The following is a 66,550-nucleotide window of genomic DNA, read 5'->3' as shown; positions in this document are numbered from 1 at the left end:
ACATTCCGGCATAAGTAAATGGAAATCTTGACAAAACAACACTTTGTTAAAATACACCCACCATCCACAAAACCGTTAAGGCCCACCATCTCAGCATCTAACCACACATCAAATATTTTAAATCAACGGTTAAGGATTATTCTCATGTACGAATTTCCTAATCTACCCTTAGCATCATAAAAAGTTTGTGAAGAAACCTTGCGTTTCATTTCTCCCCTGTTTCTCTTCCCTTTTCTCTGGTTCTCTCGAAATCCACCACCGTCAACGACCACGGGGACAAGGATAACTGCATCATCGTGAAGATCGACGACATAAGTTTGTTTGATCTACTCTATTTACTGTTTTGGGATTGGAGGATTCGTATTTCATCCTCTCTATGGTTATTTTGAATTAAATGATTTTGATTCTGTGAATATGATTGTAATCATATTATTTTGATCAAACTAAAAAGAAGCCCTGTATTTTAAAACTTGGGTTGCTGTTATTTTTGTGAATCTGGGGGTTTTCTTAACGGTGGGGGAGTTTTATGTGGTGTTATTTTTGGGAATTTGGGATTGGGTGTTAGTTGAAGATATCTAAGAACACAAATGAGAGTAGGAAAAAAAGAAGTTCTTATTTGGAAGCTACTGTGATAGGTGGTAGTTCAATTTCCACGGAAGTATTGATGTTGGAATTTTGGTTTTTGTATGAGCTTTCTTAATTGCAGGCTTATAGTTGGCTACTGGACAGTTGGTGTAATTAGGTAGCTATCAGAGTGGATTATTGGTCAGAGAGCTGTTGTCAGGAGCCTATAACTGCAGTTATGGTGTGCTATACTAAGTGATGATTGATTAGCTGTTAGCAAATTTGTTTTGCACTTTCTTTTATTTAAACTTTAAGTATGCTTTACTTAAACATGGTGTTTGTTATGTTAATTTTGGTCCCTAATTTTCTTTGTGTAACTTCCAATTTTTATTTGGAATGCATGTTTAAAGTTTTCTGTTCTATGGGTGATCAATATTTTACCAGGTGCAGAGCAGTAGGTGACAAAAAATAAGCTTGTAAAGGAGGTGCAGTTGGGACTTGGGAGAGATTTCAACACGACCCGAAACAGTTAAGGGTATTGCGGACCTTTTTGTAGCTTAGTCAACTCAGCTCAGCTCAGCTAGACCGATTTGAAGATACCTTAACATTTAACGGCAGTTAACTGTTTTTTCAATAAAACGGAATGGAAAACTGAAAATGGGTGTATTTTAGCAATTTAGAAAAAAACCGGTATATTTTAGGAAATACTAATCTTCTAGGATGTATTTTATCAAAATCTCCTAAGTAAATCCGGTGAGATATTTGACGAAACTTTCTTATTTGTTTGCATAAAAGTATATTACACTGCTTTTACTCCCATTACTTAAGGAGCCTAACTGCGTACTCTTTTAAAGAGTATTACGAGGGAATGATCCGTGCCAAAACGGGACGGGCTATTTCATAGTTTAATTAGCCGAGGTTTGCATGATAAATGATATCCAAGGATTGTGCTTTGAGCACTCGATCTGCACATGGAATGCGACTTTGTGCACCCCTGGTTAAACGGAGTGCACGTTCCTCCCCTTTTAATTCGTCTAAAATTTTAACAGTATTTATTTTCTTATTAATCAATGCCTATACAATAGTAGTGTCGGATGTGTCTCCCAATGGCCATGAAACATCCTTTGCTGTCAGCTGTGATCTCACCCCTCTCCCAGTTCCATCCAGGTTGATTTGATCTGGTGGCTACCATTGTTGGCTATTGTTAGTAAAGGCCACCTAGCCATTATTAGCGTGGCCCAATAACTCTCGAAAAGATTTGAGGTCCCGTTCACTCTCTTTGGTAACGCCTCAATAAAACCCCTCTTTACTGTAATAAATAAGGATTACATCTAATACTCAATTCAATCCTTACATCTTCTAGAAAAGAAATTCCCCTACAACCAATTTCACAGTTTCTGAAATCAGTAACGGTTCTAGGTTTACCCTAATAATTAGATTTCCACTCTGAATTGAATTATTATTGAAATTACACCAACAAAAAAAACACGCACGCATTTAAGTTTTGCCTACTCTCTCCCTCCCCTTTACAGTTTCTATCAAAGTTGATTAAATTATTTTCTTTTCTCATTAGAGTTTCCACTTATCTTTCCAAGCTTAGTGTTGGCAAGAATATTGTAATTTCTTACGATATCTTGATTAGTATTGTAATTCTCTCCAAACTTGGTGATGGGTGTGATTAACGATGCCATGGAGTCGGTAAAAATCTCACTTGCTTCTTCTTTTTATTTGAAAATTCACAAAAAAAAAAAAAGGGATTCGATTTGTCGGTCTCACTAAGTTATGGTTCCCAGGTTCACAGTCATAGTGTTAATTCTGAATTTATAGTATTTGGTGTTTTCATGTTCATGGGAATTTGTTCTCAATCGATACAGCAGCTCAATTAAAATATATTATCGTCCCATTGTATTTGCATGCAGTAGGTGCCAATGTACAGTGAAACTGTTTTCGTCAATCATAATATTTGAACTGTAGCCTGATTTTTGGTTTAAATGCCCGTAGCTTCCCAGAGAAAGAGAGCAATGGCTGTTAGAATACGGGCATCCAACGTATCCAACTCAAAACCAATTGGCAATGAGTGGAGAGGCCCATAGAACCATAAACCGCAGGATCTTAGATTGCCCATGCTATGTGAGACTAATAATCTCAACAATGGCATCACATATTACCTGCAATAATGGACCCTCAGCCACACAGGACACACTCAAGAGCTTACGATCGCTTGACGAAGGAAAAACAAGCATCGTTACCGTCCGTGTTACTCGAAAATGGAAAGAGTTGGACTTCATGGCAACCAACGACGTTACCAGCATTGATATGGTAATTGTTGACGAGCAGGTAACAATCCAGACTAAATAGACAACCAAATTTAAATACATCAATTAAGTTCGGATTTCTAATCACGGCGAAGAGTTACACGCCGTCATACCCAAAAATCTTATTTCGAAGTTTGATAAGCTGATTCGGGAGAGGGGTCTGTACTCTATGCAGAAACTACACTTGACCACTGCTAAACCCAAGTTCCGTCCTGCGCACAATGAGAAGCGGGCATTCTTCCGGAGCACCATCTCCATCACTGCTTTCGAAGCCCTATTCCGTGTCCATTATTCCCCAGAAATTCAGTTTCACTGAGTTTGAGGACATAAAATCGAACCTCCAAAACATACATCTTACAGGTAAATCGAAACTCAATACTACATGTGTGTTGTTTCTCATTTTAATGCCCATATTAGAACCTAATCACCGTATCATAAGTTCCACACAGCATTAGGAAAGTACCAAAGCCAAAAGACTAACTTACATTGTCATTTTGCATTGTTGGAAACCCGCACCTGCATTATTTCTGTAGTGCAAAAAGTACAATGAAAGTTAGTCACTATAATGGGTAACAACACTGTACACATGTCCTAACAGCAGCTACGAGCTAAACATGTTCCGTACGGGGTTTTGCTCTGTAAATAGGTTCTCAGTTTCACGGCACCTCTACTGATTAAATATTATCAACACATAACTCAATTGTCAGCCAATATACAAAAAAATAAATACAGATATCTAGCCACAAAGTAGGCTCAGATATATTGCACGGATCTGTGCATCGAAGTTCCCCTCCTCTTCTTCTTCGCGCTCTCTTTGATTTCGCAGCATTTCTACCATGTAGCATCATCCTTCCTTGCTTCTTGTATGTTTCATCATCCTGATCATGGCGCGTGCGATGACGTTCGCCTTGTTGTTCATGTTGATTGCCTCTGCGATCTTCTTGCATGCGATAGTTTTCGCCTTGCAGTACTTATCGATCAGTTGGTTGTTGTTCAATACGATTACCACCGCGCTACTCCTATATATTATCGCCTACCTAAAAATTTTCAACCATGTTGTCATCTAAGAGTTGCTCTTGTCTAGCATCTCTGCGGCTAGATCGACTACGCCTTAACGTGCTCCTGTTTGTTCTTGACCTTGAGCTTGCACGTGTTGTACTTCGTGATCTCTGCTATTATAATATGATATTCTCTTCTCTCATGTCATCATTCTGACGCGTCAAATTCGCAAGCGCTTCTTCTTCTCTTCTTCTTTATGCGATTAGTCTTTGTCGGGGCTCCTCTATGGTCATATTTTCTTAATTTTCCAGTATTGGTCCTCCATCCCCAGTTCTTTGCTCATTTTCTTCCGTTGAATCTGTGTTTGCAGTATGAACACTTACCGCATCATAGTTAAAAGTGACTCAAAGATCAAACTTAGCTTGTATAAAGACTACTCTCTTTATTGATGTTTAGAAAATCACTCAAAACTAAACACAAAGCTCTAAATCTTTCTTATGATCATCCACAACTTTGGTGATTCATATATAGGACTTTAGGATTTCCTTTTCCTAACCACATTCCTTTACTACATGTACTTCCTTTTCTTAGAACTATTAGGTACCTAGTTCCCTTTAGGAATACATATTAGGCTTTCCTAATTCTAGTCAAGTTGTAGAAGCTATCTTAAGTTCAATGTTGAAGTTAATCCAACATTCTCCCCCTTAAGCTTCAACTGTGCTTGTGACATGTCTTGTACTCCTATCAACTTCCTCATCTCTTCAAACTTGATCTGAGCTAGTGCCTTTGTCAATATATCTGCCTTCTGCTCAGTTCCAGGTATATGTTCTACGTTAATGACCTCCTTCTCAATGCATTCTTGTATGAAATGATACCTCTTGTGAATGTGTTTAGTCTTCCCATGAAAAACTGGATTCTTAGTGAGTGCAATTGCAGACTTATTATCAATCTTGATGAGAACTTGTTCTGGTTCTCTTCCTTTGATTTCACCCAAAAGTTCTTGAAGCCATATTGATTGTTTAGCTGCTTCTGTTGCAGCCATGAACTCAGCTTCACAGGATGAGAGGGCTACTGTGTCTTGCTTCTGAGAGCACCATGTGATAGGTGCCTCTCCTAGATAAAATATATGACCAGTTGTACCTTTTCCATCATCTTGGTCAATATTATGGCTGCTATCACTGTACCCAACAATTCTTTTTAATCCACCTCGACCATACTTTAGACCATATGAAATGGTTCCTATTAAGTATCTTAATATTTGCTTCATTATGTCACCACGAGACTTACGTGGACTTTGCATATAATGACTAGCTACTCCCACAAAGAAATCCAAGTCTGGTCTCGTGGGTAACAAGTATCTAAGGCACCCAACATTTCTTCTATAACTAGTTAAATCAATCTCAGCCTCCTCTAGTGCTTTTGAAACTTTAAGTCCAAACTCCATTGGAATTTTTGTTGGATTACAAGTTTCAAGTCTTGCTTCCTGCAGAACTTTTCTTGCATAAGCTTCTTGTTTAATCTGAATTTCATCTATTCCTTGATGGACTTCAATGCCTAGGTAATATGTGAGTTTTCCAAGATCTGACATCTCAAACTTTGATTACATGTTTATCTTGAACTCATTGATCACCTTGAGAGAATTTCCAATCACAAATAGATCATCTACATAGACTGCACTCACAAGAAACATTCCCTTTTCTTCTCTTCTGTATACAGAAGTTTCCTTAGAATACTTGATGAATCTCATCCCTTTTAAGATGAAATCTAACTTTGTATTCTAGGCTCTAGAGGCTTGTCTCAGACCATAGAGAGCTTTTCATAATTTGTAAACCTTATGTTCTTGTCCTTGTTCTTCAAAACCTTCTGGTTGTTCAACATATACATCCTCACTTAATTCTCCATGCAAAAATGCCGTCTTTACGTCTAAGTGGTGTATTTCCTATGAGTTTGATGCAGCTTCTGCAATCAAAAGACGTATTGTCTCAAGTCTATCCACTGGTGCGAAGACTTCATCAAAGTCTATGCCTGATTCTTGTACATACCCTTTGGCTACAAGTCTTGCTTTGTATTTGTTAATTGTACCATCAGCATTTCGTTTTATCTTAAAGACCCACTTGAGACCAATTACTTTTACTCCTGCAGGTTTGTCAACTAAAATCCAAGTCTTGTTTCTGTTGATTGAAACAATTTCTTCTCTACAGGCTTGTGTCCATTTAGGTGAGACAATTTCCTCTGTTGATTGAAACAATTTCCTCTTTAAAGTTTCTTGGGTCATCATTGACAGACATCAATAATGTCTCACATTCCTCTGCTGCTTGAAGAACATAATCCTCTAGATACTGTGGTTTTTGAGTCTGTCTTGTTGATTTTCGCAGCAGGATAGGTTGAGTATCTTCGTTTTCTTCTTCTTCTTCGTTATTCTCAGTGTTTTCTATATTATCTTCTTCTTTTTAATTATCATTGTTGTTTTCTTCAGTGTTGATGATTATGGGCTCCTTCATCAATTACTTGACCCCATTTCATGTGAAACATACCTGGATCCCTTATTGATTCATCGTTTGTTTCTCTCCAGTTCCAATGTGCTGCCTCATCAAACACCACATCACGACTCACTACCACTCTCCTTGTTGTTGGATTGTATAACCTGTAAGCCTTAGATCCAGGCTCAATTCCAAGATGTACAAGAGACTGAGATCGATCATCCAACTTCTTAAGAGTCGCAGATTGAAGTTTCACGTATGCTTTGCATCCAAACACTCTTAGACGGTCTAGGTTTGGCTTTTTATTATGCAAGCTTTCGTATGGAGTCATTTTGTTAAGGGCTTTCATAGGTATCCTGTTTATTAGATATGTGGAATGTCGTACAGCTTCCTCCCATAGATAATTAGGTACCTGCATGGCCTTTAATGTGCTTCTTGTCATCTCCATTAGAGTTCGATTTAGATTTCTCCTCTCTACCACTCCGTTTTGCTGTGGTGTATATAGTGCTGTGAGTTTCCTTCTGATTCCATTTAACTCACAAAACTTGTTGAGTTCTACTGACGTGAATTCTCCTCCTCTATCTATTCTAAGCATTTTGATCTCTTCATTGAACTCCTTTTCTAACAAATTCTTTAGTGCTTTGAATCTGTCAAATGCTTCACTTTTTTCTTTCATCAAGATAGTCCACATATATCTTGAAAAATCATCAATGATAACAAATATGTATTTGTTATTTGCCAGTGTGTCTGGAGTAATAGGACCACATAAGTCAGCGTGAAGAAGTTCCAATGGCTTTGAAGCTCTGAATACTTGTGCTTTTGGAAAACTTTGGCGAGTTTGTTTCCCAATTAGAAAAGATTTACATATTCTTGATTCATAGTCTATCTGTGGCAGTCCACGAACCATCTTGTTCTAAGACATTGCTACTATAGTTCTGAAGCTTATGTGCCCAAGTCTAGCATGCCACTTCCATGTTTGATCCTCAAGACTTACGTTAAGACACATTGGTTTTCCAATCATAAAAAACTTATCTTGTAGAGTATATTCTGTGATCGTATAACTAGAAGTTTTCCACTGGGATCATGAACTGTAAGATAATCTCGCTGCATTCTAACAACACATCCAACTTCAGTAGCTTATCCAAGACTTAGGATGTTGCTTTGTAAGTTTGGGATATAATAGATATTTGTGACGAGTTTCTGTTCACCAGTTTTGCTTTGAAATAGGATTGATCCTTTCCCTTTGATTTCTATATAAGAACCATCTCCAAATTTCACCTTTCCTTTTATTTTCTCGTTAAGCTAAGAAAAATAATGTCTCTTACCAGTCATGTGATTGCTGGCTCCATTATACAAGTACCAGACACCTTCTTCGCTCTCTTGTGTTTCATAGTTCTTTGGAATTAACTTTTCTTCGCTTAAGAATACTTCCTCGTGCATGAATAAGGCAGGGCCTGCTTCTTCTGTTTCATTCTTGTTTGCCTCTTGCTTCTTTTAAATTCTTTCTGGACATACTGATGAGAAGTGACCTGGTTTATCACATCTAAAACAGATAATATTTGATATATCCTTCCTTTCTTTCCCTTGGATATGATCAGTATGATTTGTTGTTCTCTCTTGTGAGTTAAACCTTCCCCCTCTTCCTCGTCCTTTGTATCCTTTACCACCTTTTCCACGACCTCTGCCTCTTGTAGTTGAAGCACTTTGTTGAAAAGAATTTGTATACAGAAGCTTTCCTTGAGTTTCTGTATTGCTATCTTCGTCTAGCATTCTTTCTTCATATGCTTTTAGTCTTCCAATTATGTCTTCGTAGCTTGTCTGCTTTAAATCCAAAACTTGTTCCAGAGAAGCTATGATCTGGATGTATTTGGATCTTGGAAAACTATTGAGAAACTTCTTGACAAGTTTGTTTTCTTCAATAGATTGTCCCAAAGACGCAGCTTTTGAGGCTATCTCTGATAGTTTTCCAGCAAAGCTATCAATAGTATCTGTGTCTTTCATCTTCGTTCTTTCGAAATCAGACATTAAGGTTTGCAGGCGGGCTTCTTTAACTCAATCAGCTCCGAGATTACGTGCCTTTATTGCATCCCAAATTTTCTTTGAGGTTTTCTGTTCACCGACTTGTAGAGCAAGACACTCTGGTATTGCTTGAAAGAGTAATCCAATGGCAACATTGTTTTTGTCTGTGTCCAACGTACCAGGTTCGATTGTCTCCCAAACTTTGTAGATTTTCATCAACACCTTCATCCTCATGGCCCATACTGTATAATTTGTGGCGTTGAGAATTGGAACTTGGATTGGTGGTGCTGAGAAGTTTTTTGCACGCACAATAGTGTTTTTATCTCCCATGGCTTGGTGTAACCAAGCTCTGATACCAATTAAAAGTGACTCAAAGATCAAACTTAGCTTGTATAAAGACTACTCTCTTTATTGATGTTTAGAAAATCACTCAAAACTAGACATAAAGCTCTAAATCTTTCTTATGATCATCCACAACTTTGGTGATTCATATATAGGACTTTAGGATTTCCTTTTCCTAACCACATTCCTTTACTACATGTACTTCCTTTTCTTAGAACTATTAGGTACCTAGTTCCTTTTAGGAATACATATTAGGCTTTCCTAATTCTAGTCAAGTTGTAGAAGCTATCTTAAGTTCAATGTTGAAGTTAATCCAACATTGTTCTCCACCTATTCTCGTTGGATATGAGTTTGGACTTGCTTTCCTCTATTGTTCCTTTCTCGCATCCTTTATGATTCAACGACTTTGTTTCTTTTTTTTCCTGCGATTCTTCTGCTCATCCTAGTTGTTATCACTTGCTCTGCTATAGATGCTTGTCTTACCATCTGTTTTTCCTGGAATAATGTTTTCTCTTGATGAAGGAAAAAGTACTCTTTAAAGAAATGAATACTTTACTAACGAAAATTGTTTTTCTGAGGTGAAAACTTTGGATTGAAGTTTGTAGATCTAAATTTCCAAAACTCTCAAAGATTATTATTGCGGCGATGAAAAACTATGAAGAATTTTAGATTTATTTTGAAAGAAATTCACCAACAGGGTACATCATTTTGAACTGTTTTCTAGCGCCAAAATGTAGTTACAAGAAATCTCACAACTATACCCTTAATAGAATCTATGAAACAATCTAAGACACCGTATTGAAATACTCAAGAACTCTTATTAAAATCTTAAAACAAGTACAATGATATGAAGAAACCCTAACTTGGTGAACAAATAACTTTCTCTCTCCTAAAATTCTTCCCCTAAGCTCACCCAAAAAGATCTCTCTTTACAAAGACGCTCGTCCCTTATATAGGAGTTTACATAGTGGAAGACAACAACTAAAACCCCTAATTTCGGATCTGACGTGCGTCAATGTCACGTAGACTTTATTATTGATGCACGGTTTTTTCATTGCCGCATGGTTCTTCACACTTCACTCGTGATTTGGGTGATGTCATCCGGTTCGTCATCCTGTTTGACCGACTCCTAGTAGCTACAAGCTACGCTATTTCTTCTGTGGCAATCTAATGAAAACTAACTACAAATTAACCATTTTTGTGTACGTTATTTTCCTATTGTGCATTACTTTGATCGCAAATTAACATATGCAGTATGTAAAACATGCTGAATAATCAAAATGCTGAACTAAAAATGCACCTATATTGAACTTAAAATCAACATCTGGGAAGTGGCTTTCATTACCATTAATTAGCTAGCTCAACTGCCTCCACTATTTAATTTTCGGACAGTCGTTAAGATCTAGATTCCAAATTGTATGCCATCAGTGTCTATGGAGTAAAACTGGTTTACTATAGTATTTTTTTTTCTACTTGTTGATTTCTCTTTCTAGAAACATTGTAGAGAGTAGGAAAAGACAGAGAAACTCTAAGTTAAGTGCATGATAATAACACTTATCTACCAACATAAATTTCTGGATCTGCAGCCACATTTGATGTGGAAAAATATTTTATACTTGTGCTGAGAGAGAGCATGAGATTGAATTACATGTTAGGGTTTTTCTTTAGCAAGTGATGAAATTTTGGGTGGCCTGATTTGGATGGAGATTTGCTTTTAACTAAAAATATGAAGTGGTAACATAGCATAGAGTGTGCAGTGGCAATTTTCCAAATCAAAAGTGGTTTTATGGTCTAGCGGTTAGGACATCAGACTCTGAATCTGGTAACCGAGTTGAATTCTCGGTAGAACCTTTTTTTCCTTTTTCTGCTTTTACATTCCTTTTCCATAAAACCATCAGTGGTAATGGTATGGAGGATCCCAAATATGGGAAGGTGAAGCATTTACTAATACGGAACCTGTTTTTGCACTTGGGAAGCTCAGAATATAAGACGACCTACCCTAAACAAAATGGCAAAGCAAAGAGAAAATTGAGTGGTTAGAATAGAATAAGACAATGCAAGACATAATACTGTTGTTCCCTTAGCTGAGGTACGTAACCAATGTTTTTGCTTGACGTATATGTAATCAGTTCCAAGTTCTGATAAGAAAAAATTGCTTTTGCTTTTGCTTTCGTTTGGCGGCTTGTATCGATAGCCCTTTAACCTTTTTCGTGAGTTGCTTTGTTTATCACGAAGTCCAGATAAAATTGGGACCTTGTTGACATTTTTCATTCAATACCTTTAAAATCCTAACTCATATAAGTCTTCACGTTGCGCGTTGAGAATACCCACCATCGATGAGAATAAATAAAATCCTAATTTATTAATGAACAATAGTTTAATTTATAAAAATTATTAAATACAAAATTGCAAGTATTACATTAAACCAGAACACAATAGAGATGATAATAAAGTTATTAATTTGAATATGAAAATCGTTTGGTTACAACACATTCAAACATTTCATTAATTCAAGCAATAATTAAATTAATTTAGACAGCACTTTCAAAATTAAGTTAACAACAATGCTAACTAGAAATTTAGGACAACACTTTTAATTAAACCTAGACTAGAAATTAAAAAACTAAAATCAATAAAAGATAAAACAATTAGAGATGGATTACATCATCATCTTCTGAATCTTCAACGCTGATTATATTCATACTCTTCAAAATCTCCTTTTGCTTGCGTTGATAATATTTTTTTTCGTTAGGAGCTAACCGACTAAGGTCCATAGACATTATTGCATTGTCTTGATCTAAATGCATTTTTTGGAGATGTATTTGATTAGTCTGTTGTTGCAACTTTGCAAATTGAGTTGTTCTTCCATTTTATAACTCGGTTGTTGAGTACATTCCCAAATTGTTTGGTATTGGGATTCTTGTTGCACTCTCATTTCTTCCTTCCTTGATCGTGTTTACTTAAAATACTCCAAAATACTAGCACTTTTTTGATAGATCCTATATTCTACCATCTTAAACGAAGATGTTCCCTTATTACCTTCTCTAAATATACCTTGCTCGCGATCCTTCTTCTGTCTAGTTTGCATTTTGGCTTTTTTTTGTTCCTATAGGAAGAACTTAACAAATTTACGAGTCTCTTATTATTACCAAGTATATAAACGCATTATACTTGTAATTCCAACGAGTCTCTCTATTAGGAAGAACTTCCCTACCATCTTCGACTGATACAAAGTTACGATTATTATTAAACAACTCACTGTTTTGTCCCACAGTAAGTTCATAATTAAATCCAGCGACCTTTTCTCTAAACATTTCAAAAACATAAATCATACTTGAATGGTTGTCCTGTTTGTTCCTGAAATTGCTCCCGACCTTCTTTTGTCTGAAAAATTATGTAACCAAAATTTAGTGAATTACTATTATTACCAACTTTATGGAAAAACTTAACAAATTAATAGTACTTACCAAATCTTCATGGCTCACACTGCTTTTGGTTTGCCGATATATAGAGTTAAGAATGGACACGAATTCTCCGACATCTTTTTTTATTGCTTTCATCTTGGTTTTTAAGGATGCCCAATCTCTTCCATTAGGATTGCCGTTGCATTTGACAAAAATTTGGTGAATACGTATCCAAAACATAGCGGTTTTTTGTCCCGAACCCACAATTTCATCCATACTCACATAAATAAACACAACATTAAAGATCAATCTCTTCCCGTTGAAAAAAATTATTAACCATTTTAAGTCAAACTAAAATATAAAAACTTGAGTAGTAGAAGATAAATATAAAAATCAAAGAAGTAAAGTAAGAAGAAGAGAAATAAGAAATCAATTGATGTAAAGAAGAAGAAAAATAAGAAATCAATTGATTTGGTGTGATTTGAGTAGAGAATTGGAGTGGAATTTATAGAGAATTTTGAAAAAATGACCTTTGGGGTCCGACGGTGGAGAATATAGAACCGTTATTCTAGGATCAGGTGTGAGAGAGGTGTAAACGAAAAAAGGTCAAACAAATATATTTACGGAAACGGCTACTCAGTAGCCGTGTAAAATGTTAAGGCAACTGAGAATCCGTATCAACTTCCATATGGTTACTCAACAACCAGCGTAAATTTATACGACAACTGAGTAGCCGTGTGATTTCCCTTCCCTCCAAATAGGGAAAGGAAGGGACATTTCTACACATGTAGGAATGTGGAAGACCATAATGAATATTTTTTTGGTTTTTTTCCTATATTGAGGGATAGGGAAGGGAAAAGAGGCACCATATTGCTTGGCCTTACATATAAGCGTATTGAAATAAAATTGAAAGGATGCAACTAATGAACTGCACATACCTAAGTTCATTTCTAGGCTGTAATCTGAATTGCCTCTATATTTAATGCAATTCACTTTGTGATTTCGCACCAAAACAACTGTTGTTTCTCTATTTATGAAATCAGACAATATCATAAAAAAAACTGTACCTAACAAAAGCTACCCTTGAATTTGCAGCACTAAGAGCATTTGGAACTCATAGACCAAAAGACCAGGTCCTAACTGGATAAATGTACAAACAAGTGACTCGACATATTTATGGAACCGGAACAATCCTTGACTTGGTATACCCTCCTCGGTATAATGTTGTGGTGCTACAAAACAGAGTTCTTCAAGGTTCGTATTTTAAGCTACTATCATATATCAACTTGGGTTAATCTTCTGCGTCTTCATCAAAAGATATATAACTTGTGACCACAAAGATAACTCAAACTTGGATAAGAAACTAACCATTCCAGATCCACTTTGCAATGCACACTCCAACCCTTGTAAAGTGTCCGTTTATGCACACATCTTAACAGAACAAACGGCCGCCATACTCGTCGAAAATACTATACCTAAACTAAGCTAAACGCTACCGGGATAAGTATACCCACGTCTTATTAATATCGATTTCAGCAAAATACTGTATAGCGGATTGCAAAACGAATACATCACATTGGCAACCACTACAAAGGATCCATTAAAAGATTGCAAAAATTATGGCCCAGCTGTATTAACCAAAAATTATGGCCACTACAATGGCCCAGCTGTATTAACCAAAATTTTCCCCAGTTCTGGTGTGGTTGCTTGTTTAAAACCCCTTGAGAGCTCCTTGATAATAGAACCAACAAAACCAACCAATTCTTGACTGAAGTACCTAGCTTGCCTGTGCCCCTTTAATTGGCATCTCGGCCGGAATTCCGGGTTTCAGGAATGGTGATAGTGAAACCAGAGTTAGAAACTCCAACTGGGATGTGAACTGCAAAGGATATCAGAGGTTTGAAAGTCTGAGACAGTTGATGACTACATCATTTCCAAGTGTATGAATACTGCGTCATCACAGCAATAACTGCACACATTATGTTGCAAAGCCTACTGCAATAAGTGCACCTCTCTCATACCTGTATAGAGCACAAAGCAGAATATGGGAGACAGCACCTTCTCGTTTAAAGTTTCAGTAAATTTGATCAAGCAGAGAAGGAGAAACCAGCAGCAGTATTGACATAATCACTATTCAAATAGTACAGGTGCCTAGTATGAAATGCTTAGAGCAACACACAGTTTCGTTCTTCTCCGAGAAAAACAGACTTGCGGGGTACCACAGACTAGAAGGTTAGCTCAGCTAGAAGAGGCCAGACCTCTTAGCATCTATCTGGATATTGAAATAAGCATCTTCACTGCTAGTTAAAGTACTGCCCATAGTTTAAAAGTTTTCCTCGTGCCCAGAAATAAATTGCAACACCAGCTAGCAGCAACTGCTGCTCTTCCCACACGTTGAAATAGAAATATTGCAGTGTTTTCCCATTTCTACCAGATACTGGTGTAAATAGTGCATGTGCAATGCATTGGGCACTAGACAGGATAGCAGAGTTTACTATTTGGAAAGTCCTACATATGGTACACAATGCATGCTGAATGTCATCTGGGAACACGCAACATTTCTTGTTAACATACTTGCTTCACTATGCCCTATATACATAAAAGAACTACAGAATTTCTAATCACAACATTGCTTGATTTGGTTATCTATGTGTTCTCAAATCAGTGTTCAAACAGACAACAGACAAACATGGGGTTGAGACTAAAAGGCTAGAACGCATACAGAGTTGGCTAATGTTATGTCTGACATACTGCAAACAGTGATGCATAGCCTATACTGATTCCTTGGCTCTCTTAAAAGTTTAAGAACATTGGGTAAGTTTTTCACCAAAAATCATAAAATCTTTTACAGGTAAGTATATTGAAAATAAAACTGAAATGATGCAACTAATGAACCTGCACAAACCTTAGTTCATTTCTAGCCAGAAATCTGAATTGCCTCCATATTCAATGCAACAATTTGCAATTTCGCCACCGAAACAACTGTTGACACTCTATTTATGAAAGAAGTCGTTATCTAACGAAAGCTATACCCAACAAAAGCTACCCTAGGTTTCGCAGGACAAAGAGCATTTGGAATTCAAAAACCAAACGACCAGGTTCTATTCAGATAAATAAACAAATACAACGAAGTGACTCGGCATATTTATTGAACCTGAAGAATCCTTGACTTGGTATACATCCTCTTTATAATGTTGAGGTGCTACATTACAGAGTTCTTCGAGGCTCGTATTTTAAGATAAGATCATGTATCAGTAGTATCAACTTGGGTGAATATTCTACGTCTTCATCAAAAGATATTATTGTGACCACAAAGATAACTCAAACTTAAATAAGAAACTAACCCTTCCAGATCCACTGTGTAATCCACACTCCAGCGTTTAGTCAGTGTACATTTCCAGTAAATTAAAGTGTGTACACATCTTAACAGACACCTCACTACAGAACAAATGGCCCCCATACTCGTCAAAGCTAATATACCTAAAAGTCTAAAACGCTACCAGCATAACTATACCCACTTCTTCTTAATATCGATTTCGGTAAGGGATTGCAAATGTAATAATTAAATTTCTTACCATCACATTGGCAACTACTACAAAGGAAAAGACCATTACAAGATTGCACAATCTTTCTGGAATAATCCGACAAATGCTATGATTTTAAGTGGTACAGAACCACCATTCTCATTTCCATCAAGATAGATGTACATGTATACCAATACCTGCCAACTCCAACCTAAAAAGAGTTTGATACAGAAAATTCCTGGGAGTGAAGCAAGGGGCTTTGAAGAAAATGCTTGTAATTGAAATGAGGCTCTTCTGTGAGAGAATGCGATAGTTATGATACAGATTTGAAAACAAGCAAAGATTTCGCAGCTGAACTTGATAGAATCTGTGACAATACATTGCTAGATACTACTAATGATGATCTCAACTACTATCTGAATTAGAACGGTTTAGGACCATAATCCTAGACAAGTATGCTTGATATTCCAGGTCTGAACATTCGAAGGTTTCATTCCAAAACACGACAAATGTTTAGTTTCATCCCTTTCACTCATGCGAAGTAAAAACTGAATCTATCGGTTCCTTCAAGATACTATAATAACATCGATAAACTAGTGAAATAATCGAATGAAGTTACAATAATTTGAATCATAAGTTACTAAATATCATATAAGACTCAAACATTCTAACCATTAAGAAGAAGAAATCAAATGCATAACTAAGTATTGACTTCATCTTTCACAAAATCTCAGTACTCATATATATTCAAATAACTGAGATAAGACAACCAGTACTATATCTCTTCTGCAGATGCAACTTCAATTTAAAGACTGCGGTACATTGCAGCTCACAGGAGAGAAATATAAAAAGAGTAAGGTGGGAAACTGAAGGCAAAGTGCAAAACCACATGTCTATAACTATAAACTTGATAAAAATCACTAGATTCACAGCTCTAAATCACCAAATTTTACTCACAAATTTAGGTAGTTTAACCAAGAAATGTTCACTAACACACTCTAAAACAACAATAAGTTCAGCTCGTGTCTGTAAGCCCAGTCACATTGGCAACTACTACAAAGGAAAAATCCAATACATAACTGCACAATCTTTATCGAAAAATCGACATTAACCAATACTACAGTTTAAGTGGTACAGAACCACCATTCGCAATGCCCTCAAGATTGAGATACTCTTGTACCATTACCTGCGGACACCGACCTAATAAGATGTTGCTCCAGAACATTCCTATGATTAAAGAGCAAGGGTTATGAAGACAGATTTTTGTGACTGGAATGGGGCTATCCTATTAGAAAATGTCATTGTTTTGATACAAACAAAGATTTCAAAGGTGAAAGCAAAAGAATCTATGATAATAGATCTGCGTTGCTAGATGCTACTAATGATGATGATCTTAATATTCCCTCAACTACTGTCTGAATTAGAACACCAAAGAACCATAATTCTAGGCAGCTATACTTGATATGCCAGGTCTGAGCATTCTAAGGTTTCATTCCCACACACGACAGACATTTTTGTGAGACAAGGGTACACATAATGAACCTCAACAGTTCCAGAACTTAGGATTTTAATCTTCACTCATCCGAAGTAAAATCAGAGTTTATTGGTTACTTCAAGATACTATACTAACATCACTGATAAACTGGTGTAATAATCAAACCAGGTTAAAATTGTTTCAATCATAACTTATACGTTCTGTTTTCTAAAGATCATGTTATATTTGTTCTGTTTTCTAAAGATCATATAAGCCTGAGATATTCCATCCATTAAGAATAAGAAAAAATGAATAGCATTATACTAACAATTGACTGTAACTTTCACAAAACCTCTGTATCTGATAACCAGTACTACTACATTCAGCACAAATCACTATTACAGCAAGAATAGCAAACGAAACAAAAAACTTAACGTAAAGTGCAGAACTTACTACAATTCTAGCTCTACATGGTATAAACCATAAAAAAATTGATCCAGAGAATTCCAGGGATTGAAAAGCAAGGGTTTTGAAGACAATGCTTGTGATTCAAATGGTGATCTTCTATGAGAGAATGACGGGGTCTTGATACAGATTAGAATAGAAACAAAGACTTCAAAAGTAAAGGCAAATTGAATCTGTAATAAAAGATTTACATCGTTAGATACTAGTACAACTACTGATGATGACGATTAGCTTAATATTCCCTCAACTATTGTTAAATTGGAACGGTTGAGTACCACAATCCTAGACACCTATACTTGATATGCCAGGTCTGAACAATCAAAGTTTTTATCCACAAACATGACAAATGTTTCTGCAAGACAACGGTATACATAATGAAGCTCAACAGACAACAGTTCCAAAAGCTTAGGTCTTTCCTTTCCACATCCAAAGTAAAATCTGAATCTATTAGGTACTTCGGGATACTAAAAGAACATCGATAAACTAGTGTGATAATCAAACTAAGACATAATAGATTAAATCATGAGTTACAAATTTTTGAGCATCATATAAGACACAAACATTCCATCCATTAACAACAAGAAATGAAATGCATAACCGAGAATTGACTTTTATCTTTCGCAAAATTTCAGCATATATTCAGATAAGATAATCAGTACTATATTCAGCAATATCAACTATTACAGTACTAATAGCAAACGAAACATAAAACTTAAAGCTGCGGAACTTACTCCAATACTCCAATTCTAGTGCTGCCCCAGATGTATAAACCATATGAAAACCCCATCAATCTCCAAATCCATCAATCAATACATTCCCCTGCTGTTATTAAGAATTGAGCCCAAAACACCCAAAACAGCAAAAGCAAGCAACGGACTGACATCCAATGTATCAAAAATTGGTGGAATAATATTTCGAAACAAATTCAGATAAGGATCACACAAATCCCTAATTGCAGAAAGTGGTTGACGATCCCATGGAACATTAGGAAACCAACTGAGCAACACCCTCACCATCAAAACCCCACTGTAAATATCAAGCCATTTTGACATACCAGAAGCAACCACAGTCAGTGGTGTATTCAAATAACCTTTGGGTCTTTCCCTAATCGCAGCAAAAAACAATGGACCAGCAGTATTCACCAAATTCCCACCCAATTCTGGTGCCTTGTTTAAAACCCCTTGAAAGATTCTCGATAATGATAAACCAATTGCAAAAATTGATGTAATTGAATCGGACAGAAGAGTATTGGGTTTCTCAGGGTTTGATTTTGGGACAATAGGAGGAGAAGCTGTTGATGATGATGATGAAGCAGAAACCCTAAATTTTGGGAATTGGGGTTTTTTGTTGATGCTGAGAGATAGTCTTGGAAAAGTGATTACTTGATTTGAGTAAGAGATTAAAAGATGATTTGAACGAAGGTTTGAAGATTGTGAGTTTGAAACAATTAATGGGGTTTTAGCAGCCGTCATGATACAAGTAGCCATTTCTGCTTCTCGAGTTATGCCTCTGTTAAGCTCTATGGAGAGACTCTTATCCTGTTCTAATGATATGGGGCATCTCATATGGATGACAACAAAGCATTATGGTGCTCTTAATCTAATCTGTATTTCATTTGTAGAATGCCATGTGGTGTCCCGTATCATTCAACCAATTTAAAAAGAATGGGTATTAAACAATAAATTGTTCCATTGTTTTTGGAATCCAATGTACGAAATGAACATAGGCTTTGAAAAGAGGTGGAATACGATGTTCAACATCGAACATCTTCTCATAATCCAAAAAGGACTCGACGAATGTACTTGGATACAATGAAATCAAAAGAGTATATTATGGTTATTGGGTAAAACTTTCTTTCCTAACTTAACCAATAATTCCCACATTGGTTGTCTTGAAGAGTTATAAGCGTATTATAATTGGAGGTCTTTATTTTTTGAACAAATATAGTACGTCCTCGATACAGCATCCATAGGGTCAACAAATTAAGTAAATTTCTAAATTTCCTATACAAAAACATGGTCAGATATTATGTTATGAATTAATTCAAGTATTTGTGGGATACCTACGTACTTCCTTGTTTCTCCTTGTTGGTAAACCATCTCTTAAAAAGAAGTTCCAAAGACTATTTATAACGGATATGTACTACAAGAGGATCATGGATATGAACACCACTAACAATGGAAAGCTTTTCATTTTTGCTCAAAGCCATTCTCACCAATGGAGCATCAGTTTCACGCCTGCATCATAATCGGATGGTTTGCATGGATAAAGTTACAGTCTCATCTACTTCTTTGGTAATTGTCTGAAAATGACATTGTAAACCGCATATAAAACGACTTGAGTTTCTGATGGCCTCCCAGAAATTCGCACTTTGTGTTCCTGCTGTACCAAGCTGAATTTGTAACACATAGTTTCTGCAAATAGTTAATCTTTTTCTTGAGTTTACCGATGACGGCAGATAATTGTGGCCGATACAAAAGAATCTGAGATTATAAGAGACCTATGTGATATTTAAGATTTGAAGGAGGTATAATTTGATATGATGTGAGGAATGTCGCATCTCTTGTTCGGAAAGCGTCGCACAGCTGCAAATAAAACATCAACGACTTAGTTTTGACAGCGTGGCTTAAGCTCAACCGCTTGGGTTTCTTATTCAGGCGCGCGAAGCAAGTAAAAAAGCACAAATCTTGTTAAGACGCAATCGGAAAGCCCTCAGATTTATTAATTAGCCCACCCACTTTTAATTTTGCATATAGTATAATGATATTTGCCAATTGTGGGTGCAATTACCGCACACTCGTTCGGCATGCGAAATGGTCCTTTATATAGCAAGCTAACCTGAACGCATATATATCCAAAATGACGAATCAGATGATGTCATCGTATCACAACATAAGTGTAAAGAATCGTGCAGCAGTGAAGAATCCAGGCGGCTATAATAAAGTCCATGCGACGTTAACGTGCGTCAGATCCTAAATTAGGGGTTTTATTAGTTGTCCTCTGTTATGTAAATTCCTATATAAGGAGCCACATACCTTTGTAGAAGAGAGAGATCTCTTTTAGTAAGCTAGGGATATATATTTAAGAGAGAGAGAGAGAGTTATTTGCTTCCCAAGTTAGGGTTTGCTCTTATCACCTTTATATTTTTTCTAAGCTTTAATAAAATATCTTGAGTATTTCATCATGGTTTCTTAAATTATATCATAGATTATCACTAGGGTGGTGTGGTTGTGAGATTTCCTACGACTACATTTTGGCGCTAGAAACAGGAAGGATGATATATTCTGTTGGTGAAGAAAACTTTTTATTTTTAGATCTTTGAAAAATACTTTTTTCTTTTTCAAGAGAAGATATTATTTCAAGAACTAATGGTGACGCAAGCATCCACAACATAACAAGTGATAGCAACTAGGAGAAATAGAAGAACCACATGAAGAAAAAGAGGTGAAATTGTTGATTCTTCACAGATGGACGAAAGACGACGCAACCAATTTCAGCAAATCCAGGCACAGATCCAATAAGTACAGAAGGAGAATAACTGCAGAAGACGAACATGTCTTAAAGTACAAAACGAACAAACAAGAGCAATAAGGATAATCGGAGCAAAAGAAGAGAGAAGGCGTATACAGTGTAATTCAATAACAAAAACGATTGTGAATGATGCAGATTTACATGCCGGAATCACGGGTAAAATAAATAAGCGCGATTATGAGGGAAGAAAGATCATGATAGTGGAAAAAAATAGTTCCCTTGAAGGAATGGGAAAAATAGAAGATATCATTCGCAGCAGATGATATACCAAAAGAGAATCTGAGGCGAACAGACCCACTAGTGATTACAATGATTGCAAAGCGAAAATAAAAAAATGAAAGCTCGGAAACTTCAGAACGATGAGCGGTGGACAAAACCTTAATAGACACGGGTAGCTCGGTAGACATTCTATTATATCGCGCATTCAGGAGTATGGGATACAAGGATGCAAACTTAACGCGCTCGGCATATAACATACACGGTTTTAATAAGAAGATAGTGAAGTAACCACGCGAATACTTTTAGGAGAAATAGAAACGCATGTAACATTGTGCGTGGTGGATGTGGAATCACCATACAATATGTTATTGGGATGACCATGGGTGCATGCAATAAAAGGTGTGGCCTCAACTCTCCATCAGTGCGTACGTTTTCCAATACCAAGTGGAATAGGCAGAATCAAAGGGGATACTAGGAGCGCGAAAAGTTGTAGTCAAATAGATATGAAGAATTATGAAGGACGCACAAAGAAGCGAAACGATAGATGGAGGAAGGAAAAAGAACTGAAAAAAGAAGAAGAACTAAGAGTATACATGATAAGATCAAAGGGAGGAAAAGGAATACCAAGAGAGATCCCAGAAAAGGAAGGTGAACCAATACATAAAATAAAGGAACCATCACCACTAGGAGAACCAAAAGCAAATTTTACCGCAGCATAGCCAACAAAGGACATAAATATTGGGACGAAAGAGGAACCAAAGATGTTGAAAGTCGGAACTAAGATGGACAAGGAAGAAAAAGAAAAGACAATCAACCTTTTGCGCGAATATAAAGACATTTTCTCATGGAGCATGGACGAAATGCAAGGAATAGAACCTTCTGTTGCATGTCACAGGTTAGATATCAACAAGAATGCACGACCATTCAAACAAAGGATAAGGAAGATAACAACAACGTATCATCCTCAAATAGAAGAAGAGTTACAAAAGATATTAGACGCATGAATAAGGAAGATAACAACAACGTATCATCTCAACGTCCACCTCCACCGACAAACTTCTTTGAGAAATTTTTCAAGAAAAATAATAACCCGAACCCAGAGGCCTCTGCGCCTTCTCCATCGTCAACTTCTACTAGTACAACCCAAAACCCATCGTCTCCACCTCTACCGCAACCGCAACCACAAAATTCCTTTCTTCAATTTTTCAATAGGGGTAGTACTAGTATCACTACGACTGATTTACCACCACCACTTGTATCATTGCCTGAAGATGCGGAACTTCTAGCACCAGAAGCTGCAGAATCATCTCGCTCGAACGAGACGCTTAATAAAGGAAAACCACCATTACCGACAACTTCCAATGGTAAAAGAAAGAAAAAATATTATTTAACCATCGGCAATCAATCTCCAGTAGAAGGGCTGCTACCGCCTCCACCACAACCGGATGATCCAACTCCAGGGATGAGATTTGTTGCTCGTGGGGATCTCGCAAGGATTCAAAGCAGTTCAATGCAAAGTAGTTCATCTGAATTTATGGAAGAACAACCATCAACACCATCTTATTTAAGTTCTGATTTTAATAACATAGCTAATAATTTCATCACTACAACTAGAGATAGATTACAACGGGAGAATAACAATCCGGCTAGCAGTGACGGCGCCTCATTGTCATCAACACCAATCCCAGATTTTCAGCATTTTAAGTGTAACGAATGGAAACCACCTCCTAGAAGTTGACTTTAAGTTCAATATGTGTATCTTTGGTATTGCATTTTGATTATTTGTTAACAGTCATATTTTTTCACCATGTACTCGAAAAAAGAATGTTAAAATAAAAACAATTAAGTTGATTTAGAAGTCAACTCCGAAGAAAAGAAAAAAAACATTGTGCAGTAATATAAAAGACCCCTTATCCAAATAAATTTGGTAATGACTAAATTATTCTTGGGATATCCCAAATACGAAATCAATAGACCAAACAAAGGAATTTTTACTAGATCTGTTTGTTCAAATGGGTGTCTACTGTGGTGGTGGAACTTCACCATTCGCCATTGTTTCTTTATCTTCGAAACCTATACAAGTATATGTAAACCTTGCGAGTGGATTTCTAATAACAGTTGGTAATCATTAACGAGAGTGAAATTTAGATTCTTATTTTTTTATTTAATGTTCACAAAACTGTGGGTGTTGTCATCAAGATGAAGTCGATGCCCACTGTGGTAACTGGGTTCTTACAAAACATCCATGATCTTATATATAGTACGTGATCGTAATGACTAACAATAATTCTATTCAGTCCACTGGAAATCCCACCGGTCAATCCCACTATGATGTGGCTTAACTTTTTCAGTTTTTGGTATTTCTCTTTCTACGGATGTGAATTCTTTTTTTTACAACAAAACAAAAAGGGTTTCTTCGTTCATCTAGTTTCAATCGAGAAAGACTGGCATTTTTTTTCCCGTTTCTTTTCTCTTGCTTGGTTGTCATTCGTCCTCATAATCGGAGGAGAAACAGTAATTCCTGTTGAGATCATAAAGTTCAGGCAAATCGTTTCCATCCCATTATGTTTTTAATAATTTGATTTAAGTTGAGATTTATGTCGTAGGATGGCAACTGAATGGTCCAATTTTAAGAATGGAGAATATATATCGTGAGACATGAATTTTTCTTATGAAGATATGTTTTTGTAAGAGCGAGTCTTACGGTGGAATCCAAACCATTCCAAGTGGGGAAAAAATATGGAATATCAAGTCTAGTGGCTTCCAAATTGGTGTTTTCCATGAAAATCCAAACAGGGTTCCATGGTTTTGTGGGATGGTCCGTGGAATCCATGGTAGCACTTATCAGATTAGCGTAAAACGCCATTCAGAATAGCGCACTAGAAGATGGAAAATGCAAATCAGAATAGTGCTCAACGCTAATCAGAATAGCCTTTTCTTTTATCCGTAGATTAAAACGAGTCATTGAAAATCTAATGGGTGAGAAAAAAGCGCTAATCTTAATAACGTTATGTGCTATTCTTAATAGCGTCATGTGCTATTCTTAATAACCTTTTTTTAGCGCTATTCTGATTAGCGCTCAACGCTGTTAATATTAGCATTTTTGTTGTTCCACCACTATACTTGCGCTTCCATCCACAATGATGAGGTGGCATGGAAGATGGAAGATATAACTCTTCCGCCATAAGACTTTCTCTAAAGAGTTCTAGTTGACTTATTTGATTTACAAGGAACTGATCAATATTACAAGGTAACTAAGACATGATTATTTGATTTAAGGTTTCGTTGTTGTGTAATTTTCTGTAAATAGTTGTTGATGGAGGAGGTTGGAGAAAATTATACTTCCTGATGATTGTGTCTTAGTTACCTTGTAATATTGATCAGTTCCTGAGTATTCAATAGCAACAATAGTGCTGTGTCTTAGTTTCTCTTGAGAAATGGTTTTTTGTTGACCTTAGAAAGTGCCTCAAGATGTGTAGATAGATACAAATTCAATTCAAAAGGATAATGTGTTTCTAGTAGTGGTTATGCTGGGTAACTCTTCCGATTGCATCATTGATATAGTTCAACAATCATATCCATACCTGCCCATTCACAAAATGAACGAGATAGTCTTCTATATACTAGTTTAGACTTTAGCATACCATGCTTAATGCTCTACTTATATGGTTGTTGTTGTCGATTTAAGATTTCTGTACCAGTTTGAAATCATTCATATACTTTCTCTTTATTCGGGTTGTAAGATTCATAGTAAGACAAACAGATAAAACGATGTCTGGCATTAAGAACATTCAAGACAAGTCTTGCCAATTGATTCAATTAGTGATCGGTTTGTTTGCAGCAGAAAGCATTCGATGAATTTGTGATGGCACAAGATTTACCTCCACGCCATATGGTTGAAATGTGAGTGAGTGCTGGACATCCCATTTCACATGTGTATGCTAATTATGTTTACATACCCGATATTTGCTACATATTACCTATTTCGACGACGGTGCACTTGGTAGAAGTATAACTGTGGTGATCTTAACAGCCTACAATAAGAATGGAGAGAAACTAGCCAGGTTCTTCGCTGTCGTACTTCATTTATTTTTTATCTTGCCGTCCTGTAGATCACTTAAGTAGAGTATTCCACATATATGGTGATAATTTTGAAAGTTGAATACTAGTTCTTCATTTATTTGTTTTTCTAGCCGGTTTACACATTAATAGACTAATTTTGAAATCTAAATACTAGTACTAAATTTGTTTATTTTTTTGACGCATAGTACTAGTACTAAATTTTGATAAGTCGTAATTGAGGTTGTTGTTAGAGTTACCAACATGTCCAACCCCGGTTTACACATCAATGGACTGTATTTTTACTACTGTCGACAAGTATCCAGATTTGTCTTATCAAACTGTGTCGCATTAATGTTTCACTCGTAAGAGTTGATAGAAGTTTAGGTGTAATTTTTTTAATTAACAAAGCGTCCTGTTGTTGCCTCGCTGATCCTTAGTTACCAATGCAGTCCTAATACATGAAGTATAAGTTGAATAGAAATTGTTAACTTTTATTTGTTCTTGCAGGTTTTCTATGGTTCGGCAAAGCTAATCTAAAAGTTATCAAAATTCTACAACAGAAACAAGAAAAGCAATTCCATTTTCCTTCTCTTTTTTTGCTTTTTTTTGTTTTTCTTAAGATTTTTCCATCCATGTATTTAGTTTTTCTTGGGGTTAGGCTTTCTAATGTCTCGCGTTTAGGTGTATCTATCCTTTTTGTCATCAATAAAATTTTTGTTCACATAATCCTTTACTGCTATGCTTATAGGATAAAATTGTTTTCACAATTTCTGTTCTGCACGCTACCAAGAAAGATAAAAATCAGAGCAATTTAACACTGTGTTACAGTCTAATTTGCACTACAGTATTCCTGAAATAAAAGTAAAGAAAAGATTTAATACTGATTGCAGTATTCATACATAAATAGTGTTCCCAGTCAAAATGTTGTATGCAAATCCAGAAGTAATCTCAAAATGTGCAACATTATCAGAATGTACATGAGGGACTCTATATGTAATTGTTTTTCATGCAAAGAACTTTGAGGTGCCTGGAATTGCATCATGACAGTTCTTACGTTTCTGAATTTTTTGGCTTTCGGCCAAGTGCTGTACACATGCCCCATGTATGTTAGCTATAGAACAAGAATAAAATAGTAACTCATGTACATCAATATGGTTACTCTTCCTTCCAATAGTTAATTCTGTGTGTAGGATTTGCATCTCTTTTTTTATAATCTACGAAAGCAATTCAAATGAGCTACTGCAGAAAGATTAATGTGGCTCCGGAACATAATAAATCATTTACGCCTAGTGATAGGACTTTCTTCTCGATGGTTTCCGGTCCTTGTTCTTTTATGGTTGGGAGAAAAAAAAAAGTGGTAAAGAAATTAGAGAACTTGTTTCGCCCTAAAACAAGACGACGAAAAACGAAAAACTACAAAACCAGAAAAAAGATGAAGTAAAACCCACGTCAGGGATTGACGGTGGAATTTTTAGTTGGCTGAAAAGAATTATTAAATGATTAAAAAGGTGAAGAGTTCTTAATTTACGTGGTGGAGAAAATAAGGGGAAGTTTGAAGATTTGTTTTTTTCCCTAGTTGTCACAAGGGGTGTGGTCAACTGCAACGTTAATCAACATTGTGAAACTTTGAATCCAGTGAAACGGTGAAACTAAATAATGAAGCATTTCCAGTCGGTATTGGTTTGTGGATTGAATTCAATGCCGATTGAAACAGTCGGTATTGCATTCATCTAGAAATCAATACCGACAGTTACAACCGGTTTTCTATTCAAATTATTACCAATGCCGATGATTAGTACCGGTATTATATTCAAAATAAGAAATGGGGATACCTATTTAAAAGGATTTAAGTTCTTTTAGTTTTATCTTTTTAGATTTTATTATGGTAAAGGGTAGGACTGACATTTTATCTCCAAAAGATACCCCTTAGCAAAAATCTAGCCCCCTATAACCAAGAATATACCCCAATTTGTATGAGTATCCCCAATTGTGGGTTCTTGATTTACTCATAGCTTTAGTAATTTTATTATCCGACTATAAGAATAGTAACATTAACGTTAACCCAAACACGGTTGCAGCATAAATTGAGATCTCTAATGTTTCCAACTGATATTATAACTGCAGTCATTCCTGGAAAGTCTCTCTCGACAAAATTGTTTGATACTTTTGCACAACAATTCTCATGAACCCCGTCATCGTACACCGTTCATATTCCCCATACAACTGTTATAATATAATAAGATTTACGTTGAGTTATGTCACAGTTATCGGTGATACTTTAAATTAAAAGATAGACCTGAAAAAACATTTGTATTTCATGAACACCTTGTTATTTCTGAAATTCAAGGTTCAATACAATGAGAAAACAAAAGACAATATTTTAATATATAATTTATATCGTACTTTTTATTACAATAGAAAACTTCCGTAAACTCCAATGCTTTAAAGTAGTTTCCACTGCTTCATATTTCTTGAACATCATCGCCCTAAAGTAGATTCCACTGCCTCTTTGATCGGAGGTCTTGTTTTCGCCATTATCAGAAGCATTCTGTAGTCGCAGTCATTACTGTAAACTTCTGAAGTAAAGCACTCTTGGTACCTGTAAAGTAGATTACATTTTCAAGTATTAAATGATCGCCAAAAATTGTAGGCACAATCCAAAACATGCAGATAAGCAAAGTAAACCGAACACCCTTCATCCTAGCCCACATCAATTTCATGAACTTTAGTGGCGAAAATAAGAAGAAATCCTTACGATGAATAATGCATCCCATCGAATCAACTATGCAAAATGCAACAGAGAAAAGATGAACTGGATGCCAAGTGAGCAATGACCTGATATTAACTTGTGGTAGAAAATAATTTAGGAGCTCATCATCCATTAGGTTAACTATAATGTAAAACTCCAAGAACTAAAGAAGTTGGTTGGCGTCACACAACTCTAAACAGGTAAGATGACATTCCTACAACTCTCACATGCCGGCTACCATTAAAACTGACACTTGGTGGGAAAAAAATCTAACCTTCTAGCGAACTCCGCCTATGAAGTCTCCTTGATCCACCTGAGAGTCAAACAAAGACCACAGACCTCTACCTGAATTTCATCTATGAATACCAAATTATGGGATCATAATATCAATAAGAGAGATATAATCACCAAGAAAAGAGAGATAATCACAAAACTATTGTTGTGGTTGCCAAAAACTAAGAACATGGAAAATGATTACCGAACAATTCTTTTAGATGCGCATACTATGGGAGTCAAATTATAATCACACTGCTCATCATCTATCACAAAAACCCTAGTCCAGAAACATAATAACAACTAATTTTCTGACCAACACACATTCCAGTACCAATTTCACTGGCCGCTTACCAAATCACACCAGCTTTGTTAAAAATTTGAACCAGCAAACAGAACTTACAGAAACACTTTGAGGCATCAAATTCAGAGGTCTTGCACCCGGTGAATGATAAGCTTGAAATCCTAAAATATCAAACAACAAGACTAAACACGGATCATTGTATTCAACGCGAAGGCTTCAAACAAAAGAGGAACATATCTGGAAAACAAACTAAATTGAAGAAGTAAGATAACCGCAAATCATAAACTAGGGATTCCAAAAAAAAAAAAAAAAAAATATCACACTCATACCTTGTAAATAAATCACATATTTTAGAATCTTTGCGACCGCCATCAAGAACCCAATCAAGTAATTCAGGACCATAATTTTTCCTGGGAGAAGAAATTGACAGTTTGATATGGTTTCCTAGCGGAGATGACGAAGATGGCTTTGAAGATCGATTTCTTACACAATAAGAAATTGAATTCTGAAAGCAAGCAAGATATGTAGTGAATGACCGGAAGATTAAAACTGAAGAAAAAGATGAAACCCTGGATTGAAGTAAAATATTGGATCCGATATTTTTCTAAGAGAAAAAACCTAGGGAAGAGAGAAATGAGATATGCTCGTACAAATATACGAATTATCCAAATGGACAATAGCAGTTTTAAATCAGGGTATATTATTTATATGTCCCTAATTTTGGCTTTTTCTTTTTTTTTTTGGGAATTTTAATAAAATACCACACTTTGGATTTCCGGTTTAATAAAGTGCCACCGTATTTTTCAAAATATATAAAGTTCGACGAATGTAGCTGGTCAATATCCCAGTGGAAGAGATCAAAAAATGGTTGAAATTACTTCTCTATCCTTACAAATATAACTAAAGCTTTGCGCGGCGCCTATTTCTTCTTCTCTGAACTCTTGAAATGAAAAAATCCCTCCCACTGTATTGGTTTCTTAACAATCCCTACAATTCTTAAGATGATTTGAAATTGTTGTTTCATTCTTACATCGGTGTAAGTTCTTATATACAAATCCACAACAACCAAAACCTAATTTTCAAGGTGGGGTTGGGGCTGGGGTGGTGGTGATTATGAAGAGGATGTAGGTGGAGATTGAGACGATGCTCATGGATGGATGATGAGATTCAATTACATCTTCTTCTACAGACGAAGAAATAAACAAATCTTTTTGTAATTGACAGTGAAATTGAGATTTAAATAGTGGAATTGATCGAATTTTTTGTTGCTGGATTTTGTGAATGAATGGCCTTGGATTGAAGTGTATTTAGACTCTTGATACTGGTAGAATAAATGGGTTATCCGTAAATTCGAATTGCAGGTGAAGAAAGTCATGGAACATGTTGATTTTTGAATATAACAACTGAAATGCTCCTCTTGATCATCTCTTAATTTCTTGCACATCAGCTGTTTGTGAAAATTCAATAACTAGTTTATTCTGCAATATCAGGTCTCGAGCTTGCCATTTCGAAACACCATCATAAATGTAAGTTCTCTAATATTGCTAATTTTCTTGTTACATTGTTGCTTGCTATTCTAGCATCTAAGTTTCATTTTATTTTATTGGTGCCTTAATACTTTATAGTGCCATATATACCAACATTTAGCTGCATATAGAAATTCATGCACATGAAGAACCCATTAGGCATTAGCAGTGAGAGATTTGTAAAATGATGAATATCTTAGCTTCAATTTCAGTCCTTTCAATGAATTACTCTTATGTATTGTGCTTTGCAGATATAGAAATCCCTCTAGCATGTTTCATATTGGTCTGTTTGTTTGCTCTTCAACATTATGGAACCCACCGAGTAGGATTTCTTTTTACACCGGTATTCATAACATGGCTTTTATGCATTAGTGGTGTTGGTCTCTGTAATATTGCTGAATCGAAGTACCTCCTTTGTTAGCTGTAAAGTGAAATGTTGCTGAATCGAAGTACCTCCTTTGTTTTCACAGAATAGTGTTGCACCTGGGAGGGAAGCACTTTACCGCGAATATGAAGATTTGGAAAGTGGAAACTAAATACTCTGATACGTATTTCACTACTCGACCAACTTAATATATATACATGCGTGTAGTATATAGTACTCATACTTGAAAATTTCCCACATTTTTCCTAATCTCACAATTTTGGTGACGTACTTTGTGGACGTAGAAAACCATCACTAAAGCCAGAGCTCGTTGAAGAAAGCTCTGACTATTGATTTGTCTCGGTAATGACTCACTACAATGGGTCGATTTAACTCGGTTGCATCAAAACGATTCGAGGGCTTATTTGTCTTTTACAAGGCTGACTAATTGCCACATTTACACTAACGGATGTTAACTATTTAAAGAAAAAAACAGGATGGAAAAGGTCAAATGTGTGGCATTAAATAAATTCTGAAAAAAACAGTGGCACTTTCATAAACATGAAATTGGAAGTGTGACACTTTATTAAAATCCCCTTTTTTCTTTTAACAAGCTGAAAATGTTGGATTGCTTTGTATGATTAGGTTGGAACTTCGACTCCCAATTTATAGGTCGAATGGTAGTTAATACATGGCATATGTTCAAGACATTTAATGTGCCACATAATATGATCATGCTACAAGCAGAATCAAAATTCTGATATCATGATATTTTCCATTCAATGGCATTCATTTTTGTTATTACGGCGATCTGCGAGTATAACGGTAAAGTATGGCATGAACAATCTGTCTATTAGTACAAAAATGGCAAGGTCAAGTAAATCGGGTTGACTTGACTTTATAGACAGCTTTTGAAAATTTAGTGACGTTTAGTAAATGGCGTCACATATCAAGATTTGTCACATCATCATACCTTAATTATTAAGTCAAAACACATACCATGTGGAATCCTGATCTCTCTGACTGTTCCAGATTTTCCAACGTGAAAACAAAAACCAAAAATAATTTCATCTCTGGCCGGAGGCATCTTATCGCAGGCCAAATTCATAGTCCAATCATAATCAAATTGAGGGAAAAATCTGATAGACAAATTTCACTATTCACTATAGATAAGAAAATACTGGGCCTGGTAATTTATGGTACTCAGAGCCTGCACCAGGAAATTTTACAAACAAATTTTCTCAATTTTGCAGGAGTGGCCAGCAACATCTAGGCAGGAGTGATAACTCTTGTACAAGCAAGCTTTATAATTACTAAACAAGGACTTAAATCTTTTGCTTAAAACAAAGAAAACTGTTCCTGATAGGTTTTTGCAAGAAAACGTGTATTTAGGAGCAATAATAATTTCTTCATTTCCTTGCAAAACGTATAACCTTATTTTGAATGTCAATGAAATAATACACAATTACACTTAATCGAAGTTTATTCTTGTTCAAATCGACATGTAATATACGTGGAATAAATAGTAGATTTGATTACGATATATTGTTTATGTTTACAGCTATGACCAAAGCGGAGGAGAATAACGCTTTCTCTGTGGAACTTCAAAGCAACTAATAATCACACATGGAGGGCCAGCAGAAAGCAGTGCCCATACAAAATAATCAAATCATGTTGTCTGAAATTTGCAAATGAGTCCTTACCTCAGTTGTAAAATGCATTCCTCCTGCAAGTTTTTGGGATGTCGGAGTTACCAGGTTCCGGGTCATGAGGAAATCAGGCCCCTAACTCACTATGCCAGTTCGAGTCTCAGCAATTATAAAACTGAAGTATGGATTTGCAAATCTTGTTCCCTGCAATAAAAATATATACTGATATATTAGCATGGTGCATGTGAAACCAAGACCAGTATTAATGAGAACAATGTGCATAATACAAATCAGAACCTGGAGAGAAAGTTAGAAAACAATAAATTATTCATTTCCATCACATTCTGTCTCAATGTCAATAACCTATTACTTCATAATTCAGTTTTCAAAGAAAAAGTATATAATACCAAATATGATACAAATCTGAGCAATTTCAACAACAGAACATATCGAAAGGCGAATTTGTCTAGCAATAGCAATTCATACTAATTCAAGAGCAAAATCCTTGAAAAATGGAAGAAAGCAGTGAAAGGGATCTGCCACAAAATTGGTTCAGAAGCTATTCATCAACCAACTTACGACATCCATCACCATCAGCTTTCTTTTTTATGTTAATCTTCATGTTCATTGCAGTTCCATCTTTTCTTTCTTTCAGCTCTCAATTAATAAAACCCATTTGGTATTAGTCTTCCTTGCTGTTCTTGGTGTACTTCTTTGTAGAACCATGGCAGTTGGCAACAGGGAGGTTGAGAAGGAGCAGCACCATCATTATAATCAACAACGTCGACCCTTGTCGAATTTCTTATTGAACTATGGGTTTTATATCATGATCATACTCATTACAGCACTAGTACTGATATTCATTGTAATTCCATTTCTGTCTTTCTTTTCTCAAAATCTCAAGCCTAGTGTTGTTCAGAAAAATTGGAGTAGTCTTATTCTTGTTCTAGTTTTCTCGGCTATTTTGTGTGGACTTCTTAGTTTAAGTACCACGGAGGCTGATGAGGGGGAGGAGAAGAAGGCCGATGTGAAGGAGGAGGTTGGGGCAGACTCCGCAGAGAAGAAGGAAAACAGTGAGAATCACCGACAGAAGAATAAAAAGGATATCCATCATCATTATCATTTCCATCAACATCAACATCCTCATCATCATCACCATTATCATCATCTTCGACGCCTCCGTCGTCGTCTTCGTAATAGGACTACAGATCAACAACAGTTGGCCACTGATGCGAATCAAAAACAGGTGCCAACTGATACATATCAACAGTTAGATACATATCAACAGTTAGATACAGATACACTACCTATCCAGCAGCAACAGGTGCCTACTGATGAACGATGGTCGCCTACTGATGGAGATCGACAACAGGTGCCAACTGATACATATCAACAGTTAGATACTGATACAGTACCTATCCATCAGAAACAGGTGCCTACTGATCAACGGTGGTTGCCTACTGACATAGATGAACAGGTGCCTACTACTATTGTGCCAGATGGAAATAAAATGATGAGAAGGAATAGTCGTTCATATTCGGATCTAAGCAAACAAGAATCGTATCAGAAACTCGACCATGAATTCCCAAGATACTATGATGATATTAATGTAGGTAGGTATCTGTACAGTTATCAACCCGAAGGTCCTCAACCATCAGCACCGCCGGTATTTAAGAAGGAAGAATTTGAAGATTTCACTAGGGATCAACAACAGGTGCCTCCTCCTAAATTTGTGCCTAATGGAAATAGAATGATGATGAGAAGGAATAGCCGTTCATATTCTGATCTCAATAGACAAGAATCACATCAGAAACTCAACTATGAAAGCACAAGATACTGTGATGATATTAATGTAGGCAGGTATTGGTACGGTGGTTGACCTCAAGGTCCTCCACAATCAGCCCCGCCATTGATCACGAAAGAAGATTTTGAGAATATCTCTAGACAGTGTTCAATTGGTGAACCTCATTCTCGGGTGGATCCACCACCGCCATCACAGCCACCTCCACCACCGCCTGTAACACTTTATGAAAAGTTTAAAATAAGGTGGAAAAAGATGCGTTCTGGGCCAACCCCACCACCACCATACTCTTGGGCATCAACTTCATCAGGTCCTCCTCAATTATCTAGCAAGAGTCCGGAGATCAAGAAAATCTTGGATCACAAAGATTCTGATGCTTGGATCCCTTCTATCTATACTGAGTTAAAAATCAATTTTAGTGCCGCATGGATCACTCCGGAAAAAGTTACTGGAATTGGCTTAATTCTAAGAGACTCTACAGGTTTATGTAGGGGAGCAAGGGGAAGAAAATGCTTTTCAGTGTCGAGTGAAGAAGCCTCGGCAAGAGCAGCTTTGGAGGCTGTCACATGGGCAAAACAATTCCCACTGTATGGAGTTACTTTTGAAGGAGACACAAAGTGTATCATGGACTATCTACAAAATAAGACGACAAATGTTCAAGAAACCACTGCCTCACTACTTAAAGAAGCTCTACAAGTTAGTAATTGTATGTCAGGAACATACAACTGGTTTCAATACGTTTCAAGGAATGCAAACAAAGTAGCAAACGAAACGGCAATACTAGTACGAATATCAGAAACTTCTTTTGATGGAGAGGTGAATCTACCGTCTTATATATCTTCTAAGTTAGCAAATGAACGTGTAATTGAAACTGTGTAATCCTCTTTATACGTAATTCAGTTTGCAAGAAAAAGAAAGATATATATGTTGGATTAATTTACACATAATGTTCAATAATAATGAGTGGAAACAACCTCTTAACTGAATAATGGCTCGCTTTACAATTTTCAGAAAGCACCTAATTTTTTTTTCTCCAAATGTTATGTAAATGCTGAAACTCATTACAGTATTCACACAAATATTTGTCTCAATTCTAATGGAGCAACTAATTCTGTCGGAATAAACATGATTATTGAACATGTTGCTTACATGATCGATGCCATTTTCTGAGGTTGTTAAAGAATGAGAAAAGAAAATGACTACAGTGTACCTGTTTCTATGGATGCTGCCCCCGAAGGTGGAATCAATACGCACATAAGTAGTTTTCAATCTGCATAAACAACACAATTTGACAGTACCACATGGGAAATTTTCATCAAACCAGTCTAAAATTTAGAGAGATTTGATACATATTATAAACGAGCTAGAAGTGCACCTGATATTTCTTTCTTTTTAAGCATCATCTTTTCATCCTTCCCCTCTTGCAAGTGCTTCTTTTCATTTGCCTCCGAATTCAGGTACAGGTTGTGTTGTCTGATATAATCAATCACTTCATCCACAGTCAAATACTTTACTGATAATCCAATTGACATACATTCCCTCATTCTTGAAGAACTAATCTGGTTCGGGATCAGTTCATCCACAACTCTAATGTTGTTCTTATACGCATTCAAAATCTCATCCCCTGAAACAATCTTCTCAATCTTCGTACCTTCTCTTCGAATACAAACAATTCCATAATCTCTACATAAGGCCCTAATCTGCTCAGGGATCCATACTCCCGGCACACAAAACGATTCCACTAAATCAGAACCACATAGAAGCATAACCTTAAGCGACTCTCTCCGTACCAATCCACTGTCACACAAGCAACTCTGCACTCTACCCAAAACAGTCAAAGTCCGCTGATAACTACTTTGTTTCGCCTCCCATGGATCCACCATCACAAACGACGAGCTTCTACAAGCAAGCTCACACAACTGTAAGCGATGTTCAGCAGAGATGAGAGCTTTCTTCTTGTATGCATCATTCACAGGTGACATGTAACCTCCAATAACACAAAATCCATCTGAATTTAATGCATCTCTTGCCAGTTCAAACATTCGCAAATGCATAAAAGTCGGAGGATTGAAACTTCCATTTGCTACTAAAACAACAACAAACTTCCCATCATCAATGGGTTTTAAAGACAGTTTATCCAATGGCAACTCTACATCCATAATTAGCTTACCCTTGGATTTGCTTTCTGTTAGGCATTTTCACAAACACTTAACAGTCAGAAAATAAAATTGACAAACTTAATTTAATCAGGGCATCAAGTACTGAATCAACTATATTTAGCGTGAAATAAAAGTAAAATTCAGTTGATTTCATTACCTTACAGAATGATGTCCAACAAAGATTTGTAAATTTCTGGTTCAAGTAGTCTAAGAGGATCGTGTGGTGGTGGAGAGTGAAGTAGAGAGGGGCAGAATTTCTCTGAATCGGTGGTGGTCTTGGACTCTCGGTGCTTCAATTTTTCTGAGAAAGGATTTATAATTGAATCAGATTTAGGGTACAACAAAGCTGGAATAGCTCAGCTGGTTAGAGCGTGTGGCTGTTAACCACAAGGTCACAGGTTCAATCCCTGTTTCTAGCGTTACTTTTTAGTTTTTTTTGGAAAACTACAATTTTTTAAACACAAATATTCCATAATTTTTTTTGGATAACTCCACAATTATGCTTACATCAAATGGATTACAAAGTGTGACAACACAAAAATTGTACAATTTTGCCCAACCAAACCAAATGGACCACAAAGTGTGACGAAAAATTCAATTTTGTAGACATGACTTTCCCAGATTCCTTGGAATGGTGCAGTGCATATCCAACTGATCTCGCGGACTAAGAAAACAAACCAATTAAACGCTCTATCTGACAAATCTGGTCTCCGTATGAACTCGAAATGGTGGTCCTGCGTGGACTACCGAATTAACAGAAACCTTAATGTCAAGGCTGTAACAGTCATTGATTTTACTCCTGCAAATGAAGTCTTGTTGACTACACCACCAGAATTTCACAGACTAAGCAAGCAAACCAACTATATCTCCTTTACTGCAACAGTATCCAAATTGAACACTCCATCTGACAAATCTTGTTTCTCTGTAAACTGTGGTCCTGCGCACTATCCAGTTAACAGAAACCTTATTGTCAAGGCTGTAACAGTGGCTGATTTTTCCTCACCTACAAATGGAGTCAGCTCAACTGATCTCACGACCACTCCACCAGAATCTCAGACCAACTACACATCTAGCTAGTCTTCTTAGGAACTCCAAATGGTGGTCCTGCGCACTATCCAAATTAACAGAAACCGTAATGTCAAGGATGTCGCATCATTGATTTTTCTAACCTGCAAATGAAGTAAATATGTGACATTTCTAAAAAGAAAAAACTAAATTAATCAACAACAAGACCATTTCTACCACTCTCCTACGTTACCTTAAAGTCAATATTGCTTGCTCTAAATCATACATGCACACAAACATAAAATACGAATATCTCACATTCCATAGAGCTCAAGAAAGCAATAGAACCTTAAAATATTTACCACAGAACAAGAGGGGCATTTTGTGTGCACAGCAGCAGCAGCTCATCCATCAGACATCGATTCTCAATGAAAATCTTTAAGAAGAAATCTTGGGTTTTGATTATAGGTTTGCTAATAACAGCATTAACAGTAGTACTCTTTGTTATATATCCATCTTTTCTTTCTTCCTTGTCCGAATTCTTCATTAATATTTTGGATTCGGATATTCTCAACTTAGTTTTAGTTTCCATCGCGATACTACTTGGAGTACTTCTCAATAGAAACACCACAGTTGAGAGCGGTTCCTGGACTGTTGGTGGTGGGAGGGATCATAGTTTAACAAATTTGCACTCGCAACATCACCACCACCATCATCATTACTATCATCTCGGTCGTCGCCACCATCATCCTCGCCATCGTAGGCCTGTGGATCCAAAACGACCTGGTATGGCCCATAAAAATCAAAATATGGATGAATTGAGTAGTTTATCATCTTCTGCTGCTGATGCTGCTACTAGTACTGCTGCTATGGCTGAGGCAAGTGGAAAGGGATTACTAAGAAGGAATAGTAATTCATTCCCTGATCTGAGACAAGAACCGTTCTGGAAACCCGACCCTGAAAGGAGGCGATACTATGATGATAACGATGTCAATACATATCAATATGGTGAACCAAGTTATCCACATCATCCTCAGCCATCAGCTCCACCAGTACCTGAATCTTACGACACCCAGTATACAAGTAATCCAAAAACCATACCGCCCATAGCACGTCAACAAGAGATTTCATCTTCAGAACCATCACGAGTACCCCAACAACCAACAAAATCCCCAACTCCAAAAACACCATCACCACCACCACCTGCAGCAGAGCGGAGAAGAAAAGAAAGGGAGGAGAAAAGAACAATTAGACTGAGAAAGCGTACAGAGAAGTCAGCTGATGAAGAAACGAATGATTTGAAATTCAAGAAACATCAATTTCAGTCCTTAATACCACCACCCCTACAGCCAACAGAATCAGAGCAACTGTTCCCCAAAACACCGTCAACATCACCACCATCCATACAACCAACTGAATCTCCAGAACTGTTGCCCAAGATACCGCCAATACCCCCACCACTACAACCCACTGAGTTACCACAACCGTTGCCGAAAATACCAGCAATACCACCGCCCACACAACCAACTGAATCACCACAACCGCTGCCCAATATACCACCAACAGCCCCCATGACAGATAGAAGACAAGAGCAGGAAGACAAGCAAGCAATCCAATTGATAGGTAAAGAGCATCCAGATCAAAAGTCAGTTGGTGCAGACAAAGACATGGAACTTGAGAAAGGAAATTTTGGTGATTTCTTGTTTCGTCATTTCTTTGGTGAACCTTTGTCTTCTGTGGGTCAATCACCAACTCCACCTCCGCCTCCAACTTCACCAACATCTCCTTATGAAAACTTCATCAATTTTTTAAACAAATATTAACATTTAACATATGCACCTAGGCCACCATCTCCACCACCATTACCACCAACAACAACTATACCATTGCCTCCATCCTTATGGCACATGCCAGAGCGGGTATACCAATGCCTCCACCTTCACCTCCATCTTTGCAATTGTCTAAATTTGCAACCCATCTCCATCAATGTCTCAGAGAAACAACCTGCGCGCCACTTGGCCTGCAAGGAAACCTGCTGAATTATGTAGCACAAAAAAGTCAGTTTGCTTAGATAGGATGTCACTTCCTTCATCACCACGGGTCCACATCCACAAGTCAATATAGATGCATTTCAATAAGTTCCATAACAAGAATAATTCAAAGAACGGGACATACACAAGGCTGACAAAGGATAATGTACACTTGCGGACCCTGACACATTTATTCTTTGGAGCTATGTTGTAAAAGGCGCCCGGGCGCTCGCATAGGCGTGCGAGGCGCCCAAGGGGAGCCTAAGAAAAAAAGCGCCCAAGGCGCAAAAATAAAGGGTATTTCTGATTTTTCTAAATCTCGGGCGATAGGAGCTGGGCTTGGAGCCTCGCCCAGCGCCTTTTACAACATAGCTTTGGAGTGGTGAAGACTGAGGAGGGCATATTTGAATTCATAACTAAGGGAGAAATTCTTTCAATTGTACATACTGACTAATATGTGAAGTTCTTTTCAATTGTAAATCCGAAAATGTATATATAATATGTAAATACTGACTGATATGTGACTAAAGGCTCAGCTTTCAGTACACACCTTTAATTTTGGTTGCCACAGCTGCAGTCAGCAAATAAAGAATATGTTCCACAATATCCATTCCCTGCAAATCAAACGGAATTTGGCCTTAGTTTTCTCTCAGGCATTTCCCCTTACAAATACAAGGTCAAGAATCTAGAACAATGCGAGAAATGCAGAACCAATAATTACTTACCGGCATATAAGTAATTTCTGTAGTTGACTTTTAAAACCAATGATTGCTGAATATTCATCATCCACCTTCAATATATTCCTTTTATTTTAATTGAATTGACAAAACAAGTTCACTGCTCTAATTGGCAAGAACTGGGAAACAAATATGTATGAGCTAAATCTACATGTCTAGGTTTACAAACTAGTTCCACATAAAAGAGTTGAATGCCATTGATCAAAGAAAAATGTTGGAAACAATTGGCAAGGAAACTGCCATGGATATCAATGTCATGGACATAAGCTTATATGGATTACAAGAAGACACAAAAACTAAAAGTAACTAAGTTCAGGTTTGAACATACTAAATATATGTGAGGTAGATGTGCATGGAATGATAGTTTTGGTGTCCTTTTCGCAATTGAACCACGAAATCTCATCATAACCAACCATAAGAACAGTATCACTCGACCACATTCCCACCGGATGATACATTCTACTTGGACCAGGTTTACTTTTATAGATCCATCTAATATCGTTGCAGAACTTCCTCTTCCAAATCGGATCGGTGGTAGAGTAACTCTCTAAAATCCAAACCTTCATCCACTCTTTATTATAAAAGATTACTCCGAGCTTTCCATCGCATTTGACTACAAAGCTAGCACTTTCTATACCTTCCAAGTCGCATGAAAATTTAAGCTATGTCCACTTCTCTTGATTCACGTAGTCAACAAATATAGAATAGGAGTAGTTTGACCAATGAAATCCTCCATTGAGAAAAATAGCATCTCTTTGTTTAAACGAAATGCTATTAGTAAATTTGATAAATTGCTTCCTCTTCCAAGTCCAGTTGGTGGAGTCAAACACCTCACAGTGATGTCACAATCCCGCCTGAGATCTACATAAACGAAGTACCTTAAATTCCAGCCTCGGGACTGTGCCACTGCTATACCAATACGGACCTTAGGGAAGCTGCCAAGACTGGTGTTCAGGTTCGGTATTTTCCTCCATTCTCTTGTTGCTGTTTTACAGATGTGATAACTTGGAATCGGGGACGACTTTGGTCTAGTGACACAACAAAGTAAAGAACCAAATTGAGATGCACAAGCAATGGTAATATCATTTGCTGATTTTGGTAAGAAATCGAGAAATGGAGATGAAACCATAGGTGACTTGTGCTCCTGGTGACAGTCGACATAGGGGGCAAATTTTATATGTTCCATAACATGATCATAGACCAAGCAGCCTGGTCCCAAACTTGGCGTGTTCTGTAGATTTTTCTTTTGAAACTGTGTATCAAATAGAATGAGTTTCTGCCAGTCTTTACAAACCCATTGACATTGTCGTAACAGATTAACCAAAGTTACTCTACTTAAAACCTCATAGACTGCATCATACAACAAGTCCTGAATCTCTTCCTGTACAGCTACTACTTGACATTCATCTTCTTCTACACCCTTGCATAACTCCATTGTTCTTAATACAATCCAAAGCTAATGTAAGCAGCAACAACAACAACAATGACAGACGTTTTATCAATAAACACAGTAAAATTTGTAATAAATCTTTTAGTACAATTGAACTAAAAGAGATTCCACAGGCTTTAAGGAAACTATACATATTCAATTACAAGTTTAATCAGAATCCCTAGTTTAGTTTCTTACCCTAGAACTAAATCATAAGATCAAATATGGGGTTTAAACAAAAATCAATCATAGAAATCAAAAAATCATATATTTCCTCTATTTCATAAACAATCAATTAATTTGACATGAATGAATGAATGAATGAGGATCGATGATTAACATTTACCTCTTTAGTTTCTTCTATTTCCCTCTTCTAAGAAATATAGCTTTGTATCATCAACATCAAGGAAACAGCTCTATGCCAAAGAAGTTTACTCAAAAATCAATTCGACCAAAATTTCTTAATTTAAAAATCCAAGTAATCGATAGAGAGACAGAGAGCAGTAGTCACTAGTCGGTAGAACTAGAGGCGGAAAGAACAGAGTTTCAAAGAAGAAATCAAGAAGGTGAGGCCGCAGATTTTTCTTTGTGCGGCCCAACTTGGAAAGGCTACTAATGGGTACCATATTTGCTTAGGCCCTGGGGTAATATCAAAAAAGAATGATCAGCCTTCTTTTTTTCGGGACCATTGTTTTATTTTGGGTAGGACATTAGAAGTAAATCTAGGTCATCCCTTGTCTAGATATTTATATGAATACTTAAATTATCTTCATGATTAATTTTGGGTGATGATTAGTTAGTGTTAATAATAGTTGGTGTAATGATTAGTGAAATAATTAAGTTAAAGATAATTAGTTAGATTAAAAAATTAGATGGTTTTTTTAAAAAAGAAGTAGAATTATTGAGAGAATAAAGCTAGAGAAGATGAAGAAGAAAAACATGGAAAATAAAAAAAATATGAGTTCACTAAACTTCAGTATTCAAGTGATGATTCAATTGATGATAGCTCATCTGAATCATGTAACCGAACACATCTGATAATGTTGGTTGAATTGCTCCAAATTTTCCATTAAAATATAAAATTTTGAAGTAAATTTGGCCTTGTTCGGTTATCTTATGTGAAGAACATGTAACCGAACACATCCGAAAGTGTGGTTCGGTTACTTTTTCCAAACACGCAGGTTACCGAACTCGCTCGTTAATGGAGGTTTTTAGTAGTTCGGTTAACAGACGTGTTATCGAACTTTGTTTATAGGATTTACAGAGTAATTTTCGGTTTGCCCGCAATGTTACCGAACTTTAGGGTCTAGAAGTTCGGTTGGTTTGCAAACATTATATAACCGAACTTCACGTGAATTTTACCAAGTGTACATAGTTCGGTTGGTTCGCAAACTTCATACCAACCAACTTTCTAACCGAACTTTACGTAAAAAAAAATTTATACCAAGTGTAAGAAGTTCGGTTGGTTCGCAAACTTTTACCCAACAACATATCTAACTGAACTCAGTATCAGAGTGAAGTTCGGTTAGGTGAAAAAAATCTCAAATAAACCGAATTGATCAACATATGTGTTTGCATTGTAGAGTTCGGTTAGCAATTTTTTTTTGCGAACCAACCGAACTCAACATATTGATTTTCAGAGATGGGTTCGGTTAGAATTTTTATTTTTTTTGCGAACCATCCGAACTCGGAGTTCGGTTGCGAAAAAATAAATGCGTGATAACCGAAGTGTTCTTCGTGTTCTTGGTTTCAGAATGTGGGGTTAGCAAACTAGGTTTTTTATAAATAATTTCTAACCATATTTTGATGATTTCTGATCCATTTTCTCAATCAAAAACGAATGAAACAAAGAACTTCAAGGAAAGAGAGAAGAAGAAGAGAAGAGTTTTTTTTTCAAAAACAAAAGATTTTCGATGTTTTTGCTTTAGATTTTGATTAATGATTCATTTAGATTAGACATATATATATATATGATTAGATTTATATACTTATTAGGTTAGTTTTAATTTAAATTAGAGTAAAGGGTAAATGTGTATTTTTCTATCTTTAGGACACCCCTTATAAATATAGGAAAGGTGGCATAATAAAACAATGTTCCCCTCAAAAAAAGGTTGGTCCCCAAAAAATCGTTCCAAAAAAACGGTTTTTTTGGACATTACCCCATTTTGGTAGGGGTGAGCAAAACAATCATACCCGCGGATTTTATTCGGTCCAATCCGAATTTTGACGAGTTGGTACCCAGCCTGCATGTTGATGGATTAGACGTTGGTGAATTTTTAAAACTGGCCATTTCCATGGGTTAGATACGGGTGATAGATCATTCATCCGCTGGACACCCGCCCCTGAGCATAATTTTGATATTTATATATTGTTTCTTGCAAATTAACACTCAGTGGAGAGAAAGTTGTTCCCACTTCCCCAGCTGCAATTCCCCTTATTTTCTGTCAGGTTTTCTTATTTTTGCTTCATTAAACAAAACAGGCTGGCCATTTTTTGGAGTTTCCAACTCAGTGAAAACTCCACCAAGGCTTTGTGTGTGATTTCACAGAATCATCATATGACTTATAAGTTGTGTTTGAAAGGTGGTTTGAGACGGGCCATCAAGCGTTGGTTTTATCACTCACAAGGTCAATCACACGTTAAGTTTTTGAAAAATGCTTGTTGGACCTAGAGGAGACTAACAAATCCTAATGTAAGATCGTCGTGCAAAGCTTAGGCAATCAGTGGAATGACTTAAAATTGAGATTTAAACATGAGAATTGAACCTACAGAAAAAGTGGTTGCAATAAATACAACATTTTATGTTTCCTCCTTTCTGAGAGTGTTTATGCCTCCGTATATAACTCCAATATTTTCATGTGTGATGGTAATTCCGAATCCGCTAATCCACATGTATCCATCCGGTTCATCGGCCCACCTGCGGGTATCATATCCATTGGGTAATGTACTCGACGCGGGTGCACTTTTAGAAACCGTCATTTTTATGGATTGGGTTTGGGTGGTACCAAATCCGCACCCACCCATCAGTTGCTCACCTCTACCTTTTGGTGGGGATTACTATTTCTTTTTGGGGTGGATATTTGGAAGTAGAGTGAAACACCGCTTATCCAAATATGTATTTCAGTACAAAATTTAACCTTTCTGATTAAGTTAGTGTAATGATTAGTGAGTTAATTAATGATCAGTGAGATTAAATTAATAAGTTCTTTTTTTTTCAAAAGAATAATTATTGAGAGGTAGAAGAAGAAGATGAGGGTTTTGGAAGAAAAAAAGTTAGATCTTTTTCTTTAAGAGCCACAACAAGAATATGATATTTTGGGTATTCACGGATACTCCAAATTTAGTTTATGGTGCTTGAATTGGCCAAAACACTCCTAAAAATGAACAAATTACAAATTGATTTCGGTTTGATTAAAAAAGTTCGGCTATGATATCTGAAGAACAGGTAGCCGAACTGATCTGCAAATGTTGTTCGGCTAATGTTTCTGAGAACACAGGTAGCCGAATTCAGCTTTAATGGAGTTTTTTCTTTCAGAGAAAAGTTCGGTTAAGAGAAAACAATTGCGACGTAACCGAATTCAATATATAGGTTTTTCAGAGAGAAGTTCTGTTAGGAGAAAAGATTACGGCGTAATCGAACTTTTTGCGACGACATCGAACTTTTTTGCGATGTAACCGAACTTTTTGCGACGAAACTGAACTTTTGCGACGTAGACGAATTTTTTTTGCGATGAAACCAAATTTTTTTGTAACGAAACCGAAATTTTGTGACGAAACCGAATTTTTTGCGACGTAACCAAACTAAAAGTTTGGCTAGGACTTCTTTTTGCGACGTAACCGAACTTTTCACTGAAAAAAAGAACCTCCATTAAAGTTGAGTTCAGCTAGTTCGACAAAGTTTGTCACATAATTTCTAGCCGAACTTCTCTCTGCAACTTCCATTTCAACTCATTTTGATGATTACTTCTCATTTTTTCAACCAAAAACGAAGAACAAGTAATGGGTTTGTGAGAATATCTTTGCTAATGATTAAAATTAATCTATATATATAGAAGTGGTCGTTGGTGGTGGTGGTGGTGGGAGGTGGTTGGAGGAGGTGGTGGTTATATATATAGGTGATTACTAGGTTGGTTTTAAATTAAATTAGGTTAAGAATGTGTTAGTCATGTCCACACTTTAGGACACCTCCTATAATTATTGGGTGATATTATTATCACATAGTAGCCCCCACCAAAAAAGGGTAATGCCCAAAAAATGCTTTTACCAAAATAGATATGATACCCATTAGCAATGTTGTAACTCGGCCCAATTTCTTTCTATACCACCTTCTTACACCATCATTTGGGATGTGCAATGTACAGACGGATGCTGATTAGGGTTACCCGTGTCCAATTTGTCAAAACTACGGATTTGAAAAATTCAATAATGTCCAGCCCAATCACCCGCGGATTTAACGTCCGTGGATTAACGGGTGATGCAGACAAGATGCGGATTTAACCGTAGATTTAACCTAAAAAAAATCATGTCTTTAACTATATACTTTTCATGTACTGTTTTTCTGCTTCTTGTTACCAGAGTTCCCTCCTTTTCCTTTGCTATTATGTCCCAGACTCATTGCAAACTGCCGAAACGATACCCCGAAAATACATTGAGTATAACATATGTTGAAGAGGGGTGTAGTTCCAAAGATGTCAGTGAACAGAGAGCTGACTTAAAAGTACCAAAATTTCTAAAGCATACTTTAGAAGCAGAAAAATTCCATATGTTATCATGCAAATATTTTATCTGTCTATATAGTAAGAATTTCAGCCACATATATGCAACTATAGCTGGCAAACGGGCGGGACGGATCTGGCTTGTGACCAACCCGCGGGTTACGGGTTAATACAAGCCTGAGCTCGCGGGTTGAAATTCTTCACGGGTGGTCATTTATCCCACCCGCGCCCATCCCGGGTAAAGCTCACGGGTTCACGGATGCTCACGGGTTAACTAGTTTTTGTTGAGTCAACTCGCCAGAAACCGATTTCTGGGCTATTTCCGGCCACATTCAGGCCATCTAAAGTTCCTTTCCTACAACCTAAGTACCTAACATTCATCCAATTCATTTGGTATATCAATTCAAAAACTCAAAATTGCAAAACAAAACTAATTTTGCATTTAAAGAAACACAAATACTAGTCATTAGTAGTTTAGTACTTAAGTACTTTAGTTACAGACTTACAGTTCATGAATCATGATGATATTTCCAAGTTTCCAACAATGAAAATAAACCTAGTTTCCAACAATGAAAATAAACCTAGTTTCATTGTCCGAGACTGTACCATATTAATAACCATTTCCTGCACATGCATTTTCAAGTCACCCAAAAAATTACAAAGAATCCAAGAGAGCAACAGCAGAGATGATTCAACCCAAATGGCCGCCTGCAACATGCCTATAGTTACGACTCGGAGTATAAATTCCTAATCACGCAGCCGATGTATGAGATACGGGCAAGCGTGGCTAAGGCTAAGCAAGCCTCTTTGGTGCAGCCGAGGTACAAATGGCGCTTCTCCAGGTTAGTTAAACCACTTCCTGCACATGCATGTTATAGTACATGCATTTTCAAGTCACCCAAAAAATTGAAAATCACCAAATACAAATGCTTCTGCACCCTTAATTAGCTAGTATCCAATTCAATATAAGTGCCAGATTCAAAATTTAACAAGTTTAACATTTATTACAAACCGATACAAGTAACATTCTCTTGCAAGTTGCATCTAACAAAACAAACAAATCCCCTAAATCTCCGTAAAGCATACTAATGAGTAATGATACAATCATAAAAATACTTTTCTCATTTTAATCATACAAGTCTAATGTGTAAACACACTCAATGTGATGCAGCTATGAGCTTTACCATCAAAATCCAAACATGATAAAATGTGCCACAGTGATTATAATGCAATTGCAGACGGCTATTGATAGTTCCTTAATTTTGGACCGAGAGGCAAGAAAATACATAAAAAACATATGCAGTTTCACTTACTTAACGGGAAGTTCCACGAGGAGAAATGAGAACAAGGCCAAGGGGTTCAGGTGCTACTTCTCCCGAGGCTGGAAAAAAGAGCAATGGTAATATGGTATTCTTCCCTGCAACCCAAACACACGATCTGATGATGATTGTGTACAGAAAGAATGAAAATTATCATAAAAGATAAAGAAGTCAAATTTTATTTGATTTAAATTTACAAAATGTACTTACAGACTTAGGGGACATCCACTTATCCAAAGATTCCAAAGTCCAAACTGCTTAAAGAAAAATTTAAAGATACTTCATGTTTTGAATGATACTTCGAAAAAGATAAACAAGATAAACAAAGATAAACCTTTTGTATATGATTTCAATCACATCAAGCATGTTAAATCTCAACCAAAATTCAAACTAAACTCATTCAATTTGAAGCTCATACAATTAATATCTCAATTTCACAAGCAAACTCTAAACTGCTCATTCAATTCCAACCCATACCATTACTATTATTTCAATTTCACAAGCAAAACTGTTGAATACGAAGTTTATGTTACAAGACTATTTTCAAGAACAAGACATCGTTCAAGTTCCAAGACTATTTTCAAAAGATTGTTCAAGTTGCACACTTCAAAGATTTTTCGTGTCCAACTTAAAGGGGCGTATTAGAATATTATAGGGCGTACGTACGAGGTAACCGTACACATGAAGAGAAGATAAAGTGAACGTGAGTTTGTTCAGGTGCAATGAAGATAAAGTCAAAGATAATTATGCATTTAGTTTTCACTATATTTATGGAAAACCTAGTCAACCTGAATATGAGGTATTCCATAATCTCCTAGGTTTGTTAACTCTATAAATAATAATTGTATTGCAAGTGTAAAATTCATCTCAGTATGTATTACTGTTGATCAATAAACAATCATCCCTACGGGGTTTGATCAGTGGATGTAGGTCGGTGACCGAACCGCTTTAATCATGTTTTCATATTAATTTTGGTATGTATATTTATTTATTCTGTTTCATTTCTTTATCATTGATTCATCCTAATATTGTTTGTCTTGATCAATGATATTCATCTTAAATTTGATCTAGACATCAAAATTTAAGAATACATAAGTCCATACTGATGCGAGTATCTTCTGATACAGATTATATGCATCTTTTCCTTTGTGATCATTGTGTCTTTTCTTCATAGGACCCCTTTGGTGTCACAAATAATTTTCCTTTAATTTCTATAATGGAAATTATTTTTATACTTCTCGACACAAAATTGATACAAATTACATGTGTCTAAACAAAAGTTATACACCGGTTCTCAACAGATCTATCAGATTGTGAGTTCCACAATGCTAGACAGGTGGGGAAAGAAATTGTTCTTGACGGACCCTTCATTTTAAGGACCTCAAAAATCGCATACATTAAATTTGAGCAAATGAAAAACTTTGCAAAATGGTGTATCACACTTATAGGGTAACTAAGAGAAAACTCTGAGAAATGCCGGACCCCACAAGAATTATTATAGGCGCTGAAAAATTGGTAACTAGAGAAAAAATTAAATCAACACTGTATGTGGAAGCAAACAAGCAGTAAAGAAACAACTTTAAATAGTATTACGAAAATAAAGAATCATGACTGATAAAACTAGACTCCACCAAAACCAATTCTCACAGATTTGATAGTAGTCCCTCCCATCCAACGTTGATTTATTGTGTGTGAGATTTCGCGGAGTTCATATTTTCCAAAATATAAAACAGTAGTGGATGACAGATCATTAAAACTAATTGACAAGTTGAGGTAATTGATTTCTTTTCCTCCTATTTATCTTTGTTCTGTGTTGGAGTAATAAACTGAGATATTAATATGATACATAAACTCATATTGATGTGAGTATTAGCTGATACAGCTTGCCACAAATGGGTCATTATCATTCAGCTGTGGATGGGTCATTTTCACTTAAGGTCGCTTTTGGTTGTAACAAAACACACTTTTTCTCATGTTGATTACTTTCTCTAATGGGTTTTCTCTAGCTGTATTAATCAAGCTGTGTGTATAAAACTTGACACAAATGATATTATGCGTATTGCCAAAGTATTGCACCGTTTTTTTTAAAACATATACGCGCCTTGTTTTAGGTGACTTGTAACCGTAGTTTGCTCCTTGTGTAATGGCTCAAAACAATAGAAAAATGTTCCTGAAATTCAGTGTGCAAAATCATATGTTTCGTGCCTTAAATCTTGTTTTATTTGTTTTCTTGGAAGCAAACAAAATCTTTGGTTGTGTGAGCGGGGGCACAGCTTTTCACCTGTGCAGATTTTGGCAGTAACGGGAAATATCTACGTACCTGAGATATTGTCTGTCAGTGATCACATGAATTGTGACATGCAGCATTTGACATTGCAATAGTAAAACTACTAGATCGACAACATTTCAAGACTTCAAATGATGACAAGCTATTGCACGTTTGTGTATGTTGGTAATGCAAATCGACCTGATTTTTCAGTGCCCACATGAACAATAAAATATCCGTAAATTATTTCTGTTATATCCGAATAGTTTGTTTTATTTTTCTGTTTAAGAGTGATTAACATATTCATAGACATATGTAGTAAAGAAATGAGCACCACCTCTTCTGGCATTTTATACTTCGCGCTCAGGTAGTTCTCGTACGCAATTTTTCCTCCCGGTGCTGAACAGGAGCTACAAAGACGATGGTTTGCACAAATAACGAAACATCGCTAGTGATATTCTGGTTTCTAAATTACAAGAAATGAAATATATATTTGTAAAACTGCACAAAATTTGTGTACGACTTGTTAGAAATACCTTTATATCTTAATTTACAGATAAAAATAAAATAAAAATAATTTTGGTTTTCCAAGTTAATAAGGAAGGTAATTTAAATCAAAATTCTGGTGATCTCTTAGAAACTTTACTTATAACATGTTTGTTTTCTGCTGACTCGGGGTCTGGATCTGACTCGATCCAAGTCAAATGTCAAATCGTTTGTTTTTTTATTCTGAGTCAGATTCGACTCGCGATCTGAATCAGACCTAATTTCTGACTCGGACCCGTTTGAGTCAGGTAATAAAATACCCCTGACTGATGGGACAAACCACTGATTCATATTTTTGAGTCAGATGAGTTAGTTCTGACTCAAAAAACAAACATATTGAATCATATCCAGATGAGTCAGATGATTTCAATCAATTCCGGACGAGGCAGGTAAGCCGGGAGAAAACATATGTTGTTACCCTTGAAATAGAAAAGCACATTGTAATATACTTGTAGCTTGTCATAGTCGACGATCCCATCCATAGCCCGTAGATTTCACCACACAACCTCCTCCTGGCCATAATTAATCCATGGGTTGTAGGACCGGTGACTGTTGTTGCTAGCTAACTTTCACACCTATCACAGTGGATATCAGTGAGACCATAAACCTGTCACTAGCTCATCATTCAATACAACACTTCACTTGCACCACCACTTTAACCAACTTTTTGCAAAAACAACCCACCAATTCACCACTTTTCTTAGATACCTTATTTAGGCTTTTGATCAGGAAAATACCGTACATATCCGTTTTGTCTACACAGTTTTATCCATCCGTATCCGTCTTTTACATTTACATTATAATAGTATCTCGCAATTTCGGTACTAATTTTTGTGTAAAATTATTTAGTTTTATAGTGCAATTTTTTTTAGTATAAACTCTATTCACATTATAAATTTACATTTTTATATTATCATCATTTATTGGTTTGAATTTCAATTTTTAAAATTCAACTTAGTGAAAGAAAAAAACACATATTAAGAAAAATAAGTTCATTTATTGAGAAAAACTAAACTTTATTATTATGAAGAATTACATATCATGTGATTTAATTACAATGGTATATGATTCCTTTATCCGAATAACAAGAATACACACAACGCGCCTATACGAATAATAATACATGATTAGATAAATAATTTATCTTTTCTTTAACACTATTATAATAAATAAAATAATCATTTATGTCAAGCGAGTACTTTATATAAATACTCTCATAACCGGTACAAAATATCACATTTACTCCACCCCATTTTTTCAAATGAACAAAAAACTAGCTGCAAAATTTGTCTCGGAAATAAAGCGAAATTCATCAAAAGCAATAGCTCAACAAAGAAAAAAGACCATGGAAGGAGAAGAAGGTGGAGATATGCCACCATTCTGGCTAAATAACATCTCAACTTCAAATTTCAACAACCGTAACCGGCGGCGATCTTCGTCGGCGTCGAATTTCCTTACGAATTCGGGGTTTTTAATCATAATTTTGACAATTATAGCACTGTTTCTAATCTTCATCGTAGTTCCATCATTTCTTTCATTCACTTCTCAATACGTAAAGCCCCATTTGGTGAAGAAAAATTGGGATAGTCTGAATATTGTTTTGGTGTTCTTTGCTATAATTTGTGGGTTTCTCAGTAGAAGAACTGCCGATGATATCCCGGCATCCGCTTCTGGCAATGGGTTTTCGAGTTTGTCGTCGGAGCGGGTATTGGCGGAGGAGGATGAGCCAATTCAACAACTACACCACCAAAATCATCTCCGGTATCGGCCTATGGAGGCGGATCAACCGTGGATTGGATACTCTAATGTAAATCCGATGATGTACAGTTCAATGGATAATCTGAGTAATTTATCATCTGCTTCTAGTAATGTCACGGGAGGAATGAGGAGGAATAGTAGTTCATATCCTGATCTCCGGCAAGAATCATTGTGGAATCCGGAACCGGAGAGCCGAAGATTTTACGACGATATCAATATAGATGGATATCAGTATGGAGGTGAGCTAAATTATCTTCATCGACGTCACCCATCAGATCCAATTCCCGCTCCGGAGCCAACTGAGTATCGATATGGTGAATCAAATTATCTTCTTCACCACAATTCAGCTTCTGTTCCGGCAAGAGTGCCGGAATCTGACGATACTAAATACTTCAGAGATATAAAAACTATACCTGTGGATACATTTGTGGTTCGTCAACAAGAAGTCTCATTACCGGAACCACCACCAGTAGCAGAACCAACAGAAAAACCACCACCACAACGATCGCCAGAAAAAACACCACTATCGCCTGAGAAACCACCGCAACCGCCACGACCATCCACGGCGGCGGAGACTAGAAGAAAAGAACGAGCAGAGAGACGAGCATTTCGGTCTATCGAACGTAGAGAGAAACCGGTTGAAGAAAAGAAAGATTTGGAAACTGAAAAGGTTCAAACACAACCTTTAATTCCACCACCATCTCCACCTCCACCACCACCACCACAACCAGCGGAACCGTCGAAATCAGAGCAGAAGAGTGCTAAAAGTGAAAGAAAAAGAAGTACTAGTGCAGCAAAAGAGATAAAGAACACTTTTACTTCACTATACAATCAAAGAAAGAACAAGAAAAAGAACAAACAGAAGAGTAAAGAAAGTTTTGACGATATGTTCCATCAAATGTTTGAAGAACCAGCATCTCAATCTTATGTGGGTCCACCACCATCTCCGCCACCTCCGCCACCACCTCCCCCACCTCCTTCATCAGTTTTTCATCAACTATTCAAAAAGAGCAGCAAAACAAAGAAAATCCATTCCGACTCTGTCCCACCACCTGCACCTCCACCACCTCCAGCAAAACCATCTCGTTCCTCCAAAAGAAGAGTTCAAAATCAAGACCCATCTCCACCAACGCCAGAAATCACCCCGCAGCCAGTCCAGTCACCGCCAAAACGAGAATCATCTCGGCGCAAAAAACCCTCCACAGCGGGTAAACCACCGTTGCCAACATCCAGAAGTTCAAATGCTTATTTCCCAAGTGATGAATTATATCCCAACAGTGGCAACCAATCCCCATTAATTCCAATGCCGCCACCTCCACCACCACCGCCATTCAAAATGTCAGCAATGAAGTTCGTTGTTCGCGGCGACTTCGTCAGAATCCGAAGCCGGACTTCTGGTAACGGGTCAACTGAATCGTTAGATGAAGCACCATCAGCTCAAGAATCACCAATGGATACACCGATTAGTACACCAAGGATTATGGATAATGCTACTGACGGAGAATCATCAATTCCTTCATCGCCATTCTGTCCAAGTCCTGATGTTGATTACAAAGCTGACAGTTTCATTGCTAGATTTAGAGCTGGATTGAAAAATGAGATTTAATTGCATACGAAATCGATACATTCACTCAAAAATGATTAGGATATCCAAACAAAAACGGAAATGCAGCGCAATGTCCGAGCACGATGCACCATATCACAAATCATGGCATATGATGAAACTATAATTAAGTTTCAGGTTGATCTAAATCTGGATTGTTATTAAATCATTTCATTTTTGGATTTTTGATTACAGAAATACACATACAGAGGATTATAATAGTATGTTCATTAATTAGGATCTGGTTTATATTGTCAGAATATAGAGATTTCTGTAAAGATTTATATGAGACTAATGAGAGTTTGGATTTGGTACAGAGTTAATCTTGGAGCTGTTAATTACTTTGATTAGTAGAGAATGGGAAAAGTGTTTGTGTGTTGTCTGGCATGATGTTTGGGGTTGGGAGCAGGTTTGAACAGTGAAGAATTAGGTCATGTGAGGTGTAATCAATTCACTTTAGAATTTCTTATTTCACACTAGAATCAAAGTTTATGACATAAGCTAACAAATTAGTATATCATAAGCAAGATTTAATGGGTTATCCACCTGACATCAACAATCTCTAAAGTTAATAGATTTCAGAGTTTAATTAGGATTTAGGACTTGTAATTGGTGGTCATATGAGTGAAATAATGATTTATTTATTTTTTAAAAAGAAAAAAAACAGTTGATGGCTATTTGCGACATGACGTATTCGATCATTTCAAAATAACTGATTTAAAAGTGATTAGAGTATCTACCAAGAAATGCACGTAATTTGGTCAACGATTTGATAAAGAAAAAAGAAACTGGCTCTTTTTTTCTTTGCTGATTAATAAAATACGTTTTGACAAATTTCGAATTCAAATCCTTAATATTTCCACTTAAATGACTGCATACACTTATAAATAGCCATTTATAAGCAAACAAATTCAAAAAATCGATACGTAGTAGCTTCAAAGCTGGGGTAGGAATGGCCCCATGATAATCACATTGCTCTTCCTTTTCTTTTCTTTCTTTCTCTGTGAATAAGAAACTACGTTACATTAAAAAGAAACTAATCATAGATCCGCTTACAGTAGAATATGACATAGTTTTCAAATGGAATCGAAATTACAGCAGTTAGAGTTCTTCCTTTTCAAATCCCAAACAACAAACTTTCTTCAGTTTTAGAGCATTTCAAAGTTTCCCAATTTAGGAGTAGATGTTGAGCTTTGCTTTCCCTACAGTCGTACTCTTTTACATCAACCCTGTTTGGTCATTGCAAATGTTTTGAGTTATCTACACACATACTAGGTTATAAGGGCTGGCCATAATTAGATGGGTTCGGATTACTTTTAGATGATTAGGTAGAATCATTTTATAATTTTTGTTTGATAGAAATGTAGAATCAAATGATATTATCAACAGAAAGTATAAACGGACCGCCAAAAAAAATTAAAAGAAAACCGCCGCTCTTACATTCTCCCAAAGGTGAGGCCTTAAAGTGGCCCCTGCTAATCTCCTGATTCACGGGACCCACCTTTCTATGAGGGACGGTTTTTACATACTCCTTCCGTTCCATTTTAGATGATGTTTTAGGGTTTTTTGTATGTTCCAAAATAGACGAGAGTTTAACTATTTCCTCTAAATTCTCACTGATTTACCCCTGCTTTGGGATCACAACATAACATTCATTGTCCTTGTTATCAGCGAGAGATAATTAATTTAATTTAAGATTTTAAATCTATTCTCTATAATCTTAGGATATTTGGTCATCCCAAGTGAAATTACATGGGGATTCATAATTTATACTAGAATCCAAAAACAAAAAATTAGGAGGTTTAAAATTTTAGGATGATATTAATATGAGCAGATTTGGAAAAACATTACTCTCTTTGATGTTTCTTAATCTGCGTGAAAAACTCTACAGCGTCATCTAAATTGAAACAGAGGGAGTATTTTTTTTTCCGCGTCCGTAAAGAACATCAAATCTTGCACTTACCAAATTGTAATATGAGAGACAGTTTAATTTAATATAAGCTGTTGATATACTCAAACAAAACATATAAAAGTACCATCACCTAAACAAACATGTTATGTTAATTGATAACATAATACAAGTAGCATATCCATTTTGTATATCGGGTCTCAATTGTGACACATATTTGGATCACCGCCTGATCTTTTAACCCAAGTAGGATGATGAATTTTCCGGCACGAAAAAACTCCGACAAGTTTTCAGGCGAGCTTCTAATGTAATGGCCGGAAATAATTCTGATAAACCTTCTTGGAAGGACATGGTCTTCATAAAAAAATTTAATACATGTCCTACGGTTGCAGGTCAAATGTTGCATCTTTTATTTCATGTAACTCCTCTTTGTGTCTGTTTTAATGTTATTTTGAGTCTTTATCTGATTTTAGATTTAGTTTTACTTAGGAATGAATACAATCACCAGCAAGTTCATAAATCACTACAACTGTTACCACATCTCCAATGCCAAGTTAATCGGACAATTTGTTTCGTTACAGAAATCTAAAGACCGATTCATATTCATGTTGCTATTTGAGACACTTTGGTTACCATTTGAGACACTTTGGATATTTCTTGCCTACTGTTATTACTCGTTGGGTAATTGTTACCTTGATGCATTAGGCAATCTAAATTCTAAAAACTTCAATTCATGTTATATGCATGTTCTGAAAAAATATTGGGTTGGATTTGATCCAATCATTGCCTTATGCTTTGACACATTTTGATTTTGTTTTCAAAATCAATTTGGCCTTAGATATTTGGTCATCTCCCTTGTGAGAGAAAAAGTCTTTTTAAGCTATTTTTAGATCTGTGGGGATAAATTTGATGGGCAAGAATTGGTGGAGATACTTTAGCTTGTATAACTATTTTATGATCTTGAAAAATCTCCATAAGATTTCCAATTTCCTAAATCGGCTTTCTCATTAAATGTATTGGGGTTAGCATATTTTTCGGAAAACAAAAAAAATATAAAATTATACAGATTTTAGTTGCATTAGGTACCCCTAAAGAATAAGTAAGTGATACCTCCATCACATAAGTAACAAGTAAGAGCGTGTGTTTGGCTTTATATTCTCTCCGTTCTTTTTTAATAGGCCACTTTTTATAAATAAAATTTTCAAAAAAATAGGCCAGTTTCCTAATTGGGAAACTCAAATGTTATTTTAATTTTTGGGACCACTTTTCTCTTAATTTCTTTGGATGAGAAGTGTCATGTGGACCACTTCATTTTACTTCTTTTGCTAACAAGTGTCATGGGGACTATTTCATTTCACTTCTTTTATTGACAAGTGTCATGAGAACCACTTTCAGTGATTAGTTCTCTTAATTTTCTTAAATTTCGCTGAAAACAAAACTGGCCTATTAAAAAAGAAGGGAAGGAGTATATTCTAACTTTTTTTAGTGGGTCAAATTAAGTCTAGTATATAATCACCAAAAGAATGATTAGTGGAATTGTGCAACTGTGCAACTATTCAAAGGCATAAAACCAGTCATTCTAATCATATATTCAGGTTAAAAAGCGTACATTATATTCCATTTTCTTACTTACTTTTATGACCAAACAACACTGCAGTGTGCTCCACACGTATCATGCACAACAATTCTCTAAAGCTAAGCAATTTCATTGCTTCAAACTTATTTTTTTGATATGAATTGGCCACACAGTGTTTCTTCGTCACCGTACACTTAGTGGGATCGAGCGCAATGTTTGTCATTTCTAGACCCACAACGGGGAAGCAAAATCATCAAAGAAATGTAGTACTAACAATTAATTAATGAAATCTAACATGATTACTTGCTCTCTCTTTGTTGTTTTCATAATAATTTTATTTGTTTTGAAGAAATTAATCAAATTATTCATAACACTGAACACTAGTATATACCTGGGCTTGAACTTGGACTTGAGTTGGGGATAAGAGAAGAACGTAGTCAAGGAGGAGTACTATGGAGATGGTCAGTTTCTTGAAACTGAAAAGGAATGTTAGTTTTGAGGAATTACTTTATCTTCTTCAGAGAGAAAGCACCCATGCATGTTTGGCCATAGATGTCTCTGTATGCATGCTCAAAGCAAATATTGTCAAAAGAAGCACAATTTACTAGCTAGTCGAAAGCAGGGATTATCGGCACATGCATGTTGGTGTATGAGGTTTGAATTATAGGTTAGACCTGTAACCTACTCACAAGGAAGGTCTAGCGCGAAGGGTCTGTTCATGGAGGTAAACCAAAATCTTAAAAGAAAAAAGAAAAAAGGTGACCTCCCTCTCATTGGTATGTACTGGGGAGAATCGTAGGTTAGACCTACAATTAAGTATATTTTGGTCCCTGTTTCTTTTTTCTTTTTCTTTCTTTGGTGGTTTGATTTTCTTGTACCTCACTACCTCTTCGTCGATGAATATGTTTCTTGTACTTTACTGATAAAAAATGAAAAATAAGCAAGAATAGAACAGTTGCTCTGGACACCATTTTGAGTTTTTAACTTTTGGCCTTGTATCATGAAAAAGAAAGAAAGAAGAGTTACGTCATGCGAGGAGTAATCAAATCACCTTTTGACATAAACTAACAAATTAGTAAATCATAAGCAAGATTTATTTATTTATTTGTTGAATCGCTCCAAATGAGACTAGGAGGAACAAATTTAACAGAATTGTTCTCACAGGACCGTAAAACAATAAATTGCTTAATAAGATCAATATTCTTCGTAATACTTTTCTGACTACCACCAAATATTCTCCCGTTCCGCTTCTTCCATAAGATCCAACAAATAGCGTAATTAATAATCTTTCGTACCTCCTTTCCCCTTTCTTGTAGCAATTTGTAGACTAAACTTCGAACAATTGTATCAAAGTTCTTGGCATCCGCCATGATAAGCAAGATTTGTATTTTGTTTTGATGGTTTATCCACCTGACATCAACTATTTTTGAAGTTAAATAGATTTGAGGCTCAGTCTGTGGAGATTGTCTGGACTTGTAATGAATAGTAATACGAGTGCAAAAATGTATGAAAAAAAAACAATTGATAGTCACCGGCGACATGTTGTTTTTCGAAAGTTCAATCTTCGATTTAGTCTGCAATCAAAGTTGATTAGGGTTTCTACAAACAAACATATACTAGCGGTAGCGCCATATTTGTTTGCTATGCTATGTGTAAATTCAGACAATGGTCTGGTAGATAAATGCTATCCCACACGATTTTGCGGGATGGCTTCCCGTAAAAGCGGTTTTTAAGACGTTGGATGAGCAAATAAACGATTAGATTTGCATTCAGTTTAGGACCCACCATTTTCCCTAAAGGTTTCAAGACTTCTGAATCTAGGTTTTAGTTGTGGGATATTGTAATCTAATGACTTAGAAACTGTTTTCGTGCGAAGGCATCTCGCAAGGTCGTGCAGAATAACACTGCTCTGGTCTGGTAAACCGTGGAGGTAAAAGAAACCTTCAACATACGTATTTTATTTTATTTTTACTCAGTCTATAAGAATACGATGTTGAGGAATTTTAGACTCAACTTTCTAGTATTGTGACTATTGTCACTCAATCTGCGATTTTTTTTTTATCATTAACAGGATTATTACGTAATTTTAATACTTTTAGCAGGTTCATCTTCAAAGCTGGGCCAGGAATGGCCGTATGATAATCACATTGTTCTCCCTTTTTCACGAATAATCAAAAGACAAAATTGTAATGGCTGCTTTTTGAGCGAATGTCTTACTCGAGGCTATTCCGCTCCAGATATCTTTTGGTGAAGTAATCCCGGTTACTTTAACGATATAAGTATCTCCCTTACAGTTGAAATGGTTTTCAACGGGAGTTGAAATTACAGTCGAGTTCTCCCATTCAAACCCAAACAACAACCTTTCTTAAATTTTAGAGCATTTCTCATTTTCCCGATTTAGGAGTGGATGTTGAGCTTTCCATTTCCCACAGTCTTTACATCAATTTGAGATCAACCCATATTCCAAATGTTTTGTGTTATCTACACACATACTTATAAGATCTTTTTTGATTTAAAAAGAGATATTGTAAGATGAAAGTATACACAAAGATAGTTTCCAGAGGTAACAAAAGAAAAAGATGAAAGGATTGTGGTGTGCTTGAAAACCAAAAGCCCAAGCCCAAGCAATTACTAAAGACATAGCTTCATTTCTTAAGTCAGAGTCTGTCTTGGAAGTATTCTTTGTTTCAACGGTACGTTCATTTCTTTCGTTCCCAAACTACCCAGACCACTGCAGCTGGAACCAGAGACCAATCTTTCGGGACCCCAAATCGCCACATGGGGTCCTCACAATTAATCTTGATTCTGATGAAGCCACATCAGCAATAACTTTCCATGTCATCGACATGTTATTGGCTATCCAACAGTTGCTACAAATTGGGCAGTCCAGTCGGCGAATTCAAAGGTCACTATCAAAATTGAAAACAAACCATCCCTTCACAATTGCAACAACACACCAAATTGCATCTGTTCACCAATTGAAATACGAGCATTATGTATCCGTACCAATCAGCATAGTAATTTTTTAGAGTATATATTGTTAAGTACCCGATTCACATCAGCATTTGTTCGGAAGAATCCAAACGAAACACCCCTTGATGGTTATACGTGTGAGATAACTACAGATCGTGTTTCTCTCAATATTCTCTATTACCAAATCAACAAACCGTCACAATCCTTCATTCTCTATTACCGAATCAACAATCCGTCACAACCTTATTACCTTTTAGGATATCAGGTCATTTCGCTCAATTATAAATTACACACAGTACCCACCACAATTACCACAACCCCATTTTACATTTCAAAAAATCCCAGAAGAATGGACGACCACCATGAAAGGCAAGAAGCAATGAAAGACGCATGTACTTGGCATCCATCAAGTCATCACATGAAATGTTCACAACACTGTTACTGTTCTGCAAAATGAAAAACCTAGAAGATAAGAAGAACATTCATTGAGATGATATTATGCATCAAGAAAATATGTTTTATTTGAAATCGAGGAATGAATGAACCTAATAAAACATGTCTATAAAAGAATTCCCAAAGCTTCCTTACCTTTTTTAACCAAAAAAACAAAAGAAAACAAAGTGAAGATTTCTTACGGATTCACAAGGATTGAACGCCATGCGAAGAAACGTGTGTAAGGCTGTAGTTGGAAACGGTGGGGCGGGAAAATATATCTATTGGAAACGTTGGCAGCCGGGTTAACACCAAGACCAATAATTCTATTAACAGAATCTTCATCAGGAATAGCATCATTCATTGCCTTGAGGGAATGAAGTACATCCAACATTTAAAATACCTCTAGAGCTTGGTGAAAACTCGGTCTGTGACATATGAAAGGAAACAGCATTGGCGGCGTCAATGTTGAAGAAAACAGTGCGATCAACAATTTTGGATAATAAAGAACAGTTCTTCCACTTTGTCTACTGATGATGAACAAAGAGTACTTACGGAGGTGGTGCGATCCAAACAATTTTTGATTTTCATGTGTCAGTCAGAATAGACGCATTTTATAATAAACGATGGTGGTTCGGAGGAATTAATAGGAAAAAGAAACATTGTCTACCTACTTTGGAAGTGAACATGAGATCATTGGTTACTTTTTTCGTGAATTTAGGCTGAATTATGATTGGATCGACCGTACCTGGTGGCTGGTTGGATTAAGTGTAAATAGATATGGTAAGTACCATCGGCTGACTTTTCCTACCACAAAACGAGGGAAAGAAGAAATTGTATTATCCCATCACTAATATCCATGTTGTTTGTTCTAGGGTTTCGACAGAATTACCTGGAAATTGAGTACCATTTCTGAATTCTAACTTCGATACAACAATTCCACATGAATGTAAACGCCAAATCCGGATAGTAGAAGACAGCATCCTATGACAGTAGAAGCGCCCTGGCATTCTCACGTAGTTGATCGCTAGCTATTATTGGATTTTTCTCCAAATAGCCCGGTGTTTCTTTGGGATTAAGAGCTAGATGTCTTTGTCCACTTCGAGAGGTTTGATAAATCCCCATTGCTGCGTCAGTAACAATATAATGAAGGCCAAACATCATTGATGCTAGAGGAAGGTACGAGGCGGTTCCAGATTCTTGGAGCAAGAGGACAATCAAAGAAAAAGTGTTTAACATATTCTTCGGCATTATTACATGGAAACCACTTATTAACATAAGACAATTTATTTACATGTATAAGCTGCTACACGGTCACGAGTCATGACAAATTGACAATACATTAGCAAATACTAAATATGGAATGCGAGGATTTGAAGCATGACATGTGAGAGTGTGAGCAACTGAATTAGCTCCTATCGTGGCAACTTGGAGTGTTGGAGATTTCGTACATATTTTTCATACCGCCCCATGATGATACTACATCCACTATGGCAGCCAATTTAACCGCCTTACAATTTAGACAAACTCTAAACAACCGGTGCATATGCACCGGATACGGTGCTAGTAATACTTAACTCTGATAGAAAAATTGTTAAAATCCCAACAGAGAGGAATATCATACAAATTTCTTGGAAATGACCATGTCCAGTTTGAAGGAGTTAACTGCAACCAAATCCTATTAGCAACTCGATCTACACTGTAAAAAGATATGATTAGTAATTTCGAACGCGTCTCCACATAGCATGTGGCCATCTTCAAGAATGGCACCTTTTGTAACAAGGACATCAATAGTATTTAACTTCCCATGCATTACACAGCAGATGAGAAAATTTACCTTCAGAGGTATGTTTTTCTTGCATTCGGGAAATTATCAACTCCAGCATTTGAATTCAGTTTAGCATACAAATACTTGACACCAAAAACACCATCTGAGATGAGTGACCATCTTCTCGTATCTGCCAAACTATCTAGAACAGGTGGAGAAGCTCCTATAACTTGCAACATACTAGCAAATTGGTTTGCTTCTGAGTTTGAAAATCTCGTTATGAAAATAAAACTCAACTACCATCCACCGTGATATGTTCAGCTAAAGTTGAATATTTCCTTCGATCCAATTTATATATGTTTGGATAAGAAACAAAAAGAGCTACAGAACCAACCCATTTATCATGCCAGAAAGAGATTAAAGGGACAGAATGAACAGAAATATTGCAATTGTTGTTAACGATCTCTTTTATATCAGCAATGGCCGTCCAACAATAAATATCGAAATGAGAAACCACTTTACTAGGAATCCAGTTAGAAAACTTACTCCCGTGCTTTTCAGAAATTATTTGAAACCAAAGATGATTAATTCTTTTCGATATCAAATCTCCAACACAACTAGGATAATAATGCTATATTCGTCAACTAGGTTATAATAGCTGACCACAGATAGCTGGTTTAAGATTATATTTAGCTAATAAGGCGAAAGAATCGTTTTGTTATCTTTTTGGTAGAAGAGCAGAATCAATTGACATAATGAAATCTTGCATTAAACAATTTATAACCTAAAAGATAACACTAGGAAATGCTTAGGAATCGCACATTGACGCCCAGGTACAAAGTTTCTCAAGTCTCAAAAAAGCCTTAAAACTTGATTAATTATGTTTATCCGAGTTTCTTTAGGAAAAAGAATTTTTCAGATTAATAAACATGCATATTCTTGTAGTTGTCTTTGTAATGATAATCAATAAGAGGATGAGTGTCATTTAATTCTGAATTGCAGATTTACTAAACACATTTGGTTTGCGTTATCTTTTATAAACATTACAATATTCATCATAACAATGATATCAAGGAGTGGTTTCATAATTGCATGAATGATGATATTATTCTTAAAAAAGACATTACAAAAATTGCATTCAATTCCATTTGGAACTTTCGTAATGATGTTGTTTTTAATCATGTCAGTTCTGAATATATGAGCATTCCTAAGAAAAAGCCAATTCCAACGTCCAAGAATCATAATGTCTGCTTGGTGCAATTTTATTAATTGGACATTTCTATTTGATGCTTCATTTAAAGAGAATAATAACTCAATGGGATATGCAATTTCTATTAATGATGTTTCAGTATGCTATGGCGAATCCAGAGCAGGCTCTGGTTGGGCATCCAGCCTCCTATATGCTGAGGCTAAGGCATTTCTGCAAGCTCTCATATGGATTAAAGATCTGAAGATTAGCTCCTGCAGGTTCCTAAACGATTGCAAAAACCTGGTTACTGCGATTAGTGGAGATAATTCCTTTAAACCTCATTGGAGAGAGCAAAACATCAAGAGATTCCAAGAATTTTTTATTTCCGTTAATAATGTGTGTTCCCGATTTAGGAATAGGATTTTACTTACGAGCAGTGCTGAGCTGCGCGGGACTGCTCAATACGCAAGCAGCTTATAACCGTTGGATTATATTATATACGGCTGGATTGGTTTGTTTAATTTTCTCTAGAAACTACAGCGGGCAAAAGTCAGTGCAGAAGAAGTAGGTCACTGTAGTTTATTTTTGTCTCATCCCAAGTCCTTTTATTTCCTCGTGATTAAAAGGTTTGCATTTCTATTCCATGTTCTTCAACTGCAGCTAGATAAAAACATGAATGAATTTATTCAAATACGAATCAAATGCAACTGTGAGCACACAAACCACGAGGGGGTCCGAACGCTCACAATCAATCATTATCATCTAAAGAAATTATGATGATGGTATCCGGGTGTTGATTCATCTGCTCAAAACCTTCGGGTTTATCATGGCCTCATCCAACAACTCCATGCGTGGCGTTTGTGCATGGGGTATAAGTATTAAGGAAAACAAAACATACAAGTAAACATGCACGGAGCTAAATGAATGTAAAGTGCTGAAATGTAAATAAGACCAAGGTTTACGTGGTTCAGCACTAAGGCCTAAATCCACGGGGTTTGTTGTTTTACTATGTTCTTCACGGATACACGAATAGTTGAATGACTTTTGGGGTTTACATGTTTCTCTCCTCTAAGGGATTAACTTACCTTTACTATTTCTCTCTCTCTCTCTCCTTCCCCTATCAAATCTTTTTCGATCCCCCTCCCTCTTAGTGGAGATTGGGTATTTATAAGGTTAGAACGTGGGCCCCATCTCTGAAGACCGTTGGAACCTTATCTTCTTGTGTCCCTGCGTCCATCACGCGGAGGTCTGCGTTTGCCCCTTGATCCCGCAGAGGCATCCTCGCTCGTTCCACAGGTTGGTCGACACGTACACTGCTCAGAGTGTTTCATGCGGGTAGTTGAGGGGTCTGCTCGTGTCAGACAAGTGTCTTCTGCCCCTGTCAGTCCGTGTCAGCTAACTTTCTCTCCACCGTTGATCTTAGCTCCTCTTTTGGGGATGAGATAAAGTAACTCCTCGGGGTTTATTGGGTGTTTCGTGATGCATCATGTTTTGATGTTTTGGCCTGCATGCTTTCCACGTACCTTTTTATATACACGTGTCTGATAGTGAGATATATGTGTACACAATTTGCCCCTTTTCTTCGGGCTTGAATGACTAGTGGGTGCCTTGAAGAAAAACTATCGTCGCATATTCTTCTCACTCCTAATAACTTCTCCTAGATACTTGGGAACGTCTTTTATTCGTGCATTAACTGCTTATGTAACGGGCACGTTTCCCATTCCTCCCTTAATTTCCTTCTCTTTCTTTCGAGTATTTTAAGGATAGAAAGAAAATTTAATTTCATTCTTCCTAAACATTCTCAGTTTTCATTCTTTTTCCAGCCTTTAAATTTTCTGTCTGTCTTCATTGAACCTGTGACCTTAAATTCTCTGTCAGTCTTCATTGCACCTTTGATCTTAAATTCTCTGTCAGTCTTCATTGCACCTTTGATCTTAAATTCTCTGTCAGTCTTCATTGCACCTTTGATCTTAAATTCTCTCCACCTTAGCATTAATCACGTCCGCTTCTCCTGTTTGTTTCTTCTACTGCTGTTTTTGCCGGTAAGTTTTTCTTTTCTTTATTTCCACCGTTTTATGCTGTGTTGATTTGTGAATTCTCTGCTACTGTTGTTCCTTGTTTGTGATGAAGAACTTCTTCTGATGCTTGTATACTAGTTTTCCCCTGTTCTTCATCTTAAATTAAGGAAGCTGTTCCTTCAAGGGTGAAATTTTGAGCATGTATACTAATTTGGGGTTGCTACATTATCGTGGTTGTATTGCTATGGATGTGTTTTTTGATTTTTGGTAATGTTTTTTTTTTTTTTAATTGTGTGTAACTTGTTCTTGATTTTATTCTTTCCGCAGCCATGTCTGACCGTCCGCGGCCTACTTATCAGACTCCTGATTCTGGGTTATCGAGATCTCCTCCGCGGCGAGAGTCTCAAGATGATGTTCGTCGGAGTCGAGTTTCTTCTGGAGCGAAAGCCTCGTCCTCTAGGGAAGAGATTCCGCCGATAATTCCGTCTGGTTCTCGAAGAGTATTTAATCGCTCAGTGGCTCGTCCTCGTGATGATACTAGGAGTACGCAGGCTCCGCCCCGCGCTGTTGCTTTTGACATTCCTCCTCTACGTTCGTTAGTACCCGAGCATCATCTACGGTCTTCTCCGACTTTTAAAGGGAAGAATACGAAGGGTGTAGCTCCTAGGGTTGAATCCTCAAAGAATCCCCCCGTTAAGAGAAAAGCTTCGGAAGCGTTCGTTAGTTCATCCGGCCCCGCCGAGGAGGATGAGGCTGCTCCCTTGATACGCAGTGTCTCTGTTAGCAAGAAAAAAGTAACCTTCAAGCATATCGATCTTGAAATATTCACGGAAAAGCAGGAGCTTCAAGCCTTCGGGGTTCGTTTCTATACCCCTGAGGATGATATTACGTATGAGCTTATCTCCAAGTATGAGTTCGATGAATTTCATTTGTTAACGACGGTTGGGGCGTTCGAAGCTGGTCTCATGCTGCCGTTGTATAAATCAGGTGATTCCTTCTACTACGACGTGCTCGCTAGTCGTGAGGTTTCTTCCACCAATACTCACAGCCGTTC

The 66,550-nt window shown here is 36.6% G+C and overlaps 6 protein-coding genes, 2 long non-coding RNA genes and 1 other non-coding gene across 11 annotated transcripts; 4 read left to right on the top strand and 5 right to left on the bottom strand.

Annotated features, from left to right (window-relative positions):
* Window positions 1-5,817: 5,817 nt before the first annotated feature.
* On the bottom strand, window positions 5,818-6,153 carry LOC113293947 (uncharacterized mitochondrial protein AtMg00820-like). Its single transcript, XM_026542389.1, has one exon. It carries the CDS (start codon window positions 6,151-6,153, stop codon window positions 5,818-5,820), a length of 336 nt encoding a protein of 111 aa, XP_026398174.1.
* Window positions 6,154-17,460: 11,307 nt separating this feature from the next.
* On the bottom strand, window positions 17,461-19,168 carry LOC113294684 (ylmG homolog protein 1-2, chloroplastic-like). Of its 2 annotated transcripts, XR_003332677.1 has the most exons (2): window positions 18,318-19,168; window positions 17,461-17,759 (listed from the first exon to the last, which is right to left on the bottom strand). XR_003332677.1 is itself a non-coding variant. In XM_026543065.1 (1 exon), the coding sequence occupies exon 1, from the start codon at window positions 19,149-19,151 to the stop codon at window positions 18,393-18,395; it is 759 nt and encodes a 252-aa protein (XP_026398850.1). In that variant the 5' UTR covers window positions 19,152-19,167; the 3' UTR covers window positions 18,136-18,392. The 2 variants fall into 2 exon arrangements, 1 of the variants encoding a protein (XP_026398850.1); XM_026543065.1 differs by lacking the exon at window positions 17,461-17,759 and having other exon boundaries at window positions 18,136-19,167.
* Window positions 19,169-27,709: 8,541 nt separating this feature from the next.
* Window positions 27,710-29,362, bottom strand: LOC113292918. The gene is made up of 3 exons (XR_003331946.1): window positions 29,054-29,362; window positions 28,422-28,961; window positions 27,710-27,997 (listed from the first exon to the last, which is right to left on the bottom strand). It is a non-coding gene; the product is annotated as an uncharacterized LOC113292918 (long non-coding RNA).
* A 263-nt stretch (window positions 29,363-29,625) lies between these two features.
* Window positions 29,626-31,708, top strand: LOC113294683. The gene is made up of 3 exons (XR_003332676.1): window positions 29,626-30,085; window positions 30,215-30,250; window positions 30,721-31,708. It is a non-coding gene; the product is annotated as an uncharacterized LOC113294683 (long non-coding RNA).
* A 424-nt stretch (window positions 31,709-32,132) lies between these two features.
* Window positions 32,133-36,502, bottom strand: LOC113294681 (nicotinamide/nicotinic acid mononucleotide adenylyltransferase-like). 2 transcript variants are annotated; one of them, XM_026543062.1, is made up of 4 exons: window positions 36,381-36,502; window positions 35,440-36,249; window positions 35,275-35,334; window positions 32,133-32,467 (listed from the first exon to the last, which is right to left on the bottom strand). In XM_026543062.1, exons 2-3 carry the CDS (start codon window positions 36,221-36,223, stop codon window positions 35,330-35,332), a joined length of 789 nt encoding a protein of 262 aa, XP_026398847.1. In that variant the 5' UTR covers window positions 36,224-36,249; window positions 36,381-36,502; the 3' UTR covers window positions 32,133-32,467; window positions 35,275-35,329. The 2 variants fall into 2 exon arrangements, with proteins under 2 accessions (XP_026398847.1, XP_026398848.1); XM_026543063.1 differs by having other exon boundaries at window positions 35,440-36,147; window positions 36,381-36,496.
* Window positions 32,768-39,080, top strand: LOC113293945. The gene is made up of 3 exons (XM_026542384.1): window positions 32,768-34,123; window positions 34,208-34,939; window positions 37,596-39,080. The coding sequence occupies exons 1-3, from the start codon at window positions 32,988-32,990 to the stop codon at window positions 39,049-39,051; spliced, it is 3,324 nt and encodes a 1,107-aa protein (XP_026398169.1). The 5' UTR covers window positions 32,768-32,987; the 3' UTR covers window positions 39,052-39,080.
* Window positions 36,569-36,642, top strand: TRNAN-GUU. Its single transcript has one exon. It is a non-coding gene; the product is annotated as a tRNA-Asn (tRNA).
* Window positions 39,081-40,171: 1,091 nt separating the features above from the next.
* Window positions 40,172-41,955, bottom strand: LOC113294682. The gene is made up of 2 exons (XM_026543064.1): window positions 41,771-41,955; window positions 40,172-41,451 (listed from the first exon to the last, which is right to left on the bottom strand). The coding sequence occupies exon 2, from the start codon at window positions 41,428-41,430 to the stop codon at window positions 40,678-40,680; it is 753 nt and encodes a 250-aa protein (XP_026398849.1). The 5' UTR covers window positions 41,431-41,451; window positions 41,771-41,955; the 3' UTR covers window positions 40,172-40,677.
* Window positions 41,956-51,615: 9,660 nt separating this feature from the next.
* LOC113293944 (formin-like protein 20) lies at window positions 51,616-53,634 on the top strand. Its single transcript, XM_026542383.1, has one exon. It carries the CDS (start codon window positions 51,616-51,618, stop codon window positions 53,632-53,634), a length of 2,019 nt encoding a protein of 672 aa, XP_026398168.1.
* Window positions 53,635-66,550: the final 12,916 nt, after the last annotated feature.

Source organism: Papaver somniferum, chromosome 7 (genome assembly GCF_003573695.1).
Source record: "Papaver somniferum cultivar HN1 chromosome 7, ASM357369v1, whole genome shotgun sequence".
NCBI classification, from domain to species: domain Eukaryota; kingdom Viridiplantae; phylum Streptophyta; class Magnoliopsida; order Ranunculales; family Papaveraceae; genus Papaver; species Papaver somniferum.
This window is presented reverse-complemented; position numbering and strand designations above follow the sequence as displayed.

Excerpts from the sequence above, each read along its gene's own strand:
- LOC113293945 (XM_026542384.1), top strand. The coding sequence starts at position 32,988 with ATGGCAGTTGGCAACAGGGAGGTTGAGAAGGAGCAGCACCATCATTAT. Across the intron at positions 34,124-34,207 it reads GATGATATTAATGTAGGCAG|ACAGTGTTCAATTGGTGAAC; the intron begins GTATTGGTACGG and ends GAATATCTCTAG. Across the intron at positions 34,940-37,595 it reads GAACGTGTAATTGAAACTGT|AACAAGAGGGGCATTTTGTG; the intron begins GTAATCCTCTTT and ends TATTTACCACAG.
- LOC113294681 (XM_026543062.1), bottom strand. The coding sequence starts at position 36,223 with ATGGATGTAGAGTTGCCATTGGATAAACTGTCTTTAAAACCCATTGAT.
- LOC113293947 (XM_026542389.1), bottom strand. The coding sequence starts at position 6,153 with ATGACCCAAGAAACTTTAAAGAGGAAATTGTTTCAATCAACAGAGGAA.
- LOC113293944 (XM_026542383.1), top strand. The coding sequence starts at position 51,616 with ATGGAAGGAGAAGAAGGTGGAGATATGCCACCATTCTGGCTAAATAAC.
- LOC113294684 (XM_026543065.1), bottom strand. The coding sequence starts at position 19,151 with ATGAGATGCCCCATATCATTAGAACAGGATAAGAGTCTCTCCATAGAG.
- LOC113294682 (XM_026543064.1), bottom strand. The coding sequence starts at position 41,430 with ATGGAGTTATGCAAGGGTGTAGAAGAAGATGAATGTCAAGTAGTAGCT.